General features: G+C 36.2%; 2 protein-coding genes and 4 pseudogenes across 3 annotated transcripts; 2 read left to right on the plus strand and 4 right to left on the minus strand.

Moving 5' to 3' along the window:
- Window positions 1-486: 486 nt before the first annotated feature.
- Window positions 487-4,108, minus strand: LOC120186323 (annotated as a pseudogene).
- Window positions 4,109-12,907: 8,799 nt separating this feature from the next.
- LOC120186324 lies at window positions 12,908-16,857 on the plus strand (annotated as a pseudogene).
- An 890-nt stretch (window positions 16,858-17,747) lies between these two features.
- On the minus strand, window positions 17,748-24,030 carry LOC120186325 (annotated as a pseudogene).
- A 2,268-nt stretch (window positions 24,031-26,298) lies between these two features.
- LOC120186225 lies at window positions 26,299-27,881 on the minus strand (annotated as a pseudogene).
- A 2,293-nt stretch (window positions 27,882-30,174) lies between these two features.
- On the plus strand, window positions 30,175-30,789 carry LOC120186251 (transcription factor CPC-like). The gene is made up of 3 exons (XM_039190236.1): window positions 30,175-30,258; window positions 30,358-30,445; window positions 30,608-30,789. The coding sequence occupies exons 1-3, from the start codon at window positions 30,207-30,209 to the stop codon at window positions 30,720-30,722; spliced, it is 255 nt and encodes an 84-aa protein (XP_039046167.1). The 5' UTR covers window positions 30,175-30,206; the 3' UTR covers window positions 30,723-30,789.
- An 8,719-nt stretch (window positions 30,790-39,508) lies between these two features.
- LOC120186191 (heavy metal-associated isoprenylated plant protein 39-like) lies at window positions 39,509-48,058 on the minus strand. 2 transcript variants are annotated; one of them, XM_039190192.1, is made up of 4 exons: window positions 47,955-48,058; window positions 47,678-47,753; window positions 46,866-47,295; window positions 39,509-39,520 (listed from the first exon to the last, which is right to left on the minus strand). In XM_039190192.1, the coding sequence occupies exons 1-3, from the start codon at window positions 47,958-47,960 to the stop codon at window positions 46,877-46,879; spliced, it is 501 nt and encodes a 166-aa protein (XP_039046123.1). In that variant the 5' UTR covers window positions 47,961-48,058; the 3' UTR covers window positions 39,509-39,520; window positions 46,866-46,876. The 2 variants fall into 2 exon arrangements, with proteins under 2 accessions (XP_039046123.1, XP_039046122.1); XM_039190191.1 differs by lacking the exon at window positions 47,955-48,058 and having other exon boundaries at window positions 47,678-47,837.
- Between the last annotated feature and the right edge of the window lie 4,062 nt (window positions 48,059-52,120).

Below are 52,120 nucleotides of genomic sequence, written 5' to 3' on the forward strand. Positions count from 1 at the left end.
AGATGACAGACAGGCTATATGCGAATGCCTTTCAAAGTATTAGCAAGTATCAGCACATCCGGTTCCTTCTGAGCACGAATACCTCTAATTGCTCCAAAATGCGGTGTCTATGTTTCTCTTCCACCGATTACCGGAGAAAGTGACTATTGCTCCAAGTAACCAATCCCTTCCTTTGCATTTCATCTTTCGTTTCTGAATCTTGCCAGTGTTTAAAGCCTTGATTGAGTTTTCTTCTTGCAGGATCGCCGCCTAACAATTTATCGACATATCGTCGTATTATGACACACTAGGGAAGAAATGCAGTTGGAAGAGTACAAGTAATATGTTGTACTTAATTTTAATGAAAAATAAGTCCTATTTGTGGCCAAATAAGAATCATACTTGATGTTAATGTGAATTCATAAGCATTGCTTCTTTATCACCCTACGTATTGTATACAAAGCTTTATATTTCTTCTGAATTTACTCTGTTATAAGATCAAAACTGTTAGCTATCTTCAGCTGCAAAATCAGGCTCGACTGGTTTTTGAGGAAGCAGTGGGTAATCTTTGAGGCAGCCTGGTGTTTCTCGAACCATTGTTCCGCAAGGTTCGTAATGCATTGGCAGCAAACTTTGATGCATAAAGAGTGGCACCGAGACTCGGTTAGGTTCCGGGCTCTTTTGCCAAAGCATCCTGAAACTTATCCTCTGCTTCATGAAGGGATTTCATAAGTTTCCTCTTGCAGTACCGGCGCCAGGCTGCTTGTAAAAAGATGCTGCCCAAGTCTGCCACTGCACCGAGTAGAACCTGCAAAATAAAGTTTACTTGATATTAGAATTTGGTTCCGTAATTAACAAGCAATGTTTAATTCTAGACTTACTTGAATGCGTGTCGGAACTGCTTGCTGTGAAGACGCCGAAAACTGGGAGGCCATGAACTTCAAGTCGTCAGCCATTAAAGCAAGGCTTCAAATTCGGTTAAGGCCTGCACGGTTCTAGTTGAGATAGGTAAATTCGATGACAATTGGAGATCCAAGGCCCATGTAAGAAGATCATCTCCACAAAGTCACCAGCCTTCAGATGAACAGAATTGAAGAAGCCAGTTCTTCCACCATTGGTCGTACTTATTAGATTTCCTCTGATGATAAACAGCATCTCCTCTACTGGATCTCCTTCCTGGACGATGTAGCTCTTCGGTGTAAAGTACCTGCTTGAGACGATCACACATTGCATCTAATAGTCGCTCATCCATTTTTTCAAACATTGGCACCTAAAAGGAAAACTATAGCTTAATAATCTTTGACGTAAACGTGCATGCTCATGTTATCAAGGTAGAAATTGTTAGGAAAGAACTCACTCTCTTAAGAAGATCCAAGCAAAGATGCCTCTTTATATCCCTCCTGAGATCTTTTGGCAGGTTCCAATCAATGCCTCTTCTTCAACCCCTCTGGTTGCTTGCCATTTATACTGTTCGTACTTCCTAATACGTTCCCTGAGGTTATCAGGAAGCATTCGATGCGACATCCATTGTTCTTCATCTTGCCTTTTCACTCTCATTTCCTCGACTCGACCCCGGTCGACTGCAGATATTCCTGCAAAAACAGAACAAGTAATGTTCAAGGACTATGGATGAGTTGGCAAGATTAAGTGGCGAAAAAACGGAATTGAATTAAGAAATACCTGCATATTCCCAATAAGCAGTGAAAACAGAACCAGTCCACCAATGGAAATCACTATGGCAAAGAGTATTTCCCACACAAAGGTGCTGGTTTTGAGATTCTGACCCACAGAACTAAATAGGACAATAGGTACAAGTTAGCAAACTATTCAATGGAACAGGTAGCCAGTGACTTAATATGAACAAAACTGGAGGGATGTAGTTTATAAACCTTAGATTACGCAAACCCCACCAAAAGCAGTAAAATAATTTCTTTGGAAAATCCCAGGTTTCCACCACCCCGGACTCAAGTGCATCGATGAATATACCAAAGTTGAAGGCCTCGGAATCCTTTTGGTCATCAGGATTGATGAAAGGGCACGAAGCATTCAGCAATTTCACTAATGTGGTGTTACAGTTGTAGTGGTTATCACAGTACAATACACTTTCTTCACCTTCACCTATGGCGTTGCGCCAACAGCTGTCTTCTCGTTCTATCGAGATCAAGTACCAGAATGCCCCGACTACCTGTAATGTATTTCTTTAGAGATTGAAAGATGAAAATCGCATGGTAACGATAGAATGATTTGTTGAGTATAAGGAATAGCACTTACATGACTACTAGCATGTAGAGGAAGAGATTCAAAGCAGCTCCAGCCCATGCTGTTTCAGTAAGTATGCCAGAAGTCCTTGTAACTTCTTTGTAAAGAGGAAAGATTCGAATGATTCTCGGAACATATTGGGCAAAAATAATGGATTCCAACAAGTCCTTTGTGACCAATGAAACCGGGCCCTTGATTTTGGGAATTATAAACTAAGATGACCACCTAAGCAAACAAACAATCAAGATGCTGCTTGAACAAGTTGAGGTGTACTTGAACCTCATGGAAAAAGAAACCAATTACATTTAGTACCTGTGGGAGTGGAAGAATTGCCAGAACATCAATAATGTAGTACTTGGGCAAGTATCTCCTTGCTATTGCCCAAGGATCCTCAATCAATTCACCCCTACCGAATACCCTAGACGACGGGGCAATAAATGCAGTACGGAACTGAAAGATCATGTGAAGTATATAAAAGGCATCGATGAAAGTTCGAAGTACACAAGCAGTCATTTCCAATCTGTGATCCAAGTTAAGGCACTTGCGACGGCCATCGACGACGGGGATGTAAAAGAACAAAGGGTCCTGCAAGAGCAATGGCACATGAGAGAAGGAACATTATTCCATGTCTGAAGAAACTGTCCTTGTGGATTAAGAATCATCTTCTTCGAACCCAATGCCTTTTCCTTGTCGGTTATCGGATTACGTCCCGAAGAACAGAAACTTATCGGTTTCTTAAAGCTTCTAATCCTTTCAGAACCCTTCTTGAATACTCTCTTGAGACCCCATAACTGCATGAAATGATGGCCCAACTTTCATTTCAAATAATCCTGAATCCCAATCTTGAAACCCGAGTTGAATCGTCAAATCAATCCAAGCCAAAAAAAAAACATGCAAAAGAGGAACTTTAAGCATTGATTCTACGAACAAATACAAACCTTACGAAGTTTTCTTGCCGGAAAGTAATTTTAATCAAGTTCTCCGGCTGTTCTTCAAATGCTGGAATTAAAACCTTCGAGATCAGTTGGTTAACTCTAGTTTATAATCCAGACCCTGCCAAAAACAAAACCAAGCTTCATATCAGATTGTTACAAGAATTCTATATATCATACCCTAAATACAGAAGTAATTAAGTTAAACAATAATAATAATACTAAAAAAAGACACAACAAAAGTAAATCGTTGGTGTATCTAGAAAATCTTTTAATAAAAGCCATAAACTTCAACTCGTGCCACCATCATAATCTACCTTACCTAACCAAACAAATATTTTAGTTTTTTTTCAGCGTGTAAAAGACGTTAATGATAGTGTTCTTTCATATTGAGTTGCAGAACTGAAATCGGTCTACTTTAACTATGAAATAGGTTACATAAACAGAACACATTTCCATCTTTAACGAAGAGGAAGAAGAAGAAGAAAGCGAAGATCCTAAAGACCATGAATCCATAATCATTAATCTTTCATAGTTGAATGACAAAACAGAGGAACAACGGTGATGGTTGTTATGTACTTATATTGCTTTCTCTTCAAAACAAAGAAAAGTTGGTAAAAATGAAAAAAAAGAAAGATAGACTTGCCTTAACCAAATCAAGACTAAAAAATGATTAAGTTTCACTTAGTTTTGGAAAATCCCAGAGACCCAAAAAGGGGAAAAACTTGTTTGCTTGATTACTTGGGAATGTTTTCAGAGAAACCAAACAAAGCAGGGAGAGAGACAAAACAGAAGAAGCCGTTTCTGTCTTTGTTGTGATGAAGACATAAAAGCAATGGAAATGGAGGAGAAGTTTTTTCAGCCACTTTTAGAAGAAAAATTAAGAAAGTTCCAAGAGGGAGAGAGTCGGCGGCAGTTATTTTCAGCGATTCTATCATGCCTTTTCCCAAAGAGAACCAAAAACAGAGGGATATTTTTCCATTTTTATTAGGATTATAACAATACCTAAAGTATATTATTTTTTCTAAACTATTTTTATCAAAATAAGTATTTAATTTTATTTTTTTTATCAAAATAGATACTTAAAGTAATTTTAGTCAAAGTAAGTACCTAAAGTATTCTTTAAATCAATATCTCATGTCAACTTTTTTTATAACATAGATGAAAATGTTTGAATAATGAGAAAATCGCCTCAGTGACCAAAAATGCCTTATATATACGATTTTAACCAACTTTTTTTGGATTTGCCAAAATGACCAACAAAATCGCAACGCGAAATAAAAAATCGCAACGCGATCCCCAGAATCGCAAATCAGTTTCCAAAATCACAACGCGATTCTTGAAAATCGCAATGCGATAGTACAAATTCGCATTGCGATTTTCCAAAATCGCAACGCGAATATGAAAATCGCAACGCGAACACATAAATCGCAACGCGTATCCGTAAATCGCAACGTGTATCCGTAAATCGCAACGCGTATGGTAAATCGCAATGCGTATCCGTATATCGCAACGCGTATCCGTAAATCGCAACGATAATAAATAAAATCACACGCGTATCCGTAAATCGCAACGCGATATTTAAAGCGCCATTATAATCGCTACGCGTATTTTATTTTCAAATTACAAAAACCAATATTAAGACAAAATCCCGTAATCGCAACTCATAACCTAAAACCTAAAATCACAACTCAGTCCCATCTCCATCTCTCTCTCTACGGCGAAGAAATCCGTCCCCATCTCCGAAGATTTCCGTCCCCATCTCCGGCGAAATCCCTCACAACCATTCACGGTCAGAAATCCCTCACAATATTCAGAAATGGAAAATCAACCTCTGAGGGTTAGTTTTTTAATTATTTTTATTTTGAAATGTTTGCATTTTGTAGGTTTTTCATATTGAAACTGATGATAAGTTTACTGGTCATTTCAATAATAGATTAACCATTTCACTTAGATTTCATTTCGCGTTACGATTCTGTCGTTGCGATTTTCATTTCGCGTTGCTATTCTCTCGTTGCGATTTTCAAGTTAGTATTTGTCTTTGTCTTTGTTCTGTCTTTTGGTTGAAGTAATGCAATCCATTCAAGTTTCAATTTGCAGAAGAGTCGCAACGAGATAAATGAAAATCGCAACGAGAGAATGACTGTCGCAACGAGAGAAATGAAAATCGCAACGAGAGAATCGCAACGCGAAATGAAAATCGCAACGAGAGAATCGCAACGCGAAACCAAAATCGCATTGCGATTTTCATTTCGCGTTGCGATTCTCTCGTTGCGATTTTCATTTCGCGTTGCGATTCTCTCGTTGCGATTGTCATTTCGCGTTGCGATTCTCTCGTTGCGATTTTCATTTCAACCAAAAGACAAAACAGTGTTGCAAATTTTAGTTTCAAGAATAAACTACTACTTTTTATGTTTATTGTTTTTGGTATATCTTCACAGTGTAGTTTTTGGTATATCTAACTTGGTATGTTTATTGTTTTTGTAGAAATTTTTTTCGGCTCAATTGACCTTGAGAAATAAAGTCAGCCTGGCCACTACAATTGCTTCGAAGCTTTCACCTGCTCAAAGACAATTGTTTGAGGAAACCTGCTTCGGGCCATGGCTGAGAGTACAGCATCCGGGTGGAGATGCTAATTTGACCCATTTGTGGCTTCACCATAACATCAAATCTACCCGACAGTATACAACGTGGTGAGGAAGAGATATGGTTTCATTTTCCACCAGCGTATACTTGTTTTGGGCGGAAGGAGTTCTGCTTAATCTGGTCTACGATTCGGACACGATGATGTAGGTCGGTACACTCGTCATATCGCCCGCCCATCATGGTTATCCCGGGTTTTTCCGGATGAGTCAATGGGAGAAGCCGAACCTACATGTCGACGACCTGAAGAAATTGTTTAATAAGAAAGCTGGTTTCACTCGGATGGATGACGTCGATGTTGTCCGAGTATGCCTTCTACTACTTGTGTATGCCGGCTTTTTAGGCAGAGAGGCCAGACAACCTATTCATCGGGAGCTAATAATATTGGTAGAGGACCTGAATGCATGGAATCTGTTTCCGTGGGGTTCGTATATATGGAAAGCTACCTGGACTAAGTTGTCGTCTGCCTTTGCTGACCGCAAAAGTTTGCGGGGCGATGGTCCAAATACACTTTGTCAGGCTTTGTTTGGGCCTTTAAGGTAAGAATTTCTATATAATGTTTCTAAAATTATAATTAATTATTTAACAATTACTAATTTTGTTATTATATTGTTTGTAGATTTGGATATTCGAGGCTTTCCCCAGCATGCGTACATATGCAATAAAACGTCAAATGATATTCCCAGGGCTATTTCCTGGAAGAGGAAAACTCTGTTGGATTAGGAAGACTTAATACCATATGCGACAATAAATAATGTAAGTTAACACAAATACTTTCATATAATATAAACAAGTTATTAATAGTAGACGTTTAACTTGTTTGAGTTTTATATTTTAGGAGGCCAACATTCCATTACAAAGACTGACACCCACGGAGGAAGAGCTTGCCACTGATTGGTGGCAAGCTAGTCAGAGTTTTTTTGATGGCACGGATGAGCAGCATCCACTTCCTCCAATTCGAGAGCCATCACCTCACCTAGAGCCATCACCCGATCGACCCGACTATACACCTCTAGAACGAGAGCCATCACCTATCCCGTCACATCATCGAGCCTCTTCTCCATCACCTCATGATAGGCGACCGGCAAAGATGCCACGACTCCTATCTCCCATGTTCTCCACCTCCACCTCCACGGGATGAGTCAAGGGAGTTACGTGATGAGGTCAATGCCTTGCGTGAGGAGATCTGTACTCTACGCGATAACGATGGTGCATGGCGTGTGGAGGTGTCAACTTTACGTGGTGAGGTTGCCGCTCTACGTGAGATGATAGTATCGTTGCAGAATGAGGTTCATACTCTACGCAACGAGGTAAGTTTAAGATTTTCCATATTTACTTAATGATAAATTTACTCGTAATTTCACTTAGATTAGCCATTTCACTTAGATTGCTTAGTAAATTTATTCGGTTGCTGCCAATCTGCTAAACTGTGTATTCTTTAACACTGTGAAATAGTATTTGTCTTTGTTTTGTCTTTTGGTTGAAAGTAAATTTGTTCGGTTGCTGCCAATTCTGCTAAACTGTGTATTCTTTAACACTGTGAAATAGTATTTGTCTTTGTTTTGTCTTTTGGTTGAAAGTAAATTTGTTCGGTTGCTGCCAATTCTGCTAAACTGTGTATTCTTTAACACTGTGAATAGTATTTGTCTTTGTTTTGTCTTTTGGTTGAAAGTAAATTTGTTCGGTTGCTGCCAATTCTGCTAAACTGTGTATCTTTAACACTGTGAAATAGTATTTGTCTTTGTTTTGTCTTTTGGTTGAAAGTAAAATTTGTTCGTTGCTGCCAATTCTGCTAAACTGTGTATTCTTTAACACTGTGAAATAGTATTTGTCTTTGTTTTGTCTTTTGGTTGAAGTAAGCAATCCATTCAAGTTTCAATTTGCAGAAGAAGAAATAGTTTACTTTCGCAACACGAAACTTAAAATCGCAACGCGAAACCAAAATCGCAACGCGAAATGAAAATCGCAACGACAGAATCGCAACGCGAAATGAAAATCGCAACGAAAGAATCGCAACGCGAAATGAAATCGCAATGCATTTTGGTTTCGCGTTGCGATCTTGTCGTTGCGATTTTGGTTTCGCGTTGCGATTCTGTCGTTGCGATTTTCATTTCGCGTTGCGATTTTGGTTTCGCGTTGCGATTTTTAAGTTTCGTGTTGCGAAAGTAAACTATTTCTTCTTCTGCAAATTGAAACTTGAATGGATTGCTTACTTCAACCAAAAGACAAAGACAAATACTAACTTCAGGTATTAGTTTGAAACATATTTTTCTTTGTTATCTGATGCTTTTGTGAACTATGTAGAATATGACTTGGGTGAATACAATGCAAGTTTGAAACATATTTGTCTTTGTTTTCCTGTTTAAATATCATGTTTAAATATCATGTGTTTATTTACTGATTTTTGTATTTAATTATTTAGCGGCCCGATAGAGTGGATGCTTTACGTCGGGTTGCTTGCACGACGGAGTTCACGCATCAGACAGCGTGCACGTGCTATTAAGTCTCCGTACACCCCAATAGTGCGAAGACACCGCAAGAAGAAGCCCGACTCGCCTGTCATCCCTCAAGAGTCCACTCCTATCGTTGAAGAGGCCCCCCTATCATTCCTCGAGAGTCCCCTCCCACCGTTCAAGAGGCCACTGTCATCATTGAAGAGGTCCCTCCCACCATTCAAGAGCCGATTCACATGGCGTCATATGTAGGCTTCTTGAGAAACCTCTGACGTGCCGGACATGATGGATTCAAGTGGCTCTGTATGAGTTACCGGCCAGTACCATACCGGTATCTGAAGAGGAGAGGGAACAACTACCGGACACAATTCTGGATAACACCCTTTGGGCTAAGACCGCTGTTGATTTTTATCTACATGAGCGGAGCCAGGGGTGTTTCACTGACATATGCAAGCTCACCGATGATATCTATTTGTTGCTTGATCGGTCTTGGTGGGGGGCGTATTATTAGGGGTCGAAGACAATGGCTATTTCGATGGGGGGGTAAGTCTTATATTTTTCTTATATTTCAATTTGATTAATTTTTTTTAAATTTATGTAAGTCACTAATATATGTCTTTTTTTGTAAAACAACATATCGATGCGTGGGTGACACGTCTTCTAATAATAAGAAAACTTAAGAAAAATAAAAATATACGATATACAATTATGCCGACGTCTTTTCACGCCGTTCACTTGAAGAATGCACGAGATGAATCATTTGATTTGGGCAATGGACAAGCTAAACTTTATCCTGCATGGTGGGAGGTCGATAAGTTACGAATTCAAATAAATAATACCTGCATGGTTTCTTTTCTTGTAGTACCACTGTTGAATAGAGGCTCGAAAAAACTCCATTAACATAGTAATGGGTAATTTCCGGGAATGACGACTTAGAGCGTTGATTGATTCTGCACTATTAGACGTCATGAAACCATATCTTGCTCCAAGTTGATGTACTCTTGACCATCTTTCAAACCCGACATCTTCTAGTGTTTGAGCACACTGAGGCAAAACACGTCTTAAACAATTTATATGCTTATTGAAATCCACTTCCCGATAAGCTTTTACAGCCTTCCAGTATGTCCATCTGTGCTTTTTTATACCAGCAGACCTTGATTTTAGATTTCTATACAAATGAACACCACAAAGTCCATGAAAAGCATCTGGGAAACACCTTCTAACAGCGTTGTCAATTGAGTTTGCCCTATCGGGATGATTGTCAGATTGCTAATAGGACCTATGCAATCCCTAAGATGCCCCATAAACCATGTCCATGAATAAGAGGTTTCAGATTTGCCAACCCCGTAAGCTATTGGCAATATCCCATTGTTAGCATCCATGGCTACTGCTAATAAGTTTACTCCAAGGTATCGACCTTTCAAATGTGCTCCGTCAACTATAATAACTGGGCGCATGCAAGTAATAAACGAACGAATCTACAAATAATATACACAAGAAATATAATCATTTAAATGTGAAATGCATGTAACTAACAAAAATGAGTCAACAAAATTATATTGATTTACTAACCGTAGCACCAATGGCGATAAACAGCAACTCAAAGCGTCCATCTATCTGTTTTGATATGAGTTACCGACCCAGGATTTTTCAGCTTTAATTGTGACAATAAGCCGGCAGTTGGGCAAACGATGCTTCTGGCGACCCCCTCAACAATTCCAAGGCATAACATTTGGCTCTCCAGCTTGAGAATATGATATACTAATCTTGAACCGAGCATTCATGTCAGTCATAATTTCATGTCCCCGATATACCTGCCATTCAAAACATTAACTCAGCCAGAAAACCACCCAACACCTTTTGTTTGCCTGTCTATGGTGAGGAAAAACTTGGGTTCTTGAACATGTATGTTTATCAATAAAAGTCCTAACTTGAAACATTTTGCAATCTTTTATTCTCTTTGCAATCATACGCCACGTACAGTTTTTGTCAATCATACACCTTGTTTCGAAACGATCTTTGCTTGATTTGTTAACTTTTAGTTGATAGCCATCTTCCACACATTTCGTATATAAAGCTATCTTCAAGTCTTCCTTTGTATCAAAACATCATCTTTCTTGATACGAATAACTTTTGTGTAACAATCAACTGCTTTCTTTATCAACTCTTCTTCTGGTATCTGAAGTAATTCTGGCATATTCCAGTTATACGCCCGTGGCATTTTTTTTCTTCGGGACTTTTTCTTCTTCTTTTTCTTCTTCAGGATTATATGAATTACAGAATGGATGTTCAACATGTTCATTCACAGTCGTAACTTCCTCCTCATTATCATCAACAAAACATTCTTCGGCAACGGCTGTTTCATCATCAAAATTCGGGTATTGACAATATCAATATCATTACACGCATGGTCTGTTTCTTCTTCTGAAACATCATCAAAATCCGTGTATTGACCAATATCAAAGTCCGATATTGACCAAGACCAAATTTCGAATACTGACTAGTACTCACAATTTTTTCTGTTGGCTCATCATCGTCTAACTGGTCAATACGAAAACCGGAATTTGGTGCTGAAAGTTGATTGGGATTTGGATTAGAGAAAGGTTGTGGGTTTTGAGAAAAACTTAGTTGATTACTACCCGCTACTGACCCAACAATACTACTTTTAGGTTCAACAACATACAATGTAACATCATCTTGTGAAACACTAATGTAAGCAATGAATCGTTCAACATCTTCATTGTCGGTTAACAAATAAACTTTACCATTTCTCTGATAAGATAGCCTAAATCCACTTAGGGGCTCTAAATTCAATTTATTTGAAACACGTAGCATTAGAGTTTCATAAGTTAACTTTTGTAAAGACAATTTTAGTTGAAGATTCATGGGTAAAGGCATATATTGTAAAACACCATGAACATTATCCCATGACCCTCCAAAACACAAATCTATCCAACATGATCAACATTAGATGATTTCATGGTTGTAAATAATTTACTAAACAGACGAGTGCGAAACTAAAACCTGTTGCCGGATTGGGAAGGATGTCGTTGGATATAGAACGGATGTCGCCGGAGAGAGTGATAGATGGAGATGGAATGAGTTGCGATTTAGGGATTTAGTTATGATTCATGTTATATACCCAAATTTCAGTGTTGTGATTTAAGATTCTCGTTGCGATTTACGGATTACGTTGCGATTTACAGATTCTCGTTGCGATTTACGGATTATCGTTGCGATTTACGGATACGCGTTGCGATATAGGATACGCATTGCGATTTACCCATACGCGTTGCGATTTACGGATACACGTTGCGATTTACGGATACGCGTTGCGATTATGTGTTCGCGTTGCGATTTTCATATCGCCGATTTTGGAAAATCGCAATGCGAATTTGTACTATCGCATTGCGATTTTCAAGAATCGCGTTGCGATTTTGGAAACTGATTTGCGATTCTGGGGATCGCGTTGCGATTTTTATTTCGCGTTGCGATTTGTGGTCATTTTGGCAAATCCAAAAAAAGTTGGTTAAATCGTATATTATAACTTTTTTTTGTCACTGAGGCGATTTTCTCTTGAATAATTTAGGCATCTATTTTGACATAAATACCTTAGGTATCTATTTTGAAGTAAAAAGATAACTTTATACTTATTTTGAAAAAAAAAATACTTTAAGTACTTAAATGAAAAAGAGTATACTTTAAGTACTTATTTGTTAATATAAATTTTTATTAGACATGTAAATTTCGTTAATATAATTTAAAATAAAAAAAATCCAAAGCCTCAAAACTCTCAACTTAAACCCTAAAGCTCAGCTATTCATTCCGAACTCTGTCCATACCTCATTGACCCAGCCTTAAAACCCTCATGAACCATCCCCAAATCTTCATCACCTTGCAACCACAAACTCCAAAATCTTTATTAAAATCTCCTAAACCTTGAAGTTAGTGTATTTACATTCTGGTTGTACGCCTCAACAATCAAAGTATTGCACGTTGGAGAATAATGTTACCTCAATCCAATAAAAATTGAACGGTGGAAGGGGCACAAAACAATACTATTTGGTTTTCGTGTCTTTTTTAATCTGGTTCAACGAGATCTAAACCGAAAGATTAAAAAAGAAGAGAAGAAAATCATTTAAACACAATATCAACTTACATCAGTGACACTATTTTATTAATGAGGTGTAAAAGCATTGTTGTAAAAACACTCGACTATTCTTTAATCAATGATGTAACTTAAGTGACACTATTTTAAAACATGAGTAATTCAAATTTTAATGATTAAATTAAAATTATTTTGATTTTAATGATTATAATAAGTGTAAGAAGAAAGTTGAGTGATAAAATAGTAGTTTACCCATTCATTGATGACAGAAACCCCGAAATCCTAAGCTCATTAATTGGCGGGTTTAAAGGGACATCTTAGTAATAGGAGCCTCTGCCCCAGACCGTTTCGACCTAAGCCCAGGGCCAGCTCTGAGTTCTCTCCTAAAAACAGAGGATAATGCCCGTGCCTCGAGAAGCCTGATCAAGGAAAAAGCCGAGTTCACAGGATCGGCGAGTTAAGAACCTTTCGTTCCTTGACTGACTAACTAGCGAAGATGGGAATTAGCTACGATTAGAGATAGAGAGGGAAATATGGGTTCATCGAAGAGGAAAAGGAAGAGTGGGACTGGGACTGGGAGCCACTCAGGTGATTTGGATTCGTTGAAGGGATCCAAAGGAAATAAAAATAAGAGTAGTTGGATAGTGCTAGTGATGCTGTAGGTGATGGTGGAACTTTCAGGAAGAATGCAAGATCCAAACTGGGATTGGACAAGGATGTTGGCCCAACACGGAATCCAAGTTCACCGGAGGGAACCGAAAACTTATTTGAGTGAAACAAGGCGTGTTTTCATCAATTTTATCAGACATGATTCTTATTTCTTGTTTTTACTACTATAAATGTCTGATTTTTTTCTTGCAACGCTTGCAGATTCGATCAACTTCCCCTTTCCTTGTCACTGAAGGGAGTCAAGGATACTGGGTATGAGATGATGACTTTGGTACAGGAGGCAACTCTTCCAGCTATACTACAAGGTTTTGTTTCCTTTTTGCATTATTTATAACCAGCATTCCAGTGATGGGTCCTTTGTACTATCTACTTTCTTGTTTGTTTATTATTGAACACTTCAATTCTTAATGGTGAGGAAGTCAGACATGCTGAAAAAGTAGCTGCAATTTGTGGCATTTGTTCAAATATGTTTTAAAGAATTAGTTGAAGAATGGTTAATCTCTAGCCTCTGATTTATTACTTGTGCATTGATTTTTGCTGTTTTGAGTAAATATATTCCATTTTTTTGGTATCCCAAATGCTATCACAATTTTGTTTTCTTATTTTTTAGGCAAGGATGTATTGGCCAAGGCCAAAACAGACACAAGAAAGACTAGCATTTTCTGGTAAGACGTCGCATGTTTGAGCCACTTTGTTGAAAAGTGGTTAATATCTGCTACACGACCTTATCAGAGTTATAAGTTTTTTTCACAAGTTCTTAATGATTTTTTGCCTTTTTTTTTCCTTTGGGGGGGGGGGGGGGTTTCTATGTTTTTGTTATCTCCTGTTCTTAACTTTATTGTCTCTTTTAACGAGGGATTGAGTACAGGCATCAACAATGATTAGTTACTCTGAAGTTTATAGTATCTATTGGATGCTGGAATTCCATGAACTAGTGAAACTTACTAATTACTATACATTGGTGCTCCGGATTGTAAGTGTGCTGGAGGTGTTCACTTTGCTTACTTTGTTTTTATTTTCAGATCCATCAATTGAAATTGTTTCAAAATTGCCTCCTACTAGTCCTGATTTTAAGCAACCCACTAGCAATTAATGTTCTTGTAATATGTCCAACTAGAGAGCTTGCAAATCAAGCTGCTTCAGAAGCTAACAAATTATTGAAATATCATGCGTCTATTGGTGTACAAGTAGTTATTGGAGGCAACCGCTGATAAAGAGAGAAAAAGCCTGCTAGCAAAACCTTGCCAGGTGAGTTTGTTGTAATTAATTCTTGCTTCTTATTCATTAAGGTAATGGTTGGAAAAATGTGTTGATTCCTATTGATGTGATTCAAGGGGAAAACAACAGTAAAGTATCAGGAATTCAGAAGTGACTGAAATATGAATGGGAATGAAGATGGAACTCTATAAACTTCTGACTATGTAAAACCTCGAATTTTAAATATTAATTCAAAGAAGAGAGTGAGAATGATTGTCTCGGTTGTAAAGCCTACAACTTATTTATATTGACTTTCTATCTTACAAGAAAAGATACTAAACTTCTTGCAAGAAAAGCTATCTATAACCCTAGATTCAAACCCTAAAAATAACTAATAACCCTAAAAATACTTCATATTCCTAGTCTTAGCGGTCTATCATATGTCTAATAATTAATAAATATTATAAATTCAAACTGAAACAATAATCCATTATTAGATAGATTAAGCTTGTATTAGTTATCTACATTGTTAAACTTTTACTGTCATGATGTGAAATGAGATTGAGAGAGCTGAAGAGGGATCTATGTAGGTTATGTCTTAATATGTTGAACATGAACCGTCAATTCTTGTCAATCCAATTTCTGGTCTTCACTTTGAGTAAATACTACATTTACTATCAAGGCCATATATTAGAGGACGTGGTTACATTTTATCACCATTTAACTCTCAGATTCTTGTTGCTACACCTGGAAGGCTCAAAGACCATATTAAGAATACTGAAGGATTTCAGGGAGGCTGAGTGGTTTGAAGGTACTTGTATTTGATGAAGCAGATCGTTTATTAGCCATGGGTTTTCGTAAGAGATCTAAAAGATAATTGCGTCTGTTCCAAAGCACCGGCAGACACTTTTTTTGTGTGCAACGGTTCCTGAAGAGGTTTCTTTCTTTATCCCTGGTGTATATCGGGTATTGATTTTCCACATATTTGAAGAAAATTCTGAATTTGCTAATTGGTGTGAAGGTCCATCAAATCTGCCACATTGCATTGAGAAAAGATCATGAATGTATCAATACAATTCAAGAAGGCTCTGAGGAGACAAATTCAAAGGTGGGGTTTTCGGCCTTTTTTGTGTTCAACTTGGAATTTTCTTGTCTTCATTGCTTAAATTTTGGATATTTCAGGTTCAACAAATGCATATGATTGCTTCTCTGGACAAGCATTTTTCGCTTCTGTATGATCTTCTGCAAGAGCATGTTGCAGATGATGTTGACTACAAGGTGCAATTTTTAATTGGACAGTTGCAGTTATAAAGTTTTTTTTCATCTCCGAAGACTTTGCTACTAGAAAAACAATTCTTAAATGTTTGATATCAAGACTTAAATATCAAATGACACTTTTTTGCTCACCATTTGATGATTCTTTGCAAAATATGTTATCTAGCAATGTATTCTGCAGGCTATTGTGTTCTGCTCTACTGCTAAGGTAACAAAGGGGTGGCTGAATTTCTTTGTAAGAAGATGAATGTTAGAGAGATTCATTCAAGAAAATCACAGAATTATAGAACAAAGGTATCTGATGAATTCCGAAAGTCAAAAGGCTTATTCTAGTGACATTTGATTTCTGCTCGTGGGGTTGATTATCCTGATGTTACACTTGTCATTCAGGTAAGGAATAATTTTTTCTTGTTAAAATTAAATCCCCTGTTCTTGGTTGTGTTTCCTGGGAAATGTGCTTGAACTATTTTGAACCTGTAATGGAATGAGGTATTCGGTTTGTGAGTTGGAATCAGTCTGTATCCAAGTGCTTTGTTCCTTTTTTATATTTAAATATATATTATATTCTATCTACAACTCAGTCTCATTTACAAACATTTTGTTATTACAACCTGGAAAAAAAACATTTTATTACTACAGTGGGGCGTGCCGGCTGATAGACAACAGTATATACATCGGCTAAGTAGAACTGGGCATAAGGGTAAAGAAGGGAAAGGAATACTCTTGCTGGCACCATGGGAGGATTTTTTTCTACATAGCATCAAGGATTTGCCAATGACAAAGGCTTTTACCTTTGGTGGATCCAAACACAAACAGGAAGGTACACGCTTTTAGTAGAACGTACCTTAGGATTTATTTGCAAATGGCAAGTGAATCTTTGATGGTTTTAAAATACGGTTCAACAGGTGGAGGGGGCTCTTTCCTGCGTAGAGAAGATGACCAAAGAATCGGCTTATCTGGCATGGCTTGGTTATTACAATTCTGTTAAGAATGTAAGCAAGGATAAGCACAGGCTTGTGGAGCTCGCCCAGGAGTTCAGCAGAAGCATCGGTCTTTACAAAATTCCTTCAATCCCGAGATGCGTTGTAAATAAGATGGGCCTTGCTAATATCCCTCGTCTGCGTGCAATCTAAACTAGACCTGGACTGGAAGAAGCTCAACCATTGACTCAACCTCGATTCTCATATCAGCCCTGCCCTCCCTCCCTAGAGGAAAGATATTGTGTGTACTTTTTGCAGTTGAACATTAGACATTTTGAAGTACGTAATTAAATTATCTCATAGGTGGAAAACATCGGCTTGATTTTCATTTCGAATTAGACGGAAACCTTCAATTTTGATCATTTAATTTTTATTACCTACTCATTTTCTTGACCATGGAAATGTTATGGTTGCACTGGAAACTTTGAGCAACGAAACTGAATTATAGAGCCCTGATAAAAATTGTGGGAAAGTAAACCTCCTAACCATTGCAATCTGATTTAAAATGATAATGGAGAACTCAGTGCCTACATTGTAATCCTAAGGAGATCCTATTTCGGTTACAATTGGTGTATAGAGCCTAAGTTTAAAGCCTAACCTTCTGTGTCCTGCTTCCTTTAACCACTCGAAAAAACAGAGCATTTAAAACAAAATGATAATGGAGAACTCAGTGCCTACACTTGTAATCCTAAGGAGATCCTATTTCGGTTACAATTGGTGTATAGAGCCTAAGTTTAAAGCCTAACCTTCTGTGTCCCGCTTCCTTTTAACCACTCGAAAAACAGAGCATTTAAAAAAAATGATTTCGTCATTATAGTGTACAAACAAGAACACGCCAAGAAGTAGGGTTTGACCGTCAAGTGAGAAAACCATCGTTAACCAATCCCTGAATCAGAACTCGCTTTCATGACCCGATGCGAACAAACAAGCCTGGTAAGTGGATTTTTTCAATGGCATGCCACCATCATTTCTTCCCTTGGATGGAAAGAATGGGGGCTGAGACTCTCCTCATCTTCCAATGGTGATTCTTCTGACCGCAGATTTGGCAATAAGATCAAGTCCCCTGTGAAAGACAACATAGATGAGGTTCAGAAAAAAATCCAATTGAAATAGAAAAGTGAGAGATTAAATCAGAAAATACTTAAAAGAGGGTTATGATCCAATATTAAGATTCAATTTGGTTGCCACATATAATTGCTTTGTTAAGTATGAAAGAAGCTACCTCAGGTAAACAAGACAAATTACCTTGGAGGTGGGGTGAAGAAGGTTGGTCTGGTTACTGTGGGCAAGGTACCATGGAACCTCTGCTTGTCAAATGACCCACTTGAGCTGCTTCCATCACTTAGCTGCGATACTTCTTCATTCATGCCTGAGAAACCCACAGGTCCGAGAGAACCAAAATCAAGTTGTTCATATGGGAACCACAGCCAGAATTATGATCATAGGGATACAGCATGACAACAGAAGGAATGGTAGGTCCATTAAAGACACCCCGCTGGGGTTCATGGCTGACAGTGGATACATGCCATATGGCATGTCGGCAGATGTACTTTGTGAAGAGTTTGAGCAGACTGGTCCATTATGGGACTGGTATGTAGAATATGAATCATGTCTATGTGACCCCCAAAGCCTCTCGGCTCTGCTCACCAGAAAACAGCTCCTGATTGGTCACACGTGAATCTTGATTTTTCATTTTGATTGCAACTGCGGCCGTACCCCGCAGCCTGTGACCTTGAATTGGCATTCCAGTTCCCATCTCCATCACTGTGGTGCTCGTTCCTATCAACTGTATTTTCCCCTCCTTGCATTTGCAGAATGGCGTTCTCTCATCGAAGCTTTCTGAGTAGAAAAGCATGTAGACAAGTAATGAAGGCTATATTTTCAATGTTAAATGACACAACCTAAACAACATTAAGATCACTTAAAAAAAACTGATTGAAGAGACTAATGTATGAATATCTTATGACCAAGATAATGTTGCATTTAAAAGACCGTCCCTTAAAAAACTTACACCAGACTAATGAAGAATGGAAAAACAGGACCATATAACCTGCAAATTACTCTCCAAAAGTATGCCAAAGTTCAAGTGCGAAATTTAAGGTCATAAAGGCTCATTAGAGATTTCCAATATGGTACTTACAGGTTAGGAAGGTATGTCCCAGTACCACTGCGATATCTTGGCATTTCATCAGCAAGCCGTTGGTATAAGCTGGCTGGTCTATTTGAAACCAGATTGAAGGGGAGTATCAGAAAGAGTACGAGGCCCATAATTCATAAGTTGAGGAAAGGGTTCACATTTGATGAAAGGTCTCCCAGGGCCATCCCATGGGAAATGACCTTGTAAATAGACAGGTGGTACCATTAGGGGTTAAATCAGAGGCGGAGGAATCGCATAAGTTGAGGAAAGTGGTTCACATTTGATGAAAGGTCTCCAGGGCCATCCCATGGGAAATGACCTTGTAAATAGACAGGTGGTACCATTAGGGGTGAAATCAGAGGCGGAGGAAATCGTGAAATTTGGCAAAACCTTCCATACTGCAAGTTTTGGCAATGGCTAGCAATGTCACCATTAAGAATGTCAGATTTACGCTCTAATGGCTCAAGAGATGTAGCATTTCTTGTAGAACTAGAAGTACTTAACACCTCAGATTTAGTCTCTCGGATGATTCAAAATTTGGCAAGATTCATTGTTATCCAGACCCTCATCCCAACAGAAATGGCTTGTAGATGCACTGGAGTTCCTGTTTCTGCTGGAATGTTGTACACAGGACACAATAAAAATGGTACCGGTGACCCTGTTTTGGTGAAGGCCAAGGGAGGGACTCCAGAATTATCCATAGTTCTTGCCCTGAACCTGGATCTAAGAGGAATGGTGCAATGGATATCAATGGATCCAAACCACTTGTCTGAGCTGTCTCAGATCCAGGTATTAGATGTTCTGGAACAGGTGAAGAACCAACTAGTTGAGGTTCAGTAGTTCTTTCTGCCATTTCAGTGCCCACTATTGATGGTGAATCCCAATCTGTCATGTTCCTCTGTCTGAGGAATATTCAGATAGAGTTTTACCTTTCCGACATGCAGCAGATGGAAACACAGAAGCAGATATTTTCCTACCCTTTTTCTCCCTAGCTGGCTTAGAGACCTTTGCTGGTGATCCTTCCCAAGAACTTTCTGATGAATTTTTACTTCTAAGCGAACTAGTATGTGAAGCAGTCATGGATCTAGAACCTGCAGTTCTTTCATCAAAGTAGATATCATTACCTCTGTGATCTTGATGTTGGCAACACCTAGATGATCTTCCTACATGAACCTTGAGTTTCTTTGGAAAACTCCTGCTGGATTTTAGTAGAACTACCAGAGCTGCCTACCCTAGAAGATGGAATAGAATTATATCCACCTGAAGTAGAAAGTTGCTTATCATCCGAGAAGCATTTCAAAACTACCATTATCAGATCAAAACCACACTAGAGCCGTCATGTTCATGCCATAAATCACGTTCCACTTCCCTGAATTCATTTCTGGAGGACCAAAATTTTCATTACTGACCTCAATTGGATCCTCTGAATTGAGGTTAATCCAATGCTAGAAAATAATGGGCCAAAGGAGAAGAAACTAATCCTTGGGGAAACATTTGAATATTTGTAGGAAGAATTCCACCCAAATTTCTCTGATTGTATAACATTGACAGAGGTTGGATAGGAAAAGGCAAATGACCTGCAGCTAAATTTAGTGGAACAGGAACCTGACCATTAAAGCCATGAGCTGCAAAATGCCATCATGTTCACTAAATCTTGTTCTTCTTGTTGCATTCCTTGTACATCTGGAATCAAAGAAAAAACCCTGACTCATAGTTCCCAATCCTAAATCATCTTGGTAACTATTTAGAAGATCGTTTGGGAGCATCATCATCAAGCTTTGATGACTTGAAGCTTGGATAAAAGATGAAGGATCATCACATGAAGATTTAATGTTACATCTTGTTACCAAATCAGCTTCAATTCTTCCTCCTGTTATTATCTGACCTCGTAGAAGGAATCTGAGTCTCCCCACTCTCTAGCATTCTGTTCTGTCTTTGTTGAGAGGTAACTTCTCCATATGTTTCAGTAAGCAGGACTAGAGCACGTCCTTGTAAAGAGATATCTTCCTTGAACATCAGTCACATTCTCTGCTTTAGAATTCTCTGACCAATACCATTATGAATATTCTGACTTGAATTAGAATCCCATCTAACCTGATCAGAGGTCTTTGAGTGTCTCATATTACCATGACTCTTTGGGCTTTGAGCACAGAAACAGAAGAAGCATCATTAATCTTAATTTTGCTTTCCGAAGGATTATAAACATGCTGTGAGGAAACAACCAATGATCTTGAGCCCTTTCAGTTTGAGTTTCATGCTGTGAAGAAGCATCATTCCTTCTACTGTTTGAATTGTTCCCGATATTCTTAAATCCCGTGTGGGTCCAAATTTGAAATCTCAAGCACCACAGATCATTCCTCGGTGCATCAGGCCGTTTGCCACTGCCATGGTCTTTCCCATGTATTCATAAAGAATTGATTTACTTCATAATACAGATCCTCTTTGGGACAATCAAGTAATCTAGCCAGCTTTTTAGCACCAAATGCAAATGCACTGCGTATCCTAAAGAAATTACCTGAAAATATAAATTATTTTTATGCACAAAAAACCTATTTAGATACAGAAAACCAAAAACTGACAACTCTAACTATTCCAGAGCACTAAGATGGTGAAAAAGATTTACATAGTTGTACACATAAAAGCTAAATAGTATTATTACTCATGATTCAAGACATGCTTAATCATAGTTGCCATGACAGTCTCTTCAACTTGCTTCTTACCATTTAAGTTAATATTTGAGAAGTTCCTAATCAGTGGCTCTATTAGAAGTTCACTGCTTGTATCACCCAAAGTTCCATACAGGAAAAAATGGAGGAAAAGGAAACTTTAATATAGCAAGTAGTTACGCCAGACCCAGAAACTTATGCCAACCAAAGTATGCAGCAATAGCTTGGAAACAGATAATGCTAAGGGATAACAAGGTCACAAACACAAAAATCTCAGAAAAGGAAAAAAAAGAATGAAAAGAAAAACACTTAAAAAGTTACAGATGTACCTTACTAACACTTCGGCCAAGATTGTATTTACGCGCAAGGATCGATCACATTGAAATATTTAGAAGTAAAGGTTGACCCTGGTTTCTTGGCAAACAGCATATCTTGAACTACAAGTATCAAGAAAATATTTGCCAAGTAACAACTCTCCACCATCTCTTCGAGGAGGTTCCGCTGCAAAAAGCATTTCAAACAAATTAGTTAACTATAAAAAAAAAGGCAAAAATTTGGTGAGTGGAATATTATTTATTCAAAGCTTAGAATAATATGTCCAGAAAATGTAGTACCCGTATGTCTGGCAGGAACTAATTGGAACAGGACCCAAAGGCTAACACAAAATTTTTCCAAATCAAACTTGCTAAAGAACTCAAGAAAATGATACAGGACCTAAGCATGTGGAAGGGGAAAAATAAGACAGATTTGGAGACAATGCAAAAGGAATTTAAAATATAAAGGTAGAAATGGCAACCTCAAGTGGTCCAGAAAACGGCTTATTGTAAACATGGAATATGTAAAGAACCAAGGTTTCCAGGGCATAAGTTGAGATAAGTCCATGATGAGCACCCAATATACGGCTCTCATAATAACACCATGCTTTTATCAATATGATGCTACGCTTGAACAAATGGTTCTGATTTATCAAAAGATCAACCTACACACATGGGCATTAAGTTTGGTTAAAACTTGCATTATTTCATAAAGGTTTATTATTCCAATTTCCAAAAATAAACGTTGAGACAAACAGTGGCAGGTGTTGCATCACTAACCTCTTCAAGAAAACAAAGGGTACATAATCCACGAGCTGATTAAATGAAATGTCTACCACAATGTTTTCTACAAGACACTTGATTATCTTCACCTGAAGTGCATGAGAAGCAAAAGAAAACATCAAAATAAACTCATGTATTAAAATAACAACATCAAGCAACCGCGTGGAAGAATTCTACTACTAGTTTAATGCAAAAGAGATGATAAGAAAATTAGGAAATAGAATCAGCGCCGCAAATAGAAGATCCAGCCAGTAGCAAGTGGAAGAATTCTACTACTGAAACATTTGACAGATTGGTACACTTGAAATCTAAAAAAAAAACACAACATCCAAGCTTTTAGAGGAGATTCCATAGGAACTGTGAAAAAGACATCTCACTATGACTTTACCTCAGCCTGAATGTACTGAACTTCTTTCACTCGGAATTCAGCATTTTCATTTTTTTTCTTCATTTTCCAGTATATCACGAACCTGATGAGCCCATGTATCCTTCAAATTTTGATTCTTACTGAAGGCTGTTAAGTCGATATCCCCATCAGGCAAATACGTCTTGAGGGGCACAGACCCAAAAGTAAACACCTATCAACAGAAAGTAAATAAACTCCATATTAAAATTGGTTCATGAATCAATACGCCTAGTCCAACAAAGTTAAAATATATACATCCAGTCCACGATTTCTAATCATTTAACCTAGAAAACTCTATTAAATTATTTCCTCAACCTCAAAATAAAAAATGAAGAACTAGACGTATAATTTCATATGCTATTTTAATCATTAATAAAAGAAATTATAATTTGATTGGACCTGACATGGGAAGCATTGGAGATGAGACGTTGCACATAATCAGCAACGGCATTACGGCGACCTTCCCAGGGTGCATCGGGCTGAATGCAGGCAATGAGATCAGCGGTTCTTTCCTCAGCCTTCATCCATCGCTCGGAGTAAAGTATCCGAATCACCGAGGCGGCTTCATTCGGTAACAAACCGTTCGGTAATAGCCGATGGGCGGATGCTGCACCGCCCACCCTTCATATTCTCCCATGCAATCCTAAACCACTTTCCTCGCCTAAAAACTTCTTAACCCTTCCAACAGCCAGAACGCGACCAAAAACAATCAAAATAGAAAAGGCAACTAATCCAATAAAAATAGATCATTCCTTTCAATATGTTCGGTTTCCTGGTGAATCTGACTACCAAAAATTTAACTTTGGAGTTAGTGCTAGATTTTTTTCTTTTTTTCATATTTAATAATCTGGTAGCAACCTATATTGCATTAACGTTTCTGAAGTAACGAAATGGCAAGTCTAGTAAATACTGCAAATAGAATGGGGATATTCTAATAAATTTCCCAGGTAATTTCCCTTCTTTTTTCCCCCTAATTGGAATTCTCAAAAGTTGGATAACAGATGCTAGAAATCAGAGAATTGAAGCTGGGAAAATAGGAAAAGGGAGAAGGAAACCAAAGGGGGTAAAGGAAAGGGAAACAATGGGTTTGGGGGGGGGAGCGGTGAAATTAAAAAACCCTAAATAGAAACTGCACCAATCCTGGAAATTGGAAAGAAGGACGAAAAAGCAATTGAAAATGAAAATATTGGGGATATATCTGGAAATAGTGGGAAAAAAAGGGTGGGGAAGAACGGAGGCGTTTGGTTACAAGAACAAGTATCTTGAAACGTGATTGAATTAGCCTGACCTTTGGAGGTGTAGTTAGACCCAAAAATCTGTTGGGTAAACTACACTATTAGTCACTAACCTATTGTTCCTTTCTTATTTTAACTACTAAATTAATTTTTAGCCAAAATATCATTAACGTTACATTTTTTTTCTTATTTTAGTCGCTAAATGTTAAAATAATTAACGACTTTGATATGATTTTTTAATTTTTTATGTTATTTTTATTTTCTCATCTTTCTTATTTTATATTTTTTAATAATTTATTTATATCAATAAAGTGGTGCTCAAAATAAAAGCTAAAATTTGACTTTGGAGAGGCTTGAACCAATATGTTTATTTCAAAATTGTTTGTTTAATCTTTTGAAAAATCATAAACTCGGGTTAATTTCGAAATTTGTTTGAAAATTATTTGTTTAACCATTTGGAAAATCATAAATCATTGTTTGATGACCAAACCATTAGGTTGATTTCGTAAAATCATGTCTGTATGGCAGAGCATGGCTGAAGAGATGATCGACTCGCTTGAACTGCAAACTATCACGTTGAATTACCGGCGGGAATGCCAATGCCAACAAGACGATTCGCTTACCAGTCCAGAACTAGTGGAGGGTACAGAAACAATTTCATTGCTTCATGGAACAAATGAGTCCGCAACTGCAAACTACATGAGAAGACCAACCGGACTGCCATCAGTTTTGCATCTCTCGAGATTGTCTAGTGATGGGCAGGAAATAGTAGCAACTGCAGTTCTTGGACAGGTTACCGAACAACCTACCTTAGCAACTGCTATTAGCTGGTTTCAGGTTTCGAGCAGTGCGATATGGAGATTGCTCACAGGCATGCTGGTACCCATCGCAGTTGTTCCTCTCTTCTCGTACCTAATTGACGATGTGAGTATAACCAAATTTTGCACCTTTATTGGTTGTCATATCAGATATCAGATTGTTAGCAACAAGTTATAAGTCAATAACAAGCTTTGAATGAAGTGGAATATGATACTAAGTTCTCTTACAATGTTCTAGGTGAAACATATTAGAGCTAAATATGGTGACTACTTTGGCATACATAATAGTTGCAGGTTATCCAGGTGCTTTTGATCTTCTTTTGGTTGTCTGCTACAAATAGGCTTCTTTTTTGTGCCTTGTGATTATTAGTGTTGTCCTTTTTCTTTTTCTTTTCTGGCTCAGAGGCTCATCCCGATGCTATCGGAGTCTTCAAAGATAATGGTGTTGCGATACCGGAAGTTTATCAGAATGATGTTTACTTGAAGAGGAAGGTTTTACCTTTAACTCATTAATCAGAACCCCTTTTAATCAAAACAGCATGAATCTGCAACCCTAGTCATGAACCCATCAAAGCGTGCCTTATACTTCATGTAGACGGTAAAGAGTTGCCTTCAGATCAGGACTTCATGGATGAGGTTTTCTTTATACATCTTGTTATTTTCCATTACTTCGGGTTATATCATGATTCATGTCCAAAAGCTTTTCCCTTTTTGAGTTTTCAACAACAACAACAACAAAATCCTATCCATATGCATGGGATTAGGGGATGTGAGGTAGTAGGTTGCCCCAACACATGGTTGAGAGCAGCTTCCGTGGGAAACCTCCGACAGTAAAAAAAAGTAAAAATAAAAATAAAATACAATGCATGTATAGATAAGTCAATAAATACATAATTGAGAGTAGCTTCCCTTCCAATTAATTCCTGCGTAAAAATCTCTGTTTATAGACAGAAATGCAAGTCCCTTTTGGCGTTTTCACCATCCCTCGTATAAATACATTTTGCAAAGTTTTCAAACATTCTTTCATCGTTTAAATATTCATTAAAAATGTTTTCAGACAACCGGTAGAGAAACTTAGATAACCAGATGGCGCCGCTTCCATACCCGGTAAACAATCAAAACACATTATCATCCTGAACGAGTTTCCTAAATCATTGCATATAGAACTAGGCATACACATTAGTGTTTGCACATATCCTTTAATCATCCATGAACTCCAACCAGCCATTTCACTGTTATATATAGTATGGGAAAAGCATAAATAAGAACAAATCACCAGAATATTTCTGCTTAGATCACTGTTAATGTCTCATATATATGAAGAAAGGGATAAATTGCTCCAAGATTACAAGAAACAAGATTTGGCATTGAACCAAGCAGTAAACTGGATTCTTTCTCCAGACAAACCCGACCTTTTGAAGCCAAACGAGGATAAACAACTAAAGGGGTCAAACGGAAGGGAGTCTTCAATTTATAGCAAATTTGGTATCTTTTTACCATCGCTCTCTTGGCCGACCATCAGGAAATACAGGAACACAGTTTTCTTCTTTCTTAGCCGAGAAAGCACCTTGTTTAATTCTGTTGCCCAATCCAACATTAACAGGCTCATCATCTTCATCGAAATCTGGTGGTGCATCATCATCATCTTCTCCATCACTCCAATCATCCTCATAGTCATCAATGTCTTTTCCGCCCTCAGCATCACCAAACCCATCATCACTCAGATAACTATCCATATCAGACCATTCTTCTCCTTCCTCATCACTTGCCTCCTCCGGCATATCATTTCTTCATTCCTATCATTGTATTCTTCAAACAATCCCTTTTTGGGAACCTAGGAATGGCAACAAGAGAGCGGATTTTTTCTTTAATAAGCAACAATGGATCTTTATCTATCAATTGAGAGTCACGATAAGCTTCCTTGAGAAAAACAGAATCCCTATCCCCTTTCAAAGACACATAGAACATATCAGGATGCCTTATTATCATGCCTCGAAACTTACATAGCCGTCTCATTTCACCCGTAGAAAGATTAAGACCCTTGGGAAGCTTAATTCTATTGAACTTAAGCGGTCTATCTATAATCAAGTTCTTCTCTTCCAACTCTCTAGCTTGATTTTCCTCGTCAGCTAGTTCAGCAGCTGATACTGCACGCTCAGGATCCCAATTGAGTTAATTCCAAAGCAGGGTCTCGTACAGTTAGAACAATACGAAAATACTGAGGGTATCGCTGACAATTCGTATCACGAAACTCTAAAGGAAGCCCAAGATCAGTCCTCAAATGAGCAATCTTCTCCAACAGAATCCGCTTCTCCATTGACAACATCAGTAACTTCCTCAACTTAACACCCAACAACCAACAAGCCTTCCATTTCATTCCTGACTCTCAACTCATCCAAATATAGCTTTTCGGCTTCAGGCGTCAATCTAAACCTCAATGAATAAGCCCCTCTTCCATGATTTCAAACACCGCAATAAGGCAATAAATCTGCGCCTTTTCTCAAGACCTAGGTCTCTTCTATACCTCCCCAACGACCTAAGTGACATGATTCTATCAGGTTGACTCACTAGAATCTTCCTTATCTTCAACACCAATTTAAGCTTCTTGTACCTTCGAATCACGTTATCAAAAGGAACCTCTTTTCTTCTCTTAACTGCAGCTCTTACTGCTTCGTAAGGGACATGGGGTTTTCTAAGATTACCCAAGGAAGAAAAACCCTTATCTTGAAAAACCAAGCTTTGTCCCAAAATGGCGTCTTTTCTGAAACTTGTTAAGGGTGGGAAATCGTACAAAGTTTTGGTTTGCCGTGAAATGAGGAATTGCAAGAGAGGAACAGGGGAAAGGAGGTTGGTATTGAAGCCTTGTTTGAAGCAAGCAGAAGCAGAGGTTCCATTTTCAATTTTTCAAGTATTGATAGAAATTAATATAAAGATACAGAAAGTAAAGTTATGAGGGGGGGGATTACCTGTTCGGAATAGAGGGTGAAGCTCGTTCGGAATGGAAGATTTGGATTAGGGTTTATAAGCAAAACCAGTTTTAACATGTGAGAATTTTGTTATCTACAAAAGGACTTCAATGTAAAATTATCCATTATGAAGGGCAAAAACGTCATATTGAAACCAATTTTGTAGAAGGGCAAAACCAATTTTCTTAGCTTGGCCGAGGAGTTTTATTTCCTTGCCTAAGTGGAGCAAGGAATTAAGACGAACAAATATTCAACATAGATTTGAGCAATTATGCTAACAAATTTACTGTTTCTTTTTCTTTCTTTCTGTTTGAATAATCAAGTTTTTTGTTTATCAAAGAAAAGCACGAAATGACACGGTGCAGGAAAACAAACTACACATACATGAAAAGAACGAAACCAACAACAAACGAAATGTCGTCTTCAATCTCCAGTAGCTTTTACGTGATCATTTTCAATATTTTGCATCCCTCCACGTTCGAATTTACCAGAATATCTGCATTGTGAAATGTTGGAGGGGAAAAATAAAGACTAACACAAACACATTCTGGTTGATTTTTGGCATATGATTGTAGATGTGATTGGTCATATTTGTTCATTATCTTTCTTAATTGTCGATAATGTATACACATCCTACAGACGTAGTTGTTCGAACCCGAAATATCTAAGAAGAACAGCAGTCCTTTTTATCACGAAGATCATTCAATGTATTCAATCTAGCTTCCTCTTTGAACAGAAGAGTAAAGTATGTCTTAAATGAGTACCCGTTTTATCACATTTTTAATTGTTAGTTTCTTGCATATATTTGAAATTTCTGCTATGCTCTAATCTTGAAATCTCTGTGACCTCTGTCTTCAGTATGTTTAGGTTGTTCTTATGCACCGTTTGCTTATAACTATTAACCAACAGTAGCCTTCATTTTAGCTATTCTGCCAATTGAAATCTATTTGTGTTTGATTATATAGAAAAAATGATTTTGGTTGTTGTGTGAAATTTAATTATATTGTGGCTATGGATACAGTGTCATGGAATTCTTGTGGTTTTGGTAAACCTTCTATTGTCCGTACTCTTGAACAACTGTCGACTCTTGTAGACCCTCTATTGTCTTCCTCACGTAAAACAAACAGAACAAGTAAAACACGGAACACTTTATAAATCGATTGTGTTGGATTCTACGTGGATGTTGCAGGTGAATAGGGATACTTGCCCCATTGTGATCTCATGACTGGGTCGTTAGAATTCAACATCACCATAGTTCACTTTTGTTTTTCACTTTTATAATGTAGAATTAGATTACACTTTAGGATAAATTACACTAATGGTCAATGAACTAGATTACGCTTTAATCATTGAAATTAAGAAGTCTTCATTGGAGTCGATTTCATTAAAGAAATTTTTTCTCTTGATCATTGAATCGTTAAACCATTAACGACAACTAACATAACATGTTTACATATCAACGAAAGCTTGCTATTGTGACATTTAAAAAAAATGTCATTGAATAAGGAAAATAACATTTGAGCAACTGAGCATTTTGACTTGACTTTCATTTTCATGTAGGTGTGCTACGTAAGTTGTCGTTAATGATTTGACAACCTAATGATCGAAATGAACGTTCTCTTTAATGAAAGTGACTCCAATGAGGTTTTTTTCGACTTTGGTGAACAAAGTGAAAGTGTCCTAAAAATTCAATGACTAGAGTGTCACTTAAAAATTAGGATAATCACTCGATTATAGGACATTGTTTTGTCTAGTCCCGACTATTAAAAGTTATGAAATTGTCCCTATAGGATATTATTTTATTGAGTACCTCGACTATTCATATGTTCAAAGCTCATTATTTTATGTTAGAAAATTGATAATTGTATAAGCTGGACATTAACTCGTTGATTGTAATATGAAAACTTCAGTGTTTGAACATAAAATTATTTTGTGGTTGACTTGTAATGAACTTTAACCCAAATAATTGGTGTACTTAACCACTATTAGGGAAATGCTTTCAGAAAAATAAAGCCTACTATTAGGGAAATCTTCAAGGGACTTGTTGATTCTACTACTCCATATAATCTAATACTCCAAATATAGAGATAAGTAAAAATACTAGCAAGTTAAAAGCTTAAAAGGGGAAAATGCTTACGAATTAAACAGCGACACCTAAAAGTCAACCAAATTTAATTTGGGGTTGGTTGGTAGGATCTGTCGTTCGTTGGCAAGGAAGCCCCCCCATTTACATAAAACATCATTTGAAGTCCACAGAATTGATATCACAAATCTATCAAGGGAAGTATTAATTACCCATCGTCCTCTGCCTCAACTCCTTTCACGTATTGGGTTTCTCTCATTCTCTTCAAAAATTGTGTCCCCCACAACAGCAAAAATAAAAGAAATGGATAGACGGCGCCGGAAGCAAGCCAAGACCACTGCCTCTTGTTCTCAAGGTATCGTTGTTTTCATTTCCTATTGTTGATTTCACTGTATTTCTGGGTTTCTTTTGTTTGCTCTTAAAGTTCCATCTTATAGTGTTAATGTTATTGCAGAGGTGAGCAGCATTGAGTGGGAGTTCATAAACATGTCTGAACAAGAAGAGGATCTTATTTATAGAATGTATAAACTCGTTGGGGACAAGTAAACCTCAAATAACTCTTTGATTTCATGATAAAACAGAGAACAAATAGCTATCACCGATTTCAGAGACTTAAATATTTTGTTTCTTTGCTTTATATGGAGTAGTACTGGGTTGGTTTCTTCGTCCCAAAAAGTAACCCAATACTTGAATGATTCATGCAGGTGGGGGTTAATTGCAGGTAGGATTCCAGGGAGAAAAGCTGAAGAAATAGAAAGGTTTTGGATCATGAGACATGGACAACTATTCGCCAACAGGCGTAGAGATCACCAAAACTGATGAACAATACATCTGCTTTAAGTTTATAAGGGAAGAATTGCTCTCTGCTTCTTCCTTCATTTCTATGGCTTTTACTTTCCCTTTCCCTTTCCCTTGTATTTTACCAGGTGGTTTTTTGTTATGATGGAAATGGAAGTTCTTATAGCGTTAGCATAGTTCCTTCAATCCATCCTACATAGAAGGTAATTAGAAATATAAATATACCGTAATATTTGTTCAAAACTTTCTCAACCTATTAATGATACATATACATCACACCCAAACGTAACTTATTGAACTTAATACAAAAAAAATATTTTCTTATTAAATATTTAAAATAATCTACCTTGAAATCATCATCAACTGTTATTTTACAATGAGAAAAAAGCAACCCATGACTATGACCCTCAATATTAACATGATGTGATTAATGATTAGAAAGGCATATTACACCTTCCGATTCTTGCAACCTATTGTGTATGCATGTCAACCAATTCTTCAATTTCTGTATTTGCATATTAAGATTGAAATACAAGTCTTTCAAATATATTTTTCACCGAGCATTCTTAGCTGTCTGTATTTTGGTTTTCTATTTTATCCGTAAATATTATTATTATTTATTTAGATTGATATTAGATTTTAAAATCAATTTTAAATATTTTTATTAAAAATATATGAGAGCACTGTAATATAATTATATAAGAACATAATTATTATCTAATGATTAAACTTCCTTGTGTTATTAATAATTTTAATTCTCTTAACATATTTGACTCACATAATGGTCAAGCGGCTCCCACTTCCTATAATCTGTCATGTTTCAAACATCAATCCTCTTTTATAAAAAGCGCCACCACTTTGTTTTTGCTTCATCTTTTTCTTAACTGTCGAGAAAATAAAACAACTGTTTTTTTTGTATATAATGCGATAAATAGATACAGCCTAAAAGATAAATTAGCTACACACTAAGATATTTGTGGGTCCGATGATATGAACCGGACAGGAAGGATTCTCGGGCAAGTGGAGTGCACATTATATCAGAATCCTCAACCAACTATTGATCAAAATTATTATTTTTTTCTCATTCAGATAAAAGAAAGAATCGTTATTTTTTTCTTTTTTAATGTTTGTTTTGATTTCCAAGAACAGCCTGTAACTTCACAACACATATATTATTACTTTTTTTAATTATGATAATAAATTAAAGTCATTAATAAAAAAATAACCCTAATGTATTGAATACTCTTCTTGCATGTGCACAAACCAAATTACTTCGATGGTTAAGGGTTTTGTTATCATTCTTTGAAGTCTCGGGTTTGAGTATCGTACAAACCAAAAATATATATTAATTGCGCTAGCGACAAGTTAATTAACGAATAACATAAACTAAATTCATGGGTGAGATGTAATGGCTCAAAACATATTACGAACTCCACTTTATTTTCAAATCAACTAAACCTAAACTCAAATTAATATTCATCAATATAACACCGCCCACCTAGCTTAGCCGTAAATCAAAACTTAATTAGAGGAGAATCAAAATTAAATCAGACAAACAACCTTCTAAATAAGCATAAAACATCCATTTATGGACTAAATTGCTAACCACATACATAAATTAGTTCACATCTATCAATAGTGAAAAAAACAACACTTATTAGCATAAGAATTGTTAAATGGTGGGGTCCATGGGCAATTGAACATGTAGTGGTAATAATGATGCAATTGAGAATTACACAAAAATGTAACAAAGCTGTAATTTTCTCGAAATATGGCAACATCATAGGCCGGCATAGAGACTCCAATTTCCTTTCTAGGATTTGTTTTTCCAGGAAAAATGAATTTGTTTCACACCCCCAATGAAGATTAGATGGGAACACTTGAAGAATAAAACAGCCGCATCGTTTCTCACATTTATTCTTTGGTTTCCCAGAAAAGAGTGAACAAAAGGAAGAAATGATGGAGGCCATGCTAGAGATTTACGATTTAGTTCTTTGTAAAAGAGGGTGAAGAACCAACGGATTAATTCAACTTTTATATAATTTAGTATCGTTTAAATAAGGTCTTAAGTTCGAGTCTGTACATACAAAATATTATTGTCAAGAGACTCGTCTACGAAAACCAGGTATACGACTCGAATTGGTATGAATTAAGTAAGACAAAACCTTCAAGTAGGAGGGCAGCCGGAAGAAGAAAAAAAAGAGGGTGAAGAAGCTTTGTTTGTATCCCAAGCAATCCCCCTATTCAACGAGACAAGACATACCGCTCATTAGAAGAAATTGTTTGCCTTTAAAATGTTCTTTTAGACTCTTAAACGTTTTTTGGTTAAATTAAATTAATTAATAAAAACATTTCATTACTTGTTAGTATTGATTTAATATTTTTTCTTAAAAATAAAAATAAAAATATTTTACAAAAAATTATATCAATTTAACATATATTTTATTTTTTTCGTTAGTTGCTTCATTTTGATAAAATAAAATTTTAAGAGTTAAATAAGATAAAAAACTAAAAATTAACTTCTTTTTATCAAGAAATTTAAAAAAATTTAAAATAAAAGTTGTCATCAAGTAAATCAATTTATGAGTTTATTGTCTCTATCTGTTAAAATAATGCCTCGTGTATTATTAATCAGCTGAACTTCAATTTATAGTACACTGTACAAGCAATAACACAAGAGCTAAAAGTAACTGCTTCTAACTAATTCCTAAAAGCCTACCAACCAACTTCTAACAAACTAACTAATCATTTGCTATCTTAACACTCCTCAAGTTGGTGGGTGGAAAACATTTGAAACCCCCAACTTGGTTGTCAAATACTCGTGTTGTTGTGTTACAAGTGCCTTTGTCAAGATGCCTGCAGGCTGTTCCCTTGAGGATATGTGTTCAGCAATGATGAACCCTTCTTGAATCTTGTCTCTAACAAAATGACAATCAATTTCAATGTGCTTCGTTCTTTCATGGAAGACTGGATTAAAAACAATCTGCAATGCGGCTTTACTGTCACAAAACAACTTGGTTGGTTGATCCTGTTTCACTCCTAGTTCGCTTAGCAATCCACTTAGCCAAACTAATTCTGCTGTAGTCATAACAATACTTCTATACTCAACTTCAGCTGAAGAACGAGCCACTGTGTTATGCTTTTTTTACTTCCACGAAATCAAGGAATTGCCAAGTTTTATACAATATCACGTTACGTTACAGACTTCCTTGATATTGGGCAAGTTGTCCAATCAGAATCACAAAAGGCAATTAGATCACATGTACTTGAAGAGTCCAGCAAAACTGCCTGCCCTGGATTCTTCTTAATATATCGTACAATTATCAAGGCTGCTTCCATATGATCCTTTCCAGGCTGATGCATGAACTGACTTAAATGATTTACTGAACAGGCTATGTCAGGTCTGGTGTGAGTTAAGTATATAAGCCTGCCTACGAGTCTTTGAAATTATGTCTTGTCTATCATACTTTCTTCATTCTGCTTCAAGCATTTTGTATCCGAAATAGCAGAAAGATTATTATTTTGTTCCAATGGCGTTAAAGCAGGCCTTGCTCTCTCTGTCCTACTATCTTCTATTAATTCTAGTGCATATTTGTGCTGGTTTAATATGATCCCCTTCTCTGACCTCAACACTTCAAGTTCAAGGAAGTATCTCAATTCACCCAAGTCTTTCATTTTGAATTTAGAACTCAGTATACACTTGAGCTCTTCTATCATATCAGTATTACTTCCAGTAATTAGCAAATCATCCACATAAACTAGCACAACTACCAACTTGTATGCTACTCGCCTTGTAAACAACGAGTAATCATGCTTGCTTTGTTGAAATCCCGCTGATATAAGGGCTTCAGACAGCTTGTTGTTCCACTGTCTAGAAGCTTGCTTGAGTCTATATAGAGACTTTTGTAGCCGACAAACCATATGCTCCCCCTGGCTGGAAAAGCCCTCTGGCAATTGCATGTAGACTTCTTCAACCAAATCTCCTTGCAAAAATGCATTGTGAACATCCATTTTCCACAACGGCCATTCAAAGATGGAAGCAAGAGCCAAAATCAGTCTCACGGTGGTGAGTTTAGCAACAGGAGAAAAGGTCTCCACATAGTCAACACCCTCCTTTTGATTGTACCCTTTGGCCACCAACCGAGCCTTGAATATTTCCACCTCACCCGAAGCATGATACTTAATTTTATAAACCCACTTGCAGCCAATGGGAACTTTACCGGAAGGCAAAGGTACCACAATCCAAGTATTATTTAATTTCAATGCTTGAATCTCTTCTCTCATGGTTTGCTGCCATTGTGGGTTTTGACAAGCTTCATTATAAGTGTTGGGTTCATGAAAATGAGAAACAGAGGCTAAAAAGTGTTGAGTAGGTAAAGGTAAATGAGAGTAAGAAATGTACTTAGAAATAGGGTAAGTAGTAGAGGATGAAGTGGATTGGCAAGTGCAGACATAATCATTTAACCAATTTGGAGGATTGGAGACACGAGAGGAGCGTCTAGACACAATAGAATCCTGTGCTAAATGAGGTATACTAGCTTGAGAAGGACTTGTTGAAAAATTAAATGGACTACCAGATGCACCTGTTGAGAAATCAGAATGAGAAATGGAGGGAATATGGACATAGTATGAAATTCTTGTGAAGAACTAGAAGAATTATCAACATGAGACATATTAGTCGGTATTGAAGAATCAAGGATTAAAAAATTAGAATCCGGAATATGAGAATGTGAAGGAAAAAAAGGAGAAGATTCTGAAATAGGAAAATGAAAGGGAAAGATAACTTCATGGAACACAACATCTCTACTCACAAAAAACTGCTTTGATTGAAGACTAAATAGAATGTACCCCTTTTGAGTTGAAGAATATCCCATGAAAACACAAGGAATAGCCTTAGAAGAAAACTTGTCAAAGTAGTTAATCTTGGTAGCATAACATAGACACCCAAAAACCCTTAAATGAGAAAGATCAGGAACTCTATGGTGAAGGGCTTCAAAATGAGTTTTGAAATTCAAAACAGAAGAAGGTAACCGGTTTATTATATAGAAAACTGTAGTAATACACTCTCCCCAAAACTTGATAGGAATTTTTAAGTGAAAACGAAGTGCCCTTGTAATTTCGAGAATATGCCTATGTTTACGTTCATCAACCCGTTTTATTGGGGAGTCTGAATGCATGAGCTTTGATGAAGAATTCCAAGTGAACTAAAAAATTCAGAGCACTGAGAATTAAAAAATTCAGTGCCATTGTCACTACGAATGATTTGAACAATGGCTAAAAATTGAGTTTTTACAAAAGTGATGAATTTCTTAAGAGAGATAACAGTGTCACTTTTCAATCTCAACAAGTGCACCCAAGTCATAGGAGTAAAGTCTTCAACTATAGTTAAAAAGTACCTATGACCACTATGTATAGCAATTCGATAATGACCCCACAAATCTATATGAATGAGATTAAAAGGAGCTAGTGAAGAAGTGAGGCTAACAGGGAATGAGAGTCTAGTTTGTTTGGCTAAAGGACATATGGGACAAGAGTATAATAACTTGGAATCCAAGTTAACAGAATGTAACAAAGGTAGTTTATTCATGGCCGAAATAACAACATGTCCCAAAATACAGTGCCAAAGACTTGTATTATTACCAGAAACAGCAGTCATACATTTAGATACATGACTACAATCAAACAATTTTGAATCACAAGACAAACTAGAGGAAACACTAGAAGACTGCACATTTGAAGAAATATGTGTAGATGACAAACTAGTAGGTGAAGCTGATGATTGAAAAAAATAAAGCCTTCTAAACTCTTTACCAATCCCCTTCATCATTCCACTTGATAGGTCCTGCAAAAGACAAAAGTCAGGATAGAAAATAACAGAACAGTGCATGTCACGGGTAAGTTTTGAAATTGAGGGTAAATTGTGAGTAAAATTTGGGATATATAACACATTGGATAATTTTGTGGTTGAATTTAGGAAGCATGAACCAACATATTTAATTGGGGCAGTTTTACCATTAGGTAATTGAATTGACCGGGAGGAACACAAGATAGGAGATTGCAAGCATTGTAAATAAGATAATATGTGATCTGTAGCACCTGTATCTAAGACCCACATTAGTGATTTACTAGAGGCAGGTAAACAACTATCAACAATACCTGCAAGATTCACAGTGGAATCAAGCGAAGCATCAGATGATATAAGTCAAATGAGCTGGTTGTACTGCTCCTGAGTAAAGGTAGGTGCCAAGGGAACTGATGAATGCGACTTATTAGAGGCACCAGCAGGGTCGGAGGCAGCAACAGGTTCAGAGACAACTACTGCAGCCTGTGCGTTCTTGCGTTTAGAGAACTTAAATAATGCCTCGTGTATTATTAATCAGTTGAACTTCAATTTATACTACACTGTACAAGCAATAACACAAGAGCTACAAATAATTGCTTCTAACTAATTCCTAAAAGCCTACCAACCAACTTCTAACAAACTAACTAATCATTTGCTATCTTAACACTCCTCCTCAAGTTGGTGGGTGGAAAACATTTGAAACCCCCAACTTGGTTGTCAAATACTCGTGTTGTTGTGTTCCAAGTGCCTTTGTCAAGATGTCTGCAGGCTGTTCCCTTGAGGATATGTGTTCAGCAATGATGAACCCTTCTTGAATCTTGTCTCTAACAAAATGACAATCAATTTCAATGTGCTTCGTTCTTTCATGGAAGACTGGATTAAAAGCAATCTGCAATGCGGCTTTACTGTCACAAAACAACTTGGTTGGTTGATCCTGTTTCACTCCTAGTTCGCTTAGCAATCCACTTAGCCAAACTAATTCTGCTGTAGTCATAACAATACTTCTATACTCAGCTTCAGCTGAAGAACGAGCCACTGTGTTATGCTTTTTTTACTTCCACGAAATCAATGAATTGCCAAGTTTTATACAATATCACGTTACAGACTTCCTTGATATTGGGCAAGTTGCCCAATCAGAATCATAAAAGGTAATTAGATCACATGTACTTGAAGAGTCCAACAAATCTCCCTGCCCTGGATTCTTCTTAATATATCGTACAATTCTCAAGGCTGCTTCCATATGATCCTTTCCAGGCTGATGCATGAACTGACTTAAATGATGTACTAAACAGGCTATGTCAGGTCTGGTGTGAGTTAAGTATATAAGCATGCCTACGAGTCTTTGAAATTATGTCTTGTCTATCATACTTTCTTCATTCTGCTTCAAGCATTTTGTATCCGAAACAGCAGAAAGATTATTATTTTGTTCCAATGGCGTTAAAGCAGGCCTTGCTCCCCCTGTCCTACTATCTTCTATTAATTCTAGTGCATATTTGTGCTGGTTTAATATGATCCCCTTCTCTGACCTCAACACTTCAAGTCCAATGAAGTATCTCAATTCACCCAAGTCTTTCATTTTGAATTTAGAACTCAGTATACACTTGAGCTCTTCTATCATATCAGTATTACTTCCAGTAATTAGCAAATCATCTACATAAACTAGCACAACTACCAACTTGTCTGCTACTCGCCTTGTAAACAACGAGTAATCATGCTTGGTTTGCTGAAATTCCGCTGATATAAGGGCTTCAGACAGCATGTTGTTCCACTGTCTAGAAGCTTGCTTGAGTCCATATAGAGACTTTTACAGCCGATAAACCATATGCTCCCCCTGGCTGGAAAAGCCTTCTGGCAATTGCATATAGACTTCTTCAACCAAATCTCCTTGCAAAAATGCATTGTGAACATCCATTTTCCATAACGGCCATTCAAAGATGGAAGCAAGAGCCAAAACTAGTCTCACGGTGGTGAGTGTAGCAACAGGAGAAAAGGTCTCCACATAGTCAACACCCTCCTTTTGATTGTACCCTTTGGCCACCAACCGAGCCTTGAATATTTCCACCTCACCCGAAGCATGATACTTAATTTTATAAACCCACTTGCAGCCAATGGGAACTTTACCGGAAGGCAAAGGTACCACAATCCAAGTATTATTTAATTTCAATGCTTGAATCTCTTCTCTCATGGTCTGCTGCCATTGCAGGTTTTGACAAGCTTCATTATAAGTGTTGGGTTCATGAAAATGAGAAACAGAGGCTAAAAAGTGTTGAGTAGGTAAAGGTAAATGAGAGTAAGAAATGTACTTAGAAATGGGGTAAGTAGTAGAGGATGAAGTGGATTGGCAAGTGCATACATAATTATTTAATCAATTTGGAGGATTGGAGACACGAGAGGAGCGTCTATACACAATAGAATCATGTGCTAAATGAGGTATACTAGCTTGAGAAAGACTTGTTGAAAAATTAGATGGACTACCAGATGCACCTGTTGAGAAATCAGAATGAGAAATGGAGGGAATATGTGACATAGTATGAAATTCTTGTGAAGAACTAGAAGAATTATCAACATGAGACATATTAGTTGGTATTGAAGAATCAAAGATTAAAAAATCAGAATCCGGAATATGAGAATGTGAAGGAAAAAAAGGAGAAGATTCTGAAATAGGAAAATGAAAGGGAAAGATAACTTCATGGAACACAACATCTCTACTCACAAAAAACTGCTTTGATTGAAGACTAAATAGAAGGTACCCCTTTTGAGTTGAAGAATATCCCATGAAAACACAAGGAATAGCCTTAGAAGAAAACTTGTCAAAGTAGTTAAGCTTGGTAGCATAACATAGACACCCAAAAACCCTTAAATGAGAAAGATCAGGAACTCTATGGTGAAGGGCTTCAAAAGGAGTTTTGAAATTCAAAACATAAGAAGGTAACTGGTTTATTATATAGAAAACTGTAGTAATACACTCTCCCCAAAACTTGATAGGAATTTTTAAGTGAAAACGAAGTGCCCTTGTAATTTCGAGAATATGCCTATGTTTACGTTCAGCAACCCCGTTTTGTTAGGGAGTCTGAATGCATGAGCTTTGATGAAGAATTCCAAGTGAACTAAAAAATTCAGAGCACTAAGAATTAAAAAATTCAGTGCCATTGTCAATATAAGAAAAATCTAATAATAATACAAAAATTTCAAAATAAAAATAAGAGATTAAAAAAACTAACCCTCGATGGTTGATTTTCCATTTCTGACCGTGAATAGTTGTGAGGGTTGCTCTGAGAGATGGAGATAGACGGATTTCGTCGGAGATGGGGACATATTTCGTCGGAGATGGGACTGATGTCGTCGTAGAGAGTGAGAGATGGAGATGAGACTGAGTTGTGATTTAGGGTTTTAGGTTATGATTTGCGATAATATTGTTTACATTTGTGTTGCGAAATTAATATTGTGTTTCGAATTCGAAAATAAAATTTGAGTTGCGAAAATAAACGCGCTTTGCCAATTTGACTTCTGTGTTGCGAATTTGACTTTTGTGTTGCGATTTACATATTCGCGTTGCGAATTTAGAAATTGGGTTGCGAAATTGGAGTTCGCGTTGTGAATTTGTTGGTCATTTTCGCAAATCCAAAAAAAGTTTGTTAAAATCGTATATTATAAGGCATTTTCGGTCACTGAGGTTATTTTCTCTATCACAAAAATTTAACAATTTTATTGCATGAATGATGTTGCAATTTTTTGCATTATAAAAAAAGTTATATTTCTTTTTGTAAATTACTTATTTGATACTTCATCTATTATCACATTTCTATTTTGATTATCAAATTATTTTTTTTTGATAAATTCATAATTAACATTATGTTTTTTTTTTCAATTTTGATCATTGGTTGTTAAATTTTAGTTAAAATTTAATGAAGGTGATTATGTGACTAATATAACAATAATTTTAATCCAAATTTTATATATTCTATAAATTTAATTTCAATTCAAAATAATTCAACAAATTTAATCTTCAAAATTTAAAAATTCTATCAATTTGATCCTTCATCGGCACAAACCTGTACCTAGTGAAACCAAACTGCCTTTATTCGACATTCAAATTTTTTTCTTTGATTTTTTGACATATAATACTTGATTGGGATTTTTTTATTCAGATAACATACGTCGCGTTAATCACCAAAATCACTCCGACTAAACCTGACCTAAATTTATGTATCAAATACTTTATTTTAAATTCGTTAACCAACAATAGAAACATGCACATTAAACTTGATATTCATATACCATTTAAAGCTCTTAATTGTTCTTTTTTGTGAACAAAAGAAAAAGCTTCAGTGGATTAAGCTTCTGCTGTCAAATTACAGTCGGCAACTTCTTGTTGGACTAATTCAGCCACTTCTCGTGGTGAAATGGAGAATACCTTATGAACCTCTCCTCTTCTTGCGGTAATCTTAGCTATTTGATTTGCCACCTTATTTGCAGTCCGGCTTATATGCCTCAAAATAATATTCCAATCTCGGTTAAACAACTCTTCCAAGCATGGGAAAGACCTTCATGGATACCCCATAACTCCGCTTCAACTATGGAACAAACTCTGATCACTTTAGAGAATCCAAACATCCAACCACCATTCGAGGATCGAATGGCGCCCCCACATGACACTAGTCCATTTTCTACGTTACGAGACCCATCCGTATTAACCTTACACCAATTATGAGGAGGCGGATGCCAAATATCGGATATAGTAGATGAACGATGAGAAAGCTGAATCTTTGACAAAGTCGAATCCATTGCACTGGTAGCCTTGAGGGTGAGGCGCCTACTCTTTTCAAGTACAGATTCATGCTCAAAATAATCCGGATCAAACAATCTTTTATTCCGATTCGTCCAGATCAACCAAAGAATCGAGCCAAACAATAAGTCCCAATCACCCTCTTCACGTACATAATACCCCGGGGAAGCAATGTTAATATGCATCCAATCTCTGAAATTTCTTGTTAAAAATCCGCTTAACTTCTCCATTTTAATTAACGATGACCAAATAGCCATAGCCATATGACATTGACGAAAGAGATGATCCGATGTTTCGCTTGACTGACCGCAGATTCCATAGCTGTTGATTGTGGCCATATGTTGTCTTACTCGCTCTGTATTAGTAAATAGTCGATCATTCGCTAGTAACCATAAGAAAATTTTAATTCGCTGCAGTCCTCGATACTTTGATATCACCTCCCACACTTTATGTGAATCATCATTCAAAGATCCCCGCCTCAACTCGTAAGCTGATTTAACCGAGAATTGCCTGTCAACATTCCATTTCCAACCCATAGTATCAGTTCGACAGTTTTGTTGTGGGGGCATTGTTGCTGCCAGACGATGGATAATGTTATTCGGCAGTTTGTCAATGATGAGATCCCAACACCACTGACCACTACTGTCGACCATAGAAGAGACCAACTGCCTTGGGAGATTATCTCTCTCTGCTAGATTAACAACACAATTCACCAAGGGTCTCACGTCACTAAGCCAATCACCCCCTCCAAAAATCAACAGTACACCCATTACCAATATTCCAAACAAAGCATTGTCGTACCTCGTTCCAAACTTGAGATATACCCTTCCAAACATGTGAACTTCTCGTACGAATGATGGACTCGGGTATCAATTCCACCCACTTATATTTAGTGAGTAGCACTCTAGCCCACAATTGATCGGAATTAACCACCAATTTGAAAGCTAGTTTCATGAGAAAAGCCTCATTTTGAACATTCAATTTCTTCATACCCAGGCCACCCTTAACTATTGGTTTGCAAATGTTCTCCCGATGTACGAGATGAACTCCACCTCTAGTTTCAGTACGTCTTTAAATAAAACCTCGAATTAGCCTTTCTATCTCATCACATGTCCCTTTTGAAAGCTTCATTGTTTGCATTGAGTAAGAAGGAATTGCCGATAACACTGTTTTTGCCAAGGTGATTCTTCCAGCCAAGGACAAAGTTTTAGCCTTCCACCCTGAGAGCTTATCACGAACTCTTGAAACAATATAATTGTACGAAGATTTCGTAATTCGAGAATGTAAAAGAGGGACTTTCCTTTTTTTTAGTCGTTGATTCATCGCGATCGTCGACACTTCCCACGTCAGTTCACTTTCTTCTTTTTTTGTCGTTCTTGACTGCTTCATCTACTGTCACGGGCTGCATGTGCTTTACGATTGTTATCATTGCTACTAAGAATATTCCCGGATCATCTACTATTATAATTTCATCTCAATTTGTCAGGTGATGCCGTCATTTTTCCTCTACCAGTGACGTGTCAACGGTAGAAGATTGCATTAACAACGATAGTGTACAGATTGTGGATGCATAAGAATATGTCTAAAAATTGTCAGTGATAATGAAGCTAAGTATTTTGATGTAAGTTTTGTGATAATTTGCTACTCGAAGTTGAATTTGCTGCCTCTTTTGTTCAAGAACTATTAGTTTGAATTTTCTTTTGTTGTTTGTCTAATTCTTCCACTAGTTATATCATAAACTTGTTGCTTCAACAATCTTGTGTTCATGATAGAATTTTTTTGGAATGTATAGTGTTTAACAACCTAATTTTTCATTAACTAGATAAAATATGATGTCTTATTGTCCAATAAAAATTTTAGATTACATCTGTAACACCCTAAATCCGATTGGGCATAAAGTGTCACACTAGCTACCGAGACAAACTCTGATTTTACAAACTTGTTCATTTTCTTTTCAAACATCTTGAATGGTATCATGGTAAGTCATAAATAATTTATATAAAAACATTTTACAAAATCGGAGCTCTGTGACACATACTTTAAAACCAAAATAATACAACATCAAGTTTAATATACTGGATATATGAGTAAGGTCTTATGAATACATATGCCCACTGAAGCTACAGTACAATACTCTATCAGAGATGTTGGAAGTCTTGCTACGGCGGTGCTCCATGGACGGCCCGAGCTACTAACCTGCCAACGAAAAACATCCGAAGGCTAAGCTTACAAAGCCCAACAATATAATTGCTAATCTAAAGCACCATAAGAATTCAGAAACACAAGCATGATAAAGACATGGTACTAAACAGTAGATACATTCATATTCTAGATCAATGCATGATCTAGATCAAATGCATGATCTAGATCAAATGCTACCTACTTAAGGCTTTACTATTCCATCACTGAAGTAGGAGTCTCACGCTTCTCTTAGTCCTTTGCTAAGGGCCTCACCATGAGTGCGCCTTTAAAGAGTCTCTAACCCTAAATGCTTGTAACTGTTACGCATTATCTAAATGCTATATTGATATTCCTGTGTATTATCTACTTATGGCTCCCTATGTTGGGACTCAGTCTGCATCCGCAGCATCTTCTCCCACTGGTGATGGTAATTTCCTTTTCTTTGCTTCCTTTCTGTATTGATCTCAAGAAAGAAAGAAAAAAGTTACCATTTTAGGGCTGAAGTAATAGCTGAAACTGTCTTCCCCATTGTTCTATTCTTATGGAGGCATTGACAAAAGCAGAAATTTGGTCGCATTTCTTGTGCAGGAACTTCAATTGACAAGGGATGGCTTACGTGTTGATGCTGTTGGCACTTGTGCTCACTTACCTCATCCACCCATTAGACGCAACCTTCTTTTAGATCATTCTTTACAGCAATTGAGAGATTCGTTTAAGGTCAGGGTTGTAAAACAAATTGGCACGTTGACAAATCTACTAAGTTGTGTATTTCTGGTTTTCGGGTTACTTGAAGTTCCGGCTACCCGGGTACTAGATTTTTCGGCCCGTGTCTCGACCAGTACGTGTACCCGGTACTCGGGTACCCGGATTTTGCAGATACCCATAATTCGGGTAATTGGATACTCATAATTCGGGTAATCGGATATTCGGTTTTTAATTTTTTGTTTAAATTATTATTTTTTTAAGAGAATACCCGATTTTTTTAATTCGAGTCGTCAGATCGAGTCAACCGAGTCAGATATTTTTAAACACCCTTACTGTCTACAGTTGCTGTATAGATATAAGTATAACTAATGCTATTCCAAATTGTAACCAAAAAGAACAAATAGAACATGTAATGGAGCATGGAACATAAACTGTAGCGTTGTTACCGTATTACGGATAACAGTAATATATGAGATTGGTTGAGTGCACCAAATTGAGATTTAGGTCTGATTTCTCGAACAAGGTGAAGAGACATCTATCCTCTTGCCCCCACCATTACCGAAATTCGCACTACTTGCTTCCATCTTCCAACTTATCTCTTTAAATGCTTAACTACCATATCTATACAAGACAATTTCATTCTTTGTCTTTCTTTGCTCAACAATCCCTTGCGTAAGCTTCTGTTTGCCGTCCAAAAAGCTATACTTTCCTCATCTTAATCTTTTCTTCCACCTCATGATTGAAGAAAAAAATATATATATATATAAATTAAGGTTTTTTTAAGGAGAATAATATTATTTTTTTATGATTGAGGTCATTCAATAGTTTCTAATTTACAAAATATATGTATATATTATGAGATGATTAAAATATAGTATTTTTAAGAATTTTTCTTAAACTATTGATGATGTATACACCCGGTAAATATAACTACCTGAATCCAAATTCTCTCTAGAGAGAACAATATCCCCTTTTATCATTGAGTTCATTCAATAGTTTCTGATTTATGAAATATGTAGGCATTGATAAGTTGGCTAAAGTGGTTTTTTAATGGTGAAGAAAGTTGGAAGCGAAGACATTTTTTTCTATGATCTACTTGGATTCACTGTAATTTCGCTTTGTTTACAAGTCTTCAAATCCTTCACTAACTGCATTTGCTGAAACTTTGAGTAAGTTCACTATTGGCTAACAACTTTGTTACAAGGAAAATGAAATGTTTCAGAACAAGACAACACTAATCTAATCAGTTTTGTTTAACAACAGGAGCACATGCCCAAAGAGGAGCCACCTAATATTTTATCAGCAAGGAAGAATGAAATTATAGCGGGAAAAACAATGGGCGCATCTTGGGTCACATGCAGTTTCAATTTTAATGCATGGAATAGTACGGCAGTTCATGGAGTGGTCTTCATGTGGAATATTGCTTTAAAACAGCAGTCTGTTTATTTTATTTTGCTTTCTGCTAAGTTACTGATTTTTCAAAAATGTTATTAATTTAATTTGAATTGCATGAAGTACACGAGATTCCAAGCTTGTAAATTCAAGAAGGATATATATATATATGAAATTAACCTTAACGGCAGTAAACTATAGAAAGACGGTGAGCTTGAAATTAGAAATCTTCAGCAGAATAATGATTACCTAAACTATAATGAACCGACCAATGCATTTGGGACGGAGCATTGAGTTTTCTGTTATGGACATGAAGGTGTTAAACATGTGGACGTGCTCTTATTTTTTTTTTTAATTTGTCAGCTGTCATTCAAAGGTGGAATTTTGATTTTGATTTATCTTTTTGTTAGGGCGGCTGTCTGCGAAGAAGTTTCAAAAAAGGCACATCAAGGAGATGATAAATTGTCTATACATTAATGGGAAAATATATAGTCGATGGGTTCAAAACTACTATACCTGCTCCGTTGGTCATTTAGAGTTTTATACCCTAAGGTCAACTATGAGTTTATGATGTGATCATAAGTTGTAGTGGTGAATCCAGGAATTTAAGAATAGGGTCTAAAATTTTAATATATATATTTTTTAAAATTAATGGTATACAAAAATTTTAATTTTTTCTCTCTTAACACATTAAGTTAAATTTAACCACTTTTCTAAAATGATGGGGGTGCATTTAGTCCCTATGAGGGCTTAGTACATCTGCCACTAATATGTAGGTTCACGTGATCTACTGACAGTCAAATCTATTTATCCGATCAGAATACGAGTAGCTTCCATAACTCTTGGTTTGATATCAACACTAAAGATACACATATAAATCACTATGCATGGCTAAAAAGATAAAATCTTTCATATTCTTCAGATCTCCAAAACAAGACGACATTCACCTTCAAATCTAAAAAACAAGACTACATTCACCTCTATAATTCCACCACGGACAATTAATTATAGCTCTCCGCTCAAATAAAAAATAAACTATTTACAACCATCATAATCCAAATATTACCATATGCAAAAAAAAAAATTCCAAAATTTCATTTATTTAGTCTCTATAAAACATATTAATTGTACATGAAAAAAAAGATTAATGAGACATCACCATCTATATACAAAGGAGTTCTCTTATTTGGTGTACCTTCTATTCTGATTGATGACATTCAAATCCTTCACTAGTTAGAGAAAGTTATCTTTCCCTTACCATTTTCTATGTTAACAAATAACACAAGCATTTGGATTCTCTTCCATGCTTTGAACATAGTAGTAAGTTGTCATATGAGGATTGTATGCTTTGTAGGCCTTGACAAGCTCCGAAACGGGGTCTGGCGGGGGCACCGGCGCCGGCTTCTTCTCTTCCTCTTTCTTGGGTTCTTCTTTCTTTGGCTCTTCCTTCTTAGGCTCTTCTTTCTTTGGTTCCTCTCCCTTCTTGGGTTCTTCTTTCTTTGGTTCCTCCTGTTTCTTGGGTTCTTCCTTCTTTGGCTCCTCTTTCTTCTCTGGTTCCTTTGCTGGTCCTACTGATACGATGTCAGTTGGCCAGTACTTGCGTAATTTGCTCACCACGCTTACTGGATCCACTGTTCCAATCACTGTCAACCGCTTTGCCTTCATGTCCATGGCTATGGAATCAATTCCTACCAATTTTACATGACAATAAAAACAAGTTCACCAAAAAGAATATGATTTGACTTGCATTGAAATCTCAGAATTTAAAACAAATCACAACAATACAACAAGAGACAAAATTAGAATCCAAGGCAAAGTTCAAAAGCATGCAAATATTTATCCAGTCCCATCCTTTTCCATGTTTAATATAAAAGCATTTGGACAGCAGCCAAGTGAATCCTTTTATGCGGAGTATTCCATCACCAATTAAAGTTGGAAACTTGGAAAGAAAGGCCAAAACTGGAATAACTTTTTCCCAGGGTTGAATTCTTGCAAAGATGACGAAAATAACAACAGCAGAGAGGAAAAAGGAAATTGCCTGAATTAAAGGTTCAAGTTTTGAAGGGGTACCTGAAAGAGTTGAAACCGTCTTTAAAGCCTTTTGCTTGGCTTTGTCATCATGCAAGTCCAACTTCAAAACAACCTTCTGTGATTTAAAAACAAGAGATCTATGCTTGAGATCATCAATCAGCAGAGGAGAAAAAGTATGAAACATTGGAGTAGATCAAAGAAACCATTTCTACTCTTATGAATAAAACGAGAATTAGAGTGGAAATCAACAACAACCCATCAAAACGCAATAAAAGAACATGAAGAATCAAAAGCCAGTAAAGGAAATAGAACAGACCTTCATTTGTGCTGGAGCTTTGAGAGAGAATTGCAGAGTTCAAAAGAGAGGGAATGTTGAAAATAGAAAACGTAATGTGTGTTTAGGCAACAAATAGTTGGAAACAAGGGACCATTGATACCAGAGATGAAAATTGTAAAAGCAGTAAAACAAGTAGCCTTGTCCGAATCATCTCCACTGCTCTTGAAAGGGGCGTCGCACCTAATGGCCAATACCACTTCTTTGATTTATTTTATTTATTTCAGTTTTTATTCTTAAATATAAATAAAGTAATAGCACTAAAGTTTATATTTTACTTTGATAATAAAAAAGAGGTTATATTTTACTATTTCGAGGAGCATCAATTAAATTTTCTATTATTTATTTATTTATGACACTGAAAATATGGAAAATTTTATTAAAAATTAAAACTGCAAAATTCCATTGTAGTGCAGGTGATGTACAAAGTGGAACCCACGCATGTTTCCGTACACAGATTTTCTTTGTTATTTTCAACGGAAGCAGCACTTGTAAAAGTATAAAAAGTAAAATAACAAGCGGTACAAACCGTTGAATGCAGACGTTTGAATATTCTAGAGGATAAATTATATCATTTCTTATTTAAATTTATTCTAGCTTATTTTATTTATAGTATTTTTTAATTTTATTTATTAAATTTTATAAATTAAATAATTTTATTTAATCCATCATTAACTTTTTAATGTTGTGATCACACATGGGCTGAATTTCTTAAATAATGTAGTTGAAAAAAATTTGTTCGAATAAGACACTCTCGAAATTATTTCGTGAAATAGAACGAATGTTACAAAAACTCGAAGACGCATTAAAGTCCAAGAATTTGGGGGAGACGCATGGAGTGCAATGTCACTCCCATATTTTTTTCACCTATATAAATGTACAAAGGGTAAATTACACAATTAATCATTTAACTTTATTCTCTCTCTAAATTCACTCACTGTACTTTTAATTCTTTCAATTTAATCACTCAACTTTTATTTTACTCCTATTTTGATCACTCTACAATGACATGGATTGTTTTACTCCTATTTTGATAACTCATCGACCATTGTTCAAGTTGTTATATGGAAGCCAATTTGATCCATCAGCTCTAACATTGAATTTGTGTACTAAATAAACCAACATCATGCTCACATAATTTCTAATTGAAATTAGGTTTAGGTGAGAGTTATGACCCCCACTAATTTAGGGTATAATAAAAATAAATTAATTAAATGCAACTGCACTATTTTGGACAACAATTTCAATTAGAAATTATGTAAGTACGATGTTGGTCTCTTTAGTACACAAATTTCTAATTGAAATTAGGTTTAGGTGGGAGTTATGACCCAACTAATTTAGGGTATAATAAAAATAAATTAATTAAATGCAACTACACTGTTTTGAACAATAATTTCAATTAGAAATTATGTAAGCATAATGTTGGTTTCTTTAGTAAACAAATTCAATGTTTGGACTCCGAAAAATATTACCCTTTGTACATTTATGAAAAAGTGAAAAAAATTACCTTTTAGTACACAAGTTGAGTGATTAAATTAAAAAAAATTAAAAGTACAATGAGTGAATTTAGAAAGAGAGTAAAATTGAATGATTAATTGTGTAATTTACCCTTTGTACATGAAAAAAAATATGACAGACGCCCATATTTTTTCGCCCATATTTTTTCACTTGTACAAAGGGTAAATTACATAATTAATCATTCAACTTTACTCTCTCTCTAAATTTACTCACTGTACTTTTAATTTTTTAATTTAATCACTCAATTTTTATTTTACTCCTATTTTGATCACTCATCGACCATTGTTCAAGTTGTTATATAGAAGCTAATTTGATCTATCAACTCTAGCATTGAATTTGTATACTAAAGAAACAAACATCGTGCTTACATAATTTCTAATTGAAATTGTTGTCCAAAACAGTGCAGTTGCATTTAATTAATTTGTAGAGAGAATAAAATTAAATGATTAATTGTGTAATTTACCCTTTGTACATTTACATAGAATGAAATTAATGAAAAAAATATGGTAGACACATTGAACTCCACCCTCAATTTGTGTGTATGTCGCTTGAACTCTAATGTGTCTTCGGATCACTCTATTTCACGAAACAATTTCGAGAGTGTCCTATTCGAATAAATTTTTTTAACAGCATTATTTGAGAAATTAAGTCCACATGATGAAAATTATTTTATTATTATTTTAATTGTGATATGGCAAATATACTAATATTTAATATTAAAAATTAAATAAAATGTTTTTAATTTTTAATCCCTAAACCTAATCATAATCCCCAAAATTAACCCCCATCGTTCCCCAACTCCACCGCCATCAATCCCCAACTCACACTCAAAAACTGGATTGTTAAGGGAAGATGAAAAATCAATCCTATCCCCAACCCCAGTTCAATCATATCCCAATCGACAAGCAAAACCCAGAAAATCATTGTTGGTTAAATTAAGCTCTTTCAAGTTTCCAAGGGAAGATGAAAAAATGAAAAATCTGGGATTTGACTGGTCAATGCATTGTTTTGGAGCCGGAGAGTGAAGAGTCGTTTCAGACCGGAGATTTTTTGAGGAATGTTGCCTCGTATGTTGTTGTTGGATAAATCTAGGCGGATCAGCTGTTTGAGAAGCGATATTTGCAGGGGGATGTAGCCGGGTAAATCATTGTTGGAAAGATAAACAAGTTTAAGGTTGGAACAGTTAGTTAAGGGTGAAACGGTGCCGTTCAAGCGGTTGTTTTGGAGGTAAAGGATTCGAAGTTGGTCGAGGAGGAAAAGGGATGTGATGGGGCCACAAAGGGAGAGTGCGGTGACTCGACCTGTGGAGGAGCAAACAGCGTCGAGCCAGGCGGAGGAACAGGCGTCGCGGTCATTCTAGTTGGAGATGAGGCTGTCGTGGGTGTCGGCTTGACGACGGAAGAGAGTAAGGGTATCTGTGTCGTTGGAGGAGAAGGAAAAAGGAAGAAGAGAAAGGAAAAGGGTGGAAAGAACGAAGAATGGAGACGGTTTCATTGTTTGTTTTCTCTGATCGGGAAGAAAATGTGAGATGGGGATTGATGGGATGGAGTTTGGGAACGATGGGGTTAGATTTGGGGATTATGATTAGGTCTAGGTTTAGGAATTAAAAATTAAAAATATTTTTATTTAATTATTTAATATTAAATATAAATATATTTGCCACATCACAGTTAAAATAATCAGTGATCACAAATTAACGATAGATTAAACAAAATAATTTAATTTATAAAATTTAATAAGTAAAATAAAAAATACGGTGAGTAAAATAAAAAATAAATCAAAGTTTAATGAGAATCGGTTTAATTTTTTTTTATGTTAACATCAACTTATAGTGGCTGCTCCATAGTCTGACACGTGTCAATCATTGTCTGCATAACCTATTAATGAATGGGAAATAATAATAAAGTACAGGTAAGAAAAAACTGGTGGAGTGGAAATTTGAATAAAAAGGTCCACTTTGTTCAAAAGTCGAATGATTTTTGTTGATGGAAATAATTTATTTTTTGTTTGAGTAGAAAATTGTACTTGGTGAAAGAAGGAGTACTGATTGGTGTCGTTTTTATTATTAGATGACAGAGAATTATGTGAGGGTGAAGTGGTTTTATCTATAAGGATATAGAGATTTTATAGTAATTTTTAGTATTGATATTAAATGTATAGATATAAATTATATAAGAGTTTTTCGTATGTGAAAATATTAGATAAATATGATCAAATAACGATAAATTTAATTTTAATATGTCGCATGAGTTTATTAGAGGTTTTATTAATAGATCGCAAATTTTATAAAATTTGAATCTTCGAGATCCTCATTTCAAAAATATTCTCTTTATATCTTTTGAGGTTATTGAAGGGTATTGAGTGTTTCAAATTCTTTCTCCGAAGATTCTTTCAAAATATTAACTCCAAAAAAATATATATATGAAATGTAAAAATCATACAAGAAAATTATTTGATGCGGGTATGATAATTTTAAAAAAAATCTATTATTAAGTTCCATTAGGCATGTGATTGGTTTTTAATTTTAAAACATAAAAATCAGATTGATTTAAACATAAAATGTTATGGGAATACATAAGAGCAAAAAGCAAAGCTGGACAAGTTTTACTTTTTATAAACTTAAGCTATAT

This window comes from Hibiscus syriacus, unplaced genomic scaffold (genome assembly GCF_006381635.1).
Source record: "Hibiscus syriacus cultivar Baekdansim isolate YM2019G1 unplaced genomic scaffold, ASM638163v2 tig00113337_pilon, whole genome shotgun sequence".
Taxonomy (NCBI): Eukaryota; Viridiplantae; Streptophyta; class Magnoliopsida; order Malvales; family Malvaceae; genus Hibiscus; species Hibiscus syriacus.

Coding starts and splice junctions, on each gene's coding strand:
- LOC120186251 (XM_039190236.1), top strand. CDS start 30,207: ATGGATAGACGGCGCCGGAAGCAAGCCAAGACCACTGCCTCTTGTTCT. Junction 30,259..30,357: donor CACTGCCTCTTGTTCTCAAG/GTATCGTTGTTT, acceptor ATGTTATTGCAG/AGGTGAGCAGCATTGAGTGG. Junction 30,446..30,607: donor TATAAACTCGTTGGGGACAA/GTAAACCTCAAA, acceptor TGATTCATGCAG/GTGGGGGTTAATTGCAGGTA.
- LOC120186191 (XM_039190191.1), bottom strand. CDS start 47,822: ATGTTTCATACTTTTTCTCCTCTGCTGATTGATGATCTCAAGCATAGA. Junction 47,296..47,677: donor GACGGTTTCAACTCTTTCAG/GTACCCCTTCAA, acceptor TAAAATTGGTAG/GAATTGATTCCATAGCCATG.